This window comes from Bombina bombina, chromosome 1, assembly GCF_027579735.1.
Source record: "Bombina bombina isolate aBomBom1 chromosome 1, aBomBom1.pri, whole genome shotgun sequence".
NCBI lineage: Eukaryota > Metazoa > Chordata > Amphibia > Anura > Bombinatoridae > Bombina > Bombina bombina.
In genome coordinates, this window is record NC_069499.1 from 162,131,496 (window position 1) to 162,203,584 (window position 72,089).

A 72,089-nucleotide genomic window follows, 5' to 3' on the forward strand; every position below is an offset into this window, starting at 1 on the left:
TTGCCACTCTTACTCATGCTCATGAGTAAGAGTGGCAACACTCAAAACGTCGCTATTTCTATGTCTGTAATTAACAGAAAATAAAGTATTTTGAATGATATAGTGCTGTGGACAAATTCATTTCTACTAGTAGATTTAACAAGCAGCGGATGCTGCAATCTACCTCCGAAGTTTCCGGTGGGGCGGAAACTTAAGTTAATAAGCAGCGGTCATAAGACCGCTGCTCCTTAACTTGTCCGCCACCTCTTAGTTGGCGAATTGTAATCATCCCAATCGGCATGATTGACACCCCCTGCTAGCGGTCGATTTGCCACGAAGGTGCAGGGGGCGTCATTGCACAAGCATTTCACAAGAAATGATTGTGCATTGTTAAATGCCGACAGCATATGCTGTTGGCATTTAGCGATACCGGGAGGACATGATTTGCTGCAGCGTGTCCGCCCGGCATTTGTTAAATCTACCCCTTAGACTGAACTTCAAATGACTATTAGATTTTTTTCTGACAAATTTCAAAGTTATGTCTATTTCTACTCACCCTGTATCATGTGACAGCCATTAGCCAATCATAAATGCATATACATATATTCTGTGAATTCTTGCACATGCTCAGTAGGAAATCAGAAGACTATCAAGGCATGCTGGAGCAAAGCTTACTGCCCAGGGTAAGAAAGCTATTTCTGAGTTGCAGGTCATTGGTTCTCCAGCAGGATAATGACCCAAAACATGCTTCAAAAAGCACCCAAGGATGGATGAGAAAAAAAACATTGAACCATTCTGAAGTGGCCTTCTGTGAGACCAGATCTGAATCCCATCGAACAGCTGTGGAAAGAGCTGAAAATTAAAGTTGGGAAAAGGCACCCATCAAAACTGAAAGAACCAGAGCAGTTTGCTCAAGAAGAGTGGGCCAAAATCACAGTTGAAAAATGTAGAAATCTTATTCAGAGCTACCAAAAGCTATTGATTGCAGGCATTTTCTCTAAAGGCTGTGCTATGAAATTTCAGGTTAAGAATACCAATATTTTTTTCTGTGCCATTTTCATTTGTTTAACTACTTAAATCAATTTGTGAAGTCAAAAATCAAAAGTGAAGTTTCTGTTCTATTAGATTTCAAATAAACAATGGTAGTTACCAAATACTTTTGTAAATTTTTGCTTAGTTAAGAGAAAATTGTGCGTTTTCCTAAAAAAGGGGAATGGTACCAATACTTTAGGCCATGTCTGTACATTGGGTACATTAAATATAGACAAGGCAGGGGAAACAGATTGGGCAGAAAGCTCTAGTGACCTTATAATCTAAGAGGCAGTTGTAGACAAAAAGATGGATTAGTAGCTTGAAGAAATATCATCCTTCTTTATACAAACATATTTTTGACAATTATTTTGTTACATGGCATCCTTATTACAACTTAAAGCTCTTTATTTTTTTATTACCTAGATAGTTTCAGTTAATAAACATTAAAATTGTTCTGTGTCTAGTTAAGCCTCCCCCTTCATAATTGAATTAAGGCCTTCTTAAATCTACTCAAAAACTCTAAGTTTAAATAGATGTTCATTAACATGATTTAAAAGCAGCTGCAATACCATACAACAATGTTAATAAAATGTTATTGTGTGAATCTAGAATAACTTTTCCATAGCAACTAATCAATAAATCACCACATTTAACATTCCTTTAGTTTCTTTTTCTATGCATACTGGTCAACATCCAATGACCTTGATGAATGAGATGTCGGTGCTGTTGACAGAGTAGTTCAGAATTCTGACTAACATGAACACAATGAAATTAAGGGTGGTTTACAAACCAGGAATAATGATTTTGCATTGCAATGAGAGAAGCAAACAGGCTTAAGTAACGTAATGCCTGATCATTCATACATAAATTATTGGCAGATTTCCAATTCCTTCAGCTGCCTAAGCATAGTTTATCCTTGAATGCTGAGTCACTGACCTTAAATTATATGCTGGTTTGTCATGTTGACATTTAGATTCTTATTGTCATAAAGTCCATTGGTCATTTTAAGTCACATTTTAAAATGTGGCTGTGTACAGTGGAAGCTCTGTATATTGAGGGAGACAATGATCATGAATCCTCACTTTATACTTAGCAGCTTTCAATATAACAATTTTATAAATGCATTAATCAGTAATCACTTGTGTGATAATGATATTATAAAAATATCAAAACTTTCTGAATATCTCATTGGTACAATGCAGTGACAAGACATAACAATTCATACAATGTCATGTGTACTTTATTAAGATTTTTTATTTTTATTAAAAGTAATATTTCTATTCCCATTTTAAGACTAATGTTGACTGACAAATTAACCACATGCAAGCATTCATAGGCCCATTTATCAAACACCAGATGGACAGCATTCACTGGCCAAAGTTATCCTTGCACAAGCAGTTTCTTGTGCAGCCATGCCCCCTTGTGCAAGGGCAGGGCAGGGCAATTGGTTGTGTGAGAGCAGGCTTGTCAATCATCTAGGTCGATCCTAATCAGGGTAATTTAACTCCACCACCCTTGAGGTGGTGAAAGGTTAAGTAGCAGAAGTCTCAAGACTGTAGCTATTTAACTAATGTTTTACGCCCACATCTGCAAGCCTGACACACCCACAGCTTCATAATGTGAATACATTTATTTTTAAAGCTAATATTATTACATTATGTGTGCTGTGCATTATTTTGTTTTTATTTAGATTATATCACTGACAATACGAGTGAAGTGAGATTGTAGCATTTATATTAAACAGTGTCATTATATTATAACCTTTCTAAAGAGGAACACTTGTAAAAGACAATAGTATTAATTGGCACCGTTTCTGGTATTCAAGAATGGTGCTCTTTGTAGCAAATCATCAGATTTTAGACATATAAATAAATATATACATTGCAGAGAAAAAAAGTACCATGTAAAGGGATACATATTTTCTTCAGGACTTTGCATGAATGTGGGATTTCCTAATAAAGAAAATAAATAGATTGCACTGCACAACACTTGCAGCAGAGGAGACACAAACAGAAAACTGTAAATATTAAACTAAATCAAATATAGGGATAAAGTATATGTATGTGTATTTATATATACAGGTATATATATATATATATATATATATATATCAGAAAAGAGAGAACAGCACTCCTGAGATAGAACAAAAGCTAGAATAACTTCCATGCCTGTTCATTTCAATTGCAACTCAGGGTGCGCGTTCTTTTAGCACACGATGCCTTTCCACAGAGAAAAAATATCCTGTAGCATATCAGTCTGATCCTGCCCAATGACAGTCCAGCGCCGAAATACCAGGCAATGCTTCTCTGAACAAAAGAAACAACAACCCCAGACAATCGTTTCGTCCTTCTGTGGGCCTCATCAGTGAGGTGCAGTTGTATCTCTCTAAGGGCATGTGTGCAAGGAGTCCACGTCTGGTTTCCCCATTACTCTTAGGGAGACCTAAGAGTAATTTGCATAATTATCAGAAAAGAGAGAACAGCACTCCTGAGATAGATCAAAAGATAGAATAATTTCCATGCCTGTGTGTGCTAAAAGAACGCGCACCCTGAGTTGCAATGGAAATGAACAGGCATGGAAGTTATTCTAGCTTTTGTTCCATCTCAGGAGTGTTGTTCTCTCTTTTCTGATATATATATATATATATGTGTGTGTGTGTGTGTGTGTGTGTGCAAATCCTCAAATACGGAATTCCACTATCCAAACTTATTCTGAAATTACAACTTTTTAATTAATATTTTCAAAAATAAAATGATCAAAAATGACTATTGTTCCCTGTCTGTAAGTCACAAAATTATCTGCCTGTCTCTTTGGATTGTTTTTGGTGTTCTAAAATGCCAATAATAGTCTACATTTATTTAAAACAACAAATAGTACTTTTCTGATTGCAGTACGATGAATACAAAAGTATTAAAACTTATATAAAACTACCTTTAGGTTACATGTATAAGCTGTATTTTGACATGTAATTATTGCCTAAATGACATAAGATATTGTTGTTAACACTTGGTTCCATCCCCTCTCCAAACTGTCCTATTTTAATGATGCAAATATTCCAAAATCCAAACTATTCCAGAATGCTATTTCTTTCCGGTCCCAAGCAGTTTGGATAAAGGGTTTTCTACTTGTATATATATATGTGTGTGTGTATATATAAACCTCAGAAACGTTATATTTGCAATAAAGTATTTATTCTTTTATTCTGTTAAGACCCAGAAAGTGCTTTCTTTTGAGGATGCTATATATAATGATTAGTGCAACCAGGGTAGTTGGTGAAGTTTGAAGACATGTATGCTTATTTACCATGAAACAATGTTATAATTTACTCCTAATCATATACGCAGCACTACGGAAAAAAAAATATTAATAGATTTAATATACAGAAATTCTACATCAATGAGCACAAAAGCTCACATAAAGTGACATTCCAGCCAAAATTGGAATCATCATGGATGCATTTCAGCTTTTCAATAGACACATTTTGTAATATATATGTATTAGCAAAAATGCTTCTAATAAAAGATACAGCTATTTCAAAAGTGGATTTAAATATGCATTATGCACCAGAATTTTAAACACTGCATTTTCTTAGAGAGCCTAAGGTGGTTGTATCATCTGGTAAAGAAATTTGCACTGGTTTGGTATCCTATATACGGCGTAACCTAGAAGTTACGCCCGTATATTTCTGCCGTCGCCCGTAGTTTTTTGGGCCATAGGCAGGTATACCAAACCAGCACACTTTGGTATCCAATATACAGCGTAAGGACTTACGTGGCGAAAATGGAGAAATCTTACTCCATTTTCACCTCGCCACAAAAAGCAGCCGTAAGAAGCCTTACACTGACTATTGGAGCCCCGTAACTACCTAAACTACCTGCAAAATAAAACCTAACACCTAATGCATGCGCAATGTCTATCTACCTGTCAACCGCGATCCCCCGCCGCAATCCCTAATAAAGTATTTAACCCCTTAACCGCCGCTCCCGGACCCCGCCACCATCTACATAAACTAACCCCCTACTGTGAGCCCTTAAAACCGCCACCATCTACCTGATCTATCCCCTAATCTGACCCCTTACACCGCCGCCATCTACCTTATCTATCCCCTAATCTGACCCCTTACACCGCCGCCATCTACCTTATCTATCCCCTAATCTGACCCCTTACACCGCTGCCATCTACCTTATCTATCCCCTAATCTGACCCCTTACACCGCCGCCATCTACCTTATCTATCCCCTAATGTGAACCCCTTACACCGCCGCCATCTACCTTATCTATCCCCTAATCTGACCCCTTACACCGCCGCCACCTATATAAAAATTATTAACCCCTAATCTAATCCCCCCTATACCGCCGCCAGCTATATTAATATTATTAACCCCTAATCTAATATCCCTAAAGTAATAAGCTCTATTACCAGCCCTTAAAAGGGCCTTTTGCGGGGCTTTGCCCCAAAATAAACAGCTCTTTTGCCCTATAATCTGCCCTCCCTACACCGCCGCCACCTATATTAATAGTATTAACCCCTAATGTAAGCCCCTTACACCGCCGCCATCTATATTAAAATTATTAACCCCTAATTTAATCTACCTACCCTGCCGCCAGCTATATTATCTATATTAACCCTAAGTACCGTATTGTTCCGAGTATAGGCCGCTCCTGATTATAAGCCGCACCCTTAAACTTTGATGCCATTTTAAAGAAATTACATTTTTAACCTTTACCTCTCCCTCATACAGCCCCTTTCATCCTCTCAGCCCCCTCTCCCTCATGCACCCCCTGACCCTTTCAGCCCCATCTCCCTCATACACCCCCTCCCTCCTTACACTCTCAGCCTCATTCTTTAATCTTATTCTCATCCTCCCCCCTCTCAGCCCCTCTATCTCCCTCACACACAGACACCTCCTAAATCTCTTGGCCTCCCATCCCTCTCTGACAGATAACAGTCTTCTTGCCCTCCCCCCTCACACACACACAGCCCCCTCTTAACCCTCACAGGCTGCCTCATCTTAACCCACTCAGCCTCCTTCCCTCAAAGTGTCCACTACTCACTCTATTAACTACCTCCCCTCAGCCCTCCTCACCCTCTTAGCTTTCTTCTTCATCACACAACCCCCTCCTCACCACTTATACATCCCTTCTCACCCTCAGCCAATAACCCACTCTCATCTAAGCACTTCCCTCTCCCATACTGAGCTCCTCACATCTTGAGCAGTGGGCTTCTCCAGATTCAAGTGTAGATGATAAAAATACAGATACATGTATTGAGCCCCACACAGTGTACTACTCACAAAAAATACCAGTAACCCTCACAAGTAAATACGGTACCTTAAATAAAAGCAATAAAACTTGTCAGGAAAGTTGCGATGGCTCCCAAGTCAGCATGAAGAGCTACGGATGCCTCACAGAGACAAAATGACGCAAAATGATCAGACGCCCTCTGCACTAACTCCCAAGTCAGCGTGGGGAACTACGGATGCCTCACAGGTAATACCGGTAACTCGTGGGCTTCTCCAGTGTGCTGGCTTGGTGTGTCTAAGATATGGGCTCTTAGGACCTGGGAGAAAAAAATAGAAGCGAGCATGGAGGAAACGGAAGAGGAATTGAGTTGCTGCTGTACCTACATCATCTATTCAGCACTCAGAGGACCCGGGTTAGTGGTAGAGCAGCGGTCTGCAAACTACATATGCTGAGTTAGGGGCGTCATGCTCAAAGTCCCTGCAGGGGCTTTGGTTGTCAGCGGTGGCCGGCATAGTCTCAAGGAAGCCTGGTGTGTGCCCTGTAACAAGAACAGCGCTTCAAGGTACATACTGTTTTTAATGTTTACCGGTATTTTGATTGTGTTTTAAGCAACATCCCGATTGTAGGCCGCACCCCTAGTTTAAAGACTTGTATTAGGGGAAAAAAGTGCGGCCTATACTCGGGACAATACGGTATATTATAGTTAATATAGTTATTACATTATATATATTAACTATATTAACCCTAATTATATTAGGGTTAATATAGTTAATATAGTTACTATAGTATTTATATTAACTATATTAACTCTATCTAACCCTAACACCCCTAACTAAATTCTTATTAAATAAATCTAATTCATATTATAAACTAAAATATTCCTATTTAAATCTAAATACTTACCTATAAAATAAACCCTATGGCCTAGATTTGGAGTTTGGCGGTAGCCGTCAAAACCAGCGTTAGAGGCTCCTAACGCTGGTTTTGGCCGCCCGCTGGTATTTAGAGTCAGTGATTAAAGGGTCTAACGCTCACTTTTCAGCCGCGACTTTTCCATACCGCAGATCCCCCTACGCCATTTGCGTAGCCTATCTTTTCAATGGGATCTTTCTAACGCTGGTATTTAGAGTCGTTTCTGAAGTGAGCGTTAGAGCTCTAACGACAAGATTCCAGCCGCCTGAAAATAGCAGGAGTTAAGAGCTTTCTGGCTAACGCCGGTTCATAAAGCTCTTAACTACTGTACCCTAAAGTACACTAACACCCATAAACTACCTATGTACCCCTAAACCGAGGCCCCCCCACATCGCCGACACTCGATTAAAATTTTTAACCCCTAATCTGCCGACCGCCACCTACGTTATATTTATGTACCCCTAATCTGCTGCCCCTAACCCCGCCGACCCCTGTATTATATTTATTAACCCCTAACCTGCCCCCCACAACATCGCCGCCAGCTACTTAAAATAATTAACCCCTAATCTTCCGACCGCAAAGCGCCGCCACCTACGTTATCCCTATGTACCCCTAATCTGCTACCCCTAACACCGCCGACCCCTATATTATATTTATTAACCCCCAATCTGCCCCCCACAACGTCGCCGACACCTGCCTACACTTATTAACCCCTAATCTGCCGAGCGGACCTGAGCGCTACTATAATAAAGTTATTAACCCCTAAGCCGCCTCACTAACCCTATCATAAATAGTATTAACCCCTAATCTGCCCTCCCTAACATCGCCGACACCTACCTTCAATTATTAACCCCTAATCTTCCGATCGGAGCTCACCGCTATTCTAATAAATGGATTAACCCCTAAAGCTAAGTCTAACCCTAACACTAACACCCCCCTAAGTTAAATATAATTTACATCTAACGAAATAAATTAACTCTTATTAAATAAATGATTCCTATTTAAAGCTAAATACTTACCTGTAAAATAAATCCTAATATAGCTACAATATAAATTATAATTACATTGTAGCTATTTTAGGATTAATATTTATTTTACAGGCAACTTTGTAATTATTTTAACCAGGTACAATAGCTATTAAATAGTTAAGGACTATTTAATAGTTACCTAGTTAAAATAATAACAAATTTACCTGTAAAATAAATCCTAACCTAAGTTATAATTAAACCTAACACTACCCTATCAATAAAATAATTAAATAAACTACCTACAATTACCTACAATTAACCTAACACTACACTATCAATAAATTAATTAAACACAATTCCTACAAATAAATACAATTAAATAAACTAGCTAAAGTACAAAAAATAAAAAAGAACTAAGTTACAGAAAATAAAAAAATATTTACAAACATAAGAAAAATATTACAACAATTTTAAACTAATTACACCTACTCTAAGCCCCCTAATAAAATAACAAAGCCCCCCAAAATAAAAAATTCCCTACCCTATTCTAAATTAAAAAAGTTACAAGCTCTTTTACCTTACCAGCCCTGAACAGGGCCCTTTGCGGGGCATGCCCCAAGAAGTTCAGCTCTTTTGCCTGTAAAAAAAAACATACAATACCCCCCCCCAACATTACAACCCACCACCCACATACCCCTAATCTAACCCAAACCCCCCTTAAATAAACCTAACACTAAGCCCCTGAAGATCTTCCTACCTTGTCTTCACCATCCAGGTATCACCGATCCGTCCTGGCTCCAAGATCTTCATCCAACCCAAGCGGGGGTTGGCGATCCATAATCCGGTGCTGAAGAGGTCCAGAAGAGGCTCCAAAGTCTTCCTCCTATCCGGCAAGAAGAGGACATCCGGACCGGCAAACATCTTCTCCAAGCGGCATCTTCGATCTTCTTGCATCCGGTGCGGAGCGGGTCCATCTTGAAGCAGGCGACGCGGATCCATCCTCTTCTTCCGTTGTCTCCCGACGAATGACGGTTCCTTTAAGGGACGTCATCCAAGATGGCGTCCCTTGAATTCTGATTGGCTGATAGGATTCTATCAGCCAATCGGAATTAAGGTAGGAAAATTCTGATTGGCTGATGGAATCAGCCAATCAGAATCAAGTTCAATCCTATTGGCTGATCCAATCAGCCAATCAGATTGAGCTCGCATTCTATTGGCTGATCGGAACAGCCAATAGAATGCGAGCTCAATCTGATTGGCTGATTGGATCAGCCAATCGGATTGAACTTGATTCTGATTGGCTGATTCCATCAGCCAATCAGAAAATTCCTACCTTAATTCCGATTGGCTGATAGAATCCTATCAGCCAATCGGAATTCGAGGGACGCCATCTTGGATGACATCCCTTAAAGGAACAGTCATTCGTCGTTCAGTCGTCGGTCCGGATGGATGTTCCGCGCTGGAGGTCTTCAGGATCCTGCCGCTTCGCTCCGGATGGAAGAAGATCGAAGATGCCGCTTGGAGAAGATGTTTGCCGGTCCGGATGTCCTCTTCTTGCCGGATAGGAGGAAGACTTTGGAGCCTCTTCTGGACCTCTTCAGCACCGGATTATGGATCGCCAACCCCCGCTTGGGTTGGATGAAGATCTTGGAGCCAGGACGGATCGGTGATACCTGGATGGTGAAGACAAGGTAGGAAGATCTTCAGGGGATTAGTGTTAGGTTTATTTAAGGGGGGTTTGGGTTAGATTAGGGGTATGTGGGTGGTGGGTTGTAATGTGGGGGGGGGGTATTGTATGTTTTTTTTTACAGGCAAAAGAGCTGAACTTCTTGGGGCATGCCCCGCAAAGGGCCCTGTTCAGGGCTGGTAAGGTAAAAGAGCTTGTAACTTTTTTAATTTAGAATAGGGTAGGGAATTTTTTATTTTGGGGGGCTTTGTTATTTTATTAGGGGGCTTAGAGTAGGTGTAATTAGTTTAAAATTGTTGTAATATTTTTCTTATGTTTGTAAATATTTTTTTATTTTCTGTAACTTAGTTCTTTTTTATTTTTTGTACTTTAGCTAGTTTATTTAATTGTATTTATTTGTAGGAATTGTGTTTAATTAATTTATTGATAGTGTAGTGTTAGGTTAATTGTAGGTAATTGTAGGTAGTTTATTTAATTATTTTATTGATAGGGTAGTGTTAGGTTTAATTATATCTTAGGTTAGGATTTATTTTACAGGTAAATTTGTTATTATTTTAACTAGGTAACTATTAAATAGTTCTTAACTATTTAATAGCTATTGTACCTGGTTAAAATAATTACAAAGTTGCCTGTAAAATAAATATTAATCCTAAAATAGCTATAATATAATTATAATTTATATTGTAGCTATATTAGGGTTTATTTTACAGGTAAGTATTTAGCTTTAAATAGGAATAAGTTATTTAATAAGAGTTAATTTATTTCGTTAGATAAAAATTATATTTAACTTAGGGGGGTGTTAGTGTTAGGGTTAGACTTAGCTTTAGGGGTTAATCCATTTATTAGAATAGCGGTGAGCTCCGATCGGAAGATTAGGGGTTAATAATTGAAGGTAGGTGTCGGCGATGTTAGGGAGGGCAGATTAGGGGTTAATACTATTTATGATAGGGTTAGTGAGGCGGATTAGGGGTTAATAACTTTATTATAGTAGCGCTCAGGTCCGCTCGGCAGATTAGGGGTTAATAAGTGTAGGCAGGTGTCGGCGACGTTGAGGGGGGCAGATTAGGGGTTAATAAATATAATATAGGGGTCGGCGATGTTAGGGCAGCAGATTAGGGGTACATAGGGATAACGTAGGTTGCGGCGGTTTACGGAGCGGCAGATTAGGGGTTAAAAAAAATATGCAGGGGTCAGCGATAGCGGGGGCGGCAGATTAGGGGTTAATAAGTGTAAGGTTGGGGTGTTTAGACTCGGGGTACATGTTAGAGTGTTAGGTGCAGACGTAGGAAGTGTTTCCCCATAGGAAACAATGGGGCTGCGTTAGGAGCTGAACGCTGCTTTTTTGCAGGTGTTAGGTTTTTTTTCAGCTCAAACAGCCCCATTGTTTCCTATGGGAGAATCGTGCACGAGCACGTTTTTGAGGCCGGCCGCGTCCGTAAGCAACTCTGGTATCGAGAGTTGCATTTGCGGTAAAAATGCTCTACGCTCCTTTTTTGGAGCCTAACGCAGCATTTGATTAAACTCTCGATACCAGAGTTAAATTTATGGTGCGGCCAGAAAAAAGCCTGCGGAGCGTTAACAGCCCTTTTACCGCCGAACTCCAAATCTAGGCCTATGATAGCTACAATATAATTAATAATTACATTGTAGCTATGTTATTCGGTTTATATTTATTTTACAGGTAAATTGTTAATTATTTTAACTAGGTATAATAGCTATTAAATAGTTATTAACTATTTAATAGCTATGTAGTTAAAATAATTACCCAATTACCTGTAAAATAAATCCTAACCTAAGTTACAAATACACCTGCACTATCAATAAATTAAATAAATTACAAATATCTATCTAAAAATACAATTAAATAAACTAAACTAAATTACAAAAAAAAAACCCACTAAATTACAAAAAAAAAAAGATTACAGCAATTTTAAGCTAATTACACCTATTCTAAGCCCCTTAATAAAATAATAAAGCCCCCCAAAATAAAAAATTCCCTACCCTATTCTAAATTATAAAATACCCAGCTCTGTACCAGCCCTTAAAAGGGCTTTTTGCGGGGTATTTACCCCAAGTTAACAGCTCTTTTGCCTGTAAAAAAAAAGAACACAACACCCCCCCAACATTACAACCCACCACCCACATACCCCTATTCTAAACCCACCCAAACCCCCCTTAAAAAAACCTAACACTACCCCCCTGAAGATCTCCCTACCTTGTCTTCACCCAACCGGGCCGAACTCCTCATCCGATCCGAGCGATGTCTTTATCCAAGCGGCAAAGAAGAAGTCTTTATCCCGGCGATGTCTTTATCCAAGCGGCAGCAAAGTCTTCTTCCATCCGGCAGCATCTTCCATCAAGCGGCATCTTCAATCTTCTTTCTTCGCTCCTCCGACACGGAGCATCCATCCCGGCCGACGACTGAACGACGAATGAGGTACCTTTAAATGACATCATCCAAGATGGCGTCCGTCGAATTCCGATTGGCTGATAGGATTCTATCAGCCAATCGGAATTAAGGTAGGAAAAATCTGATTGGCTGATTGAATCAGCCAATCAGATTCAAGTTCAATCCGATTGGCTGATTGAACTCATAAAGGTAAAAACAGAATAAATAATAAATAAATTTCTTTCTCCTACGGTGTATCCGGTCCACGGCTTCATCCTTACTTGTGGGATATTCTCTTCCCCTACAGGAAGTGGCAAAGAGAGCACACAGCAGAGCTGTCCATATAGCTCCCCTCAGGCTCCGCCCCCCAGTCATTCGACCGACGGTTAGGAGAAAAAGGAGAACCATAAGGTGCAGTGGTGACTGAAGTTTACAAAAAATAAATTTAAACCTGACCAAAATGCCAGGGCGGGCCGTGGACCGGATACACCGTAGGAGAAAGAAATTTATCAGGTAAACATAAATTCTGTTTTCTCCTACATTGGTGTATCCGGTCCACGGCTTCATCCTTACTTGTGGGAACCAATACCAAAGCTTTAGGACACGGATGAAGGGAGGGAACAAGTCAGGTAACCTAAACGGCTTTTAGATAAAACTTTAAAGCACGAACCCCATCAAGATGGTGTAACAGACGTTCCTTGTTAGAAACTGGATTAGGACACAGAGAAGGAACAACTATTTCCTGGTTGATATTCTTATTGGAAACCACTTTTGGAAGAAAACCAGGTTTGGTACGTAAAACGACCTTATCTGTATGAAACACCAGATAGGGTGAATTACACTGCAAAGCAGACAATTCAGAAACTCTTCTAGCAGAAGAAATAGCTACAAAAAAACAAAACTTTCCAAGATAGTAACTTAATATCTATGGAATGTAAAGGTTCAAACGGAACCCCTTGAAGAACTGAAAGAACTAAATTTAGACTCCATGGAGGAGCCACAGGTCTGTAGACATGCTTGATTCTGACTAAAGCCTGTACAAACCCTGAATATCTGGCATGGCTGCCAGACGCTTGTGTAACCAAACAGACAGAGCAGATATCTGTCCCTTAAAAGAACTAGCTGACAGACCTTACTCCAATCCTTCTTTGAGAAAAGATAGTATCCTTGGAATCCTAATCTTACTCCATGAGTAACCCTTGGATTCGCACCAGCAAAGATATTTCCGCCATATCTTATGGTAAATTTTCCTGGTGACAGGCTTTCTAGCCTGGATCAGAGTATCTATAACTGATTCTGAAACCCCACGTTTAGCTAGAATCAAGCGTTCAATCTCCAAGCAGTCAGTTGCAGAGAAACTAGGTTTGGATGTTCGAATCGACCTTGAATTAGAAGGTCCTGCCTCAAAGGCAGCTTCCATGGTGGAACCGATGACATATTCACCAGGTCTGCATACCAAGCCCTGCGTGGCCACGCAGGAGCTATTAGAATTACCGAAGCCTTCTCCTGCTTGATCCTGGCTACTAGCCGGGGGAGAAGGGGAAACGGTGGAAAGACATAAGCTAGATTGAACGACCAAGGCGCTACTAAGGTATCTACCAATGTCGCCTTGGGATCCCTGGACCTGGTCCCGTAACGTGTAACTTTGAAGTTCTGACGTGACGCCATCAGATCCAGATCTGTAATGCCCCATAGCTGGGTCAGCTGAGCAAAAAAACCTCCGGGTGGAGTTCCCACTCCCACGGATGGAAAGTCTGAAGACTCAGATAATCCGCTTCCCAGTTGTCCACTCCTGGGATGTGAATTGCTGATAGATGGCAGGAGTGATCCTCTGCCCATTTGATGATCTTGGATACCTCCCTCATCGCCAGGGAACTCTTTGTTCCCCCCTGATGATTGATGTACGCAACAGTCGTCAAGTTGTCCGACTGAAAACTGATGAATTTGTCCTCCGCTAGTTGAGGCCATGCCTGGAGCGCATTGAATATCGCTCTCAATTCCAAAATGTTTATCGGGAGAAGAAATTCTTCCCAAGACCATAGACCCTGAACCTTCAGGGACTTCCAGACCGCGCCCCAGCCTAAGAGGCTGGCGTCGGTCGTGACAATGATCCACTTCGGTCTTCGGAAACTCATTCCCTGAGACAGGTGATCCTGAGACAACCACCAGAGGAGTGAGTCTCTGGTTTGCTGGTCCATCTGAATCAGGGGAGAAAAATCTGCATAATCCCCATTTCATTGTTTGAGCATGCACAGTTGCAATGGTCTTAAATGAATTCGAGCAAAAGGAACCACGTCCATTGCCGCAACCATTAGTCCTGTTACCTCCATGCACTGAGCTATGGAGGGTTGAGGAATGGATTGAAGAACTCGACAAGTGTTCAAAAGTTTTAGTTTCCTGACCTCTGTCAGAAAGATTTTCATTTCTACCGAGTCTATTATTGTTCCCAGGAAGGGAACCCTTGTGAACGGGGACAGAGAACTTTTTTCTATGTTCACCTTCCACCCGTGAGACCTTAGAAAGGCTAGAACAATGTCCGTATGAGCCCTTGCTTTGTGAAAAGACGACGCCTGTATTAAATGTCATCTAGTTAAGGTGCTACTGCAATGCCCCTTGGCCTTAGCATCGCTAGAAGGGACCCTAGCACCTTTGTGAAAATTCTCGGAGCAGTGGCCAATCCGAAGGGAAGAGCCACGAACTGGTAATCCGAATTGTTTCCATTTGGAATGATGGAACTCTGAGTAATTGGTCTAGGATCTTTAAATCCAGAATTGGCCTGAAAGTTCCTTCCTTTTTGGGAACTACAAACAGGTTTGAGTAAAATCCCAGTCCTTGTTCTGCTGTTGGAACTGGGTTTATCACTCCCATTTTTAAAAGGTACTCTACGCAATGTAAGAATGCCTGTCTCTCTATCTGGTCTAAAGATAAGCGAGACAAGTGGAACCTTCCCCTTGGAGGAAGGTCCTTGAATTCTAGAAGATACCCCTGAGAGACAATTTCTAGTGCCCAGGGGTCCGGAACATCTCTTGTCCATGCCTGAGCAAAGAGAGAAAATCTGCCCCCTACTAGATCCGGTCCCGGATCGGGGGCTACCCCTTCATGCTGTCTTGGTAGCAGCAGCAGGTCTTTTGACCTGTTTACCCTTGTTCCAGCCTTGCAATGGTTTCCATGCTGGTTTGGGCTGGGGTGCCTTACCCTCTTGCCTAGTGGCTGTAGAGGTAGAAGCCGGTCCGTTCCTGAAATTGCGAAAGGAACGAAAATTAGACTTATTTTTAACTTTGAAAGGTCTATCCTGTGGAAGGGCATGGCCCTTTCCCCCAGTGATATCTGAAATAATTTCTTTCAACTCTGGCCCGAATAGGGTCTTACCTTGTAAGGAATATTAAACAATTTTGTTTTGGACGACACATCCGCCGACCACGATTTTAGTCAAAGCGCTCTACGCGCCACTATTGCGAAACCAGAATTTTTCGCCGCTAATTTAGCTAACTGAAAAGCGGCATCTGTAATGAAAGAATTAGCCAACTTCAGGGCGTGAATTCTATCCATGACTTCATCCTAAGAAGTCTCCTTCTGGAGCAAGTTTTCTAATTCCTCAAACCAAAAAGCAGCTGCAGTGGTTACAGGAATAATGCAAGAAATTGGTTGAAGAAGAAAACCTTGTTGAACAAAAATTTTCTTAAATAAACCTTCTAATTTTTTATCCATAGGATCTTTGAAAGTGCCACTGTCTTCTATTGGTATAGTTGTGCGCTTAGCTAGCTTTGAAACTGCCCCCTCTACCTTAGGGACCGTCTGCCACGCGTCCCTTCCGGGGTCAACAATGGGGAACATTTTCTTAAATATAGGAGGGGGAACAAAAGGTACACCTGGTTTCTCCCACTCCTTATTCACTATATCCGCCACCCTCTTAGGTATCGGAAACGCATCAGTGTGTACTGGGACCTCTAAGAATTTATCCATTTTACACAATTTTTCTGGGACCACCAAAGGGTCACAATCATCAAGAGTAGCCAGGACCTCCTTAAGTAGAGCGCGGAGGTGTTCTTAAATTTAAATGCTATGGTATCAGGCTCTGCCTGCTGAGAAACTTTTCCTGTGTCAGAAATTTCTCCCTCAGACAAGCCCTCCCTCACCGCCAAGTCAGATTGATGTGAGGGCACTACAGATAAATTATCCTCTGCGTCTACTTGCTCATTTTCTGTATTTAAAACTGAGCAATCACGCTTCCTAGGAAAGCTGGCAGTTTGGATAAAAATGCTGCGATAGAATTATCCATTACTGCTGCTAACTGTTGCATAGTAATCGCAAATGGTGCGCTAGATTACTGGGCATCGCCTGCGCGGGCATAGCTGGTGTTGACACAGAAGGAGAGGAAAGCAAGCTATTTTCACTACCTTCAGCTAAAGAATCATCTTGGGCTATATTTTTAAGTGTGATTGTACTGTCCTTAAGCTGTTTGGACGCTATGGCACACTTCACACATAAATTTAATGGGGGGAACCACCTTGGCCTTTGGACATACAGAACATAGGCTATCTGAAGACTCAGACATGTTTAACAGACTTAAACAGAACTATAATGCAATAAAAATTATTTTTGACAAAAACGTTACTGTCTCTTTCAATAATAAAAAAACACACTAACACCACATACTCTTTACCACCCCCGTGGAGATGCTACTTGTTCAGAGCGGCAAAGAGAATGACTGGGGGGGCGGAGCCTGAGGGGAGCTATATGGACAGCTCTGCTGTGTGCTCTCTTTGCCACTTCCTGTAGGGGAAGAGAATATCCCACAAGTAAGGATGAAGCCGTGGACCGGATACACCAATGTAGAAGAAAAGTATATTAATAAAACTGTGTTGGTTATGCAAAACTGTAATGGGTAATAAAGGGAGTATCTAACTCTTTAAAGAATAACAATTCTGGAGTAGACTCTCCCTTTAAAATGCTGGTGCACTGAAAATATCTAGCTATGCTTCATATGCACGTGCAAAGAAAAATGTTAACACTAAAACAGTGATAACTTTTACTAGAAGCATGTTTGCCAATACATGGATATTTCAAATGTATTTCTAATTAAAGATGTAATTCATCTATGTGCATTTAAATTTTGATCAGAATGTCCCTTTAAGTGCTACAGCAAAGACTTTTGTCAGTAGCACTGACCCAAAAAACAATTGGAAAAGCTTAACAGGACATCGATAAGACGTGCTGATTTTAATGGATAACTTCCAGTCTATAAATAAATATTTTACAATTGCAAGGCTTAGTCTCCATTTACACACTTTCTTTTTGGGAACTTCTGTTTAGCTGTGTTACTAAATCTATAAGTGATGTATTTTTTTAAAACCATCCTAGTGAATAGATAACAAAGAATCAGTGTTCAACTATCCAACTAATGCTCATATAGGAAGATAGTCTCCCACATCAAGGACATTATTTTCCTCCATAAATATAGAAGAGTTTTTTCCCCCCTCTGGGATCCAGTTATTTTGAACTCCACACAAGATATATATACAAACTTGGGAGCCTGGTGGCCCTTGTCTGCTAAATTTAATATGCACATGGATCATATTTATATTAACTATTTAATAAAAACATTTAACCTTTTGATGTGGGCAGTATCATAGAATAAAAAGTCCAAGGTGAATTAAAAGCTTGTGACTATAATTTGTTTTTATTTTTCATTATTTAGGTTGTGAAATTGCGGTGTCCCGTTTATACAAACACACATTAAAGAATTAGCATATGCTAGAGGACGTATTTGTGGAAAAAAGTTGAACAAATACGCCCTTTTGCTACTTTTAGATTGGCGTTGAGTTGTTGGTGTTTTGAAGAAGAAGGAAGGAAATCCAATGCGTTCATTTCCAAGGAAATTTTTTTGAGAAGTGAAAGAATATTAACAGTAGTCATTTTATCATAGCCATTGCTAAGTAACCAAACATGGAGAATTTAGTCTAAATATTTCCCTTAACATCTGAATCTATGTGCTGTGTAGAGTTTTGTTCAGATACCCAGGTGACCTTTTATACAAATGAGCCATTGAATTGACAATCACAAAAAATGCATAAAATGCACCAAAACGATGGTAAATCTGAGGGCCTGAGAAAACGATCTGTTTTCAGGTCACGTCACAGCAGAAGGAATGATTTTGCTTACTGCTTAATATCTCAAAAGAGCACTTGTACAAACACATAGATCTGTAGCCACTGGTTTGAGCCAAAGGGAGACACAGAGCAGCTGTTTACATGAGTTTTTTTTTTCTCTTTCAATCGACAGAGCTCACTGTATGCTGTGTGCGTGTTTGTGCGCATAAACCAATGTCTGATTTTTCATTGCAAAAATATGTAACTGCATGTTAATCTTATATAAAAGGTTGAGTCATCGAGAGGTCGGAGGGAAAGAGGAAAATAAGAAATTGATTAAAGAGAACAGCCTACACTACTGAGCAAATAACATATATATCTGAGCAATAAAAATAATAAAACATACACTGTAACGCAAGAAAAAAAATGATGCGGCAGACAACTGAATTGCTCTCATAGAAATATTACTTTTTAGAATGAAAAAAAAATCTTGAAATCTGTTAAACTAAAACTTAGGAAAAATAGAGATTGATTCTTATCTTTCCAAAATCTCTTTTGATATCGAAAAATAAAACACATATATATATATATATATATATATATATATATATATATATACTGTATATACTGTATATATATATATATATATATATATATATATATTATGAAAACAGTCACAGAAAACAGAATTGATATATAAAAAAATACAACTACTCTACAAACTTCTAGCTGTTCTCACCAAATGACCAGGCCGCTTGCCCTCCTTCTGCTTGTCTAGCATTCTCTCCTCTCCTAAAGTCTCCTTTCTCTCTCTGCACATCACAACTGCCAATATTAGGGAGATAGGTTTACTTTTATGTTTTTACTTTTAATTGGTGTTCACTATCATTTTTTTATTTGTCATGAAAAAAGGCTGCTGCCATTGTTGGTATGGGTAGTGCCATTTTGTTTTTCAGGTCTGAGCATGGGCAGATAGGAAATTACAGCAACTACATACTATGGTTTCACATTTTTCTCTTAAATAATTCAAATCATTTAAAATATTGAGTATAAAAAAAATAAATGTTTTACTTATAAATTTGCCTGTATATTTATCAAACGTATTATTATTGTTGAAACGTTTTTAATGAAGTTATTTGAGCCAACCATTCCAACATTTTAATAGCAAATAAAAATAAAGAATGTTATCCATAATGAAATGTAGAAACCGTTTTTACATTCTACTCCAAAAAAATAAAATATAACCAAGGATTGCCTTGCTAAGCCAACCCATTTTACAAAGTAAATGTTGATCATATAAATAGTCAATTTAAAATGTTTATTTTTAAGTGTATTTCTGCACAAAAAATACAAAATACTAAAACAAAATTGAAAACAACTTTAATGTCTTTGGGTACTTTATTGTTAGCAATGAAACTAGACTTTTAGTCATTTTAGAATTCATAATTTGTATATTTTACACATCACTGTATTGAGAAATGCAATTTTAAATGTATAATTTATTTTGTTGATAATTAAATTTGTATTTACAAATGTATTGCTGAACAAAAAATGCAAAATACAAAACCAAAATTAAAAACAACTTAACTTTTCTAGGGTACTTTATAGTTAGGAATTAAATGAGACTTTTAGTCAGTCACTTTAAAATTCATATTTTGCATTTTTTTTTACACAGCAATGTAATTAGAAATACAAATTTAAATGTATTACATTTCGAATTTTGTGATTTAATATATTTGAAGTGTAAACAAAAGTTGTACTGGTTTGCAAAATGTGAAGCCAGTGTTACTGTTGGTACCACAAAGTGTGCTCTGCTCTTATTGGTTGGAATAATAGAAGCCAGTATTTCCTTTTGCACCATGAGGACCTTAGGCCGGCCATCTGAGGCCAAATGAAGGAAATAGGTAAGGCCATTATCTCCCCCCTTCATCTGTGGAGAAGAGAGCAGGAGAGCTGTGATGTGTTGAAGGTACCAATGGTCATTATAGAGGTAAAAGCTCTATTTGGAGTATCTTTAACTGAAAATAAAGAAAAAGCGTTTAGGGCCCATCAAAGTGATCATGTGGCCTAGGGTATAAAATGAGTACCTTGCAGTGGTTTGAGTTATGCATTTTACTGCTTTTGCCTCCTTTGTCATCCAGAAAGTGATTGCAATTTACATTTGTCCATTAATGTATTCCTCAAGGTAACTCTTATACATAATAAATATCAGCGTAGTTTAAAACATTTTATCCTTAACATTTCATTATTTCTTAAAAACTTTGCATACATTTTATTTGTTATTAATACATTTATAAATTCTATAGAATTATACTTTCTATATTCAAGTACTATTCTGATGCATAACCCTTTTTGAAGCAAATGCTTAATTGAAATCTTGTTTACCTCATGCATATATCAGGATAAATCGCTTCAAAGTGCAATATGTTACACTCCTAGAAGCATTGTAAACAGAGAAGAGAGCAGTAATCTATGTTAACACCCTTAATGTCAAGTAACTCATTATCTGATGTGTCACTCAGATTTGCTGTACCACAGATGTGGGTGATAGAAAGTCTACAAGACCTGCACAGGCTTTGAACTGCATGAATGACTTCCTGACTATTGTTTCTCAGAGCTTGCCCATATTGGGAGCAAGGTCCATTGTACAAGGCTGTATTTGAGATAGGTCTGTATTGAGACAAATGTTTTGCTGCACAGAGAGAGATTGATACCACTCATGTAGTTTCCTTCTACTGCAAAACATTACTGTAAGAGAAATGTCATGTTTGGAAGATTAAAATGTTTTTTTGTTTTTGTTTTTTTAAGCAATGTGGTTCACTGTATCATTATAGTATAGCAATTAAAGGGACCGTTATAATTGAAAAGTGAATGTCCCAATCCATTAGAGCATGACATTTTAAGACTATTAACCCTGCAATGGGGTTAAAAATACAGTGAAAATACCGCTTAGGGTTCGCAGTGCACTGGTGGTCCTGAGCAGAAAACCTTGCTGATCCAATCAGTAGCGCTATTTGAACATCTGAGTCGTGTGACAAGCACTGCTTATTGGATCAGTGGCAAGTTCCACTTGGGACCAGAACAGTGCACCGTGAGTCACAAGTGGTATTTCTTCTGTGGTCAATAGTCTTAAAATTACATGCTCTAAAGATTTCAGTTGAAATGGCCCTTTAAGATGATGTGTTTAATCCGTCTCTGCAGAAGTGCTAATGTAATATGTCTTCATAGAAAGGGCATTAGGTATAACTCAGATTACTACCAGTGAATCTGAAAATGAATGTAAACTCTAATTAAAGAATTGTGTCATAACTAAAGCCAAACAATTCACATGATCAAAGAGAGCTCATTTATTATGCAGGAAGATCCTGTCAGACTAATCTAGCTGATTTAATTAACTCCATAACTAGACTGCTAAACCAGGATGGATTTATAGATGTCATTTATATAGATTAAATGTACAGTAAACATCTTGTAATTGCAATACATTGCTGCTGTGTTGCTATAGAATATCAGCCAAGTATTAACAATTAAAATAAATTACCATCCTTTTTATTGAAATCATTTTTCAAGGCTAGTCACTGATATAAAGTTAGCATACAATGCATTGCTTTGCAGTTGTTAACTGATAAAGACAGATATATAGCAGAGTTAGCCTTGATATGTCAGCAGGGTGCATTTCAAGTTCTGAGTATTAGAAATTCCTCAATTTTCAGAGCTAAATGACATGAAAAGGAAGCAAAATAAATAATACAAATATGTTGCAAAGTTATTTCATAATACGTAACTAAACATTTTATATTAAGATTTAAAGGTATTTACGATCCATTTAAAGCTAAATGGCTAGGGGTAGTTACAAGTTGTGTACCTTAGGCTTCAATGCTTGGGCCTGTTTTGTGTAACATACTCATAAGCAATTTTAGTAGGAGACTTCAAGGGTAGGCATTGTGTCTTTTAGGGGACAATACAAAAAATATTTGAGTCAATGTTTCTTGAGGGTTAAATCAAATGGTTAGCGACATTAAAAAGCTAAATCATTGCACAAACATTTTGACATAACCCCATAAAGTGCACCATCAAGAGCACAATGGAAATTTGCTGACAGCATCTTAAGAGGAAAAAAATGCAGTGCAACAGGTAAGGCCAATAGAACACTTGGTTATATAGAAAGAGGTATTGGCTACAGACAAAATTATATTCATATGCCATTGTATAAGTTACTAGTTAAGGATGGACTAAAAAAAATTCTAAGATGGTAGATGGGCTAAAAAAAGATAAAACTTTTAAGAAAAAACTTATTTTTTAAAGGGACACAAAACCTAAATTTTTTCTTTAATGATTTAGATAGAACATGCACTTTTAAGCAACTTTCTATTTTATTCCTACTATAAATTTTTCTTCATTCTCTTGCTATCTTTATTTAAAAAGCAGGAATGTAAACTTAAAGGGACAGTCAAGTCCAAAAAATAATTCATGATTAAGATAGGGCACATAATTTTAAACAACTTTCCAATTTACTTTTATCACCAATTTTGCTTTGTTCTCTTGCTATTCTTAGTTGAAAGCTAAACCTAGGAGGTTCATATGCTAATTTCTTAGACCTTGAAGGCCGCCGCTAATCTTAAAGCATTTTGACAGTTTTTTTTACCACTAGAGGGAATTAGTTCATGTGTTTCATATAGATAACATTGAGCTCATGCACATAATGTTACCCTGGAGTGAGCACTGATTGGCTAAAATGCAAGTCTGTCAAAAGAACTGAAATAAGGGGACAGTTTGCAGAGGCTTAGATACAAGGTAATTGCAGAGGTAAAACGTGTATTATTATAACTGTGTTGGTTATGCAAAACTGGGGAATGGATAATAAAGGGATTATCTATATTTTTAAAACAAACATTCTGGTGTTGACTGTCCCTTTAAGAGACGGACCATTTTTGGTTGAGAACCTGGGTTATAAGTGCTTATTGGTTTGCTAAATGTAGCCACCAATAAGCAAGCACTATCCATGGTGCTTAACCTAAAATGGGCTGGCCCTTAAGCTTTAAATTCCTGTTTTTTAAATAAAAATGTATTATTGCACTACTATTTACCCCTACCCATGACCTCATTATAATACATTTGAATTATGAAACTGCAGCTAAACACACAACGTTGGTAAGAAACATGTTTTTCACAGGATTTACGAGTGTGGTTCCAACAAGCTGTTTTACAGACATGAAAGCAAAAGATACTCTGTAAAAGCAAAAATACAACATGGCAGGCATTGGCAGCTACTTAATTCATCGAAAGCCACAGGAGCTCTAACATCTGGAATTTAGACAGAGTAGCCGCTCTAACTCCAATTCCCTATAGACTTTTATGAGTCACTCTAAAAAAGCCTCTTTCCTTTTGGTTTTCGCTTAGAAGAAAACGTTATTTTTAAATTTTTACAAATATATTTATTCATATTTTTGTGTGTGAGTATTATATATATATATATATATATATATATATATATATATATATATATATATATATGTGTGCTTGTGTGTGTGTGTGTGTCTGTGTGAGAGTATTATATACACATATATATATATATATATATATATATATATATATGTGTGTGTGTGTGAGTATTATATACATATATATATATATATATATATATATATGTGTGTGTGTGAGTATTATATACACATATATATATATATGTGTGTGTGTGAGTATTATATACTTTTATATATATATATATATATATATATATATGTGTGTGTGTGTGTGTGTATAATTAACATACAGCTCTGAAAAATATAAGAGACCACTGCAAAATTATCAGTTTCTTTAGTTTTACTATTTATAGGTATCTGAGTATTTTTGTTTTATTTTATAAACTACTGGCAACATTTCTTCCAAACTCCAAATAAAAATATTGTCATTTAGAGCATTAATTTGCACACAAAAAATAACTGGTCAAAATAACAAAAAAAGATGCAGTAAATAAAAAAAAACATAATTTATGCTTACCTGATAAATTTATTTCAGTCCACGGGTCATCCATTACTTATGGGATATATTCTCCTTCCCAACAGGAAGTTGCAAGAGGATCACCCAAGCAGAGCTGCTATATAGCTCCTCCCCTCACATGTCATATCCAGTCATTCGACCGAAACAAGACGAGAAAGGAGAAACTATAGGGTGCAGTGGTGACTGGAGTTATAATTTAAAATTTAGAACCTGCCTCAAATAGACAGGGCGGGCCGTGGACTGAACACACTACAAGAGAAATAAATTTATCAGGTAAGCATAAATTATGTTTTCTCTTGTTAAGTGTGTTCAGTCCACGGGTCATCCATTACTTATGGGATACCAATACCAAAGCTAAAGTACACGGATGATGGGAGGGACAAGGCAGGAACATTAAACAGAAGGAACCACTGCCTGTAGAACCTTTCTCCCAAAAACAGCCTCCGAAGAAGCAAAAGTGTCAAATTTGTAAAATTTGGAAAAAGTATGAAGTGAAGACCAAGTTGCAGCCTTGCAAATCTGTTCAACAGAGGCCTCATTCTTAAAGGCCCAGGTGGAAGCCACAGCTCTAGTGGAATGAGCTGTAATTCTTTCAGGAGGCTGCTGTCCAGCAGTCTCATAGGCTAAGTGAATTATGCTACGAAGCCAAAAAGAGAGAGAGGTAGCCGAAGCCTTTTGACCTCTCCTCTGTTCAGAGACTCTTCGAGCCGAGGAAATAGCCATCAAAAACAGAACTTTCCAAGATAAAAGCTTAATATCAATGGAATGAAGGGGTTCAAACGGAACACCCTGAAGAACTTTAAGAACCAAGTTTAAGCTCCACGGAGGAGCAACAGCTTTAAATACAGGCTTAATCCTAGCCAAATCCTGACAAAAAGCCTGGACGTCTGGATTCTCTGCCAGACGCTTGTGTAAAAGAATAGACAGAGCAGAAATCTGTCCCTTTAGTGAACTAGCGGATAAGCCCTTTTCTAAACCCTCTTGTAGAAAAGACAATATCCTAGGAATCCTAACCTTACTCCATGAGTAACTCTTGGATTCAGACCAATATAAATATTTACGCCATATCTTGTGGTAAATTTTTCTGGTAACAGGTTTCCGAGCCTGCATTAATGTATCAATAACCGAATCCGAAAACCCACGCTTTGATAGAATCAAGCGTTCAATTTCCAAGCAGTCAGCCTCAGAGAAATTAGGTTTGGATGGTTGAAAGGACCCTGAATTAGAAGGTCCTGCCTCAGGGGTAGAGACCATGGTGGACAGGACGACATGTCCACTAGGTCTGCATACCAGGTCCTGCGTGGCCACGCAGGCGCTATCAGAATCACCGATGCTCTCTCCTGTTTGATCCTGGCAATCAGTCGAGGTAGCAACGGAAAAGGTGGAAACACATAAGCTATGTTGAAAACCCAAGGGGCTGCTAGTGCATCTACCAGCACCGCTCCCGGGTCCCTGGACCTGGATCCGTAACAAGGAAGCTTGGCGTTCTGGCGAGATGCCATGAGATCCAGATCCGGTTTGCCCCAACGATGAATCAGTTGAGCAAATACCTACGGGTGAAGTTCCCACTCCCCCGGATGAAAAGTCTGGCGAATGGAAAATCCGCCTCCCAGTTCTCCACGCCTGGGATGTAGATCGCTGACAGGTGGCAAGAGTGAGACTCTGCCCAGTGAATTATCTTCAAGACTTCCAACATCGCTAGGGAACTCCTGGTTCCCCCTTGATGATTGATGTAAGCTAGAGTCGTGATGTTGTCCGACTGAAATCTGATGAACCTCAGTGTTGCTAACTGAGGCCAAGCTAGAAGAGCATTGAATATTGCTCTTAATTCTAGAATGTTTATTGGGAGGAGTTTCTCCTCCTGAGTCCACGATCCCTGAGCCTTCAGGGAGTTCCAGACTGCTCCCCAGCCTAGTAGGCTGGCATCTGTTGTTACAATCATCCAATCTGGTCTGCGAAAAGTCATTCCTTTGGACAGATGAACCCGTGACAACCACCAGAGAAGAGAATCTCTGGTCTCCTGGTCCAGATTTAGCAAAGGGGACAGATCTGAGTAATCCCCGTTCCATTGACTTAGCATGCATAGTTGCAGCGGTCTGAGATGAAGGCGCGCAAATGGCACTATGTCCATTGCCGCGACCATTAAGCCGATTACTTCCATGCACTGAGCTACTGATGGGCATGGAAAGGAGTGAAGGACACGGCAAGCATTGAGAATCTTTGATAACCTGGACTCCGTCAGGTAAATCTTCATCTCTACAGAATCTATAAGAGTCCCTAGAAAAGGGACCCTTGTGAGTGGTAACAGAGAACTCTTTTCCACGTTCACTTTCCACCCATGCGACCTCAGAAATGCTAGAACTATCTCTGTATGAGACTTTGCATTTTGAAAACTTGACGCTTGTATCAGAATGTCGTCTAGGTACGGAGCCAACGCTATGCCTCGTGGTCTTAGTACCGCCAGAAGTGAGCCCAGAACCTTTGTAAAAATTCTCGGGGCCGTAGCTAACCCGAAGGGAAGCGCTACAAACTGGTAATGCCTGTCTAGAAAGGCAAACCTTAGGTACCAATAATGATCTTTGTGAATCGGTATGTGAAGGTAGGCATCCTTTAAATCCACTGTGGTCATATATTGACCCTCTTGAATCATGGGTAGGATGGTCCGAATGGTTTCCATCTTGAACGATGGAACCCTTAGGAATTTGTTTAAGATTTTTAAATCTAAGATTGGTCTGAAGGTTCCCTCTTTCTTGGGAACCACAAACAGATTTGAATAAAACCCTTGCCCCTGTTCCGTCCGCGGAACTGGGTGGATCACTCCCATCACTAAGAGGTCTTGTACACATTGTAGAAATGCCTCTTTCTTTACTAGGTTTGTTGATAACCTTGACAGATGAAACCTCCCTTGTGGAGGAGAAGTTTTGAAATCCAGAAGGTATCCCTGAGATATAATCTCCAATGTCCAGGGATCCTGTACATCTCTTGCCCAAGCCTGGGCGAAGAGAGAAAGTCTGCCCCCCACTAGATCCGTCTCCGGAAAGGGGGCCCTGTCTTCATGCTGTCTTAGGGGCGGAAGTAGGCTTTCTGGCCTGCTTGCCCTTGTTCCATGACTAGTTGCCTTTCCAACCCTGTCTGTAATGAGCAGTAGTTCCTTCCTGTTTTGGAGCGGAGGAAGTTGATGCTGCTCCTGCCTTGAAATTACGAAAGGCACGAAAATTAGACTGTTTGGCCTTTGATTTGGCCCTGTCTTGAGGAAGGGTGTGGCCCTTACCTCCAGTAATGTCAGCAATAATTTCCTTCAAGCCGGGCCCGAATAAGGTCTGCCCTTTGAAAGGAATGTTTAGTAGTTTAGACTTAGAAGTTACATCTGCTGACCAGGATTTAAGCCATAGCGCTCTGCGCGCCTGTATGGCGAATCCGGAATTCTTAGCCGTAAGTTTGGTTAAATGCACTACGGCATCCGAAACATACGCATTAGCCAGCTTAAGGGTTCTAATCTTGCTCAAAGACTCATCCAATGGTGCTGTGCGAATCGCCTCTTCCAGAGACTTAAACCAGAATGCCACTGCAGCAGTGACAGGCGCAATGCATGCAAGAGGCTGTAATATAAAACCTTGTTGAACAAACATTTTCTTAAGATAACCCTCTAATTTTTTATCCATTGGATCTGAGAAAGCACAGCAATCCTCCACCGGGATAGTGGTACGCTTGGCTAAAGTAGAAACTGCTCCCTCCACCTTAGGGACCGTCTGCCATAAGTCTTGTGTGGTGGCGTCTATAGGGAAGATTTTTCTAAATATCGGAGGAGGGGAAAAAGGCACACCGGGTCTATCCCACTCCTTGCTAATAATCTCTGTAAGCCTCTTTGGTATAGGAAAAACGTCAGTACACACCGGTACCGCGTAGTATTTATCCAGCCTACATAATTTCTCTGGGATTGCCACCGTGTCACAATCATTCAGAGCCGCTAACACCTCCCCTAGCAACACGCGGAGGTTCTCAAGCTTAAATTTAAAATTTGAAATTTCTGAATCCGGTCTCCCCGAATCAGAACTGTCACCCACAGAATGAAGCTCTCCGTCCTCATGTTCTGCAAATTGTGACGCAGTATCAGACATGGCTCTCGTGTCATCGGCGCGCTCTGTCCTTAACCCAGAACTGTCGCGCTTGCCTCTTAACTCGGGCATATTGTATAATACTTCTTTCATAACATTAGCCATATCATGTAAAGTGATTTGTAAGGGCCTTGATGTACTTGGCGCCTCAATCTCACGCACCTCCCGAGCGGGAGACGAAGGTACTGACACGTGAGGAGAGTTAGACGGCATAACTGCCCCCTCGTTGTCTGGTGATAATTTCTTTATCGGTACAGATTGACTTTTATTCAAAGTAATATCAATACAATTGGTACACATATTTCTATTGGGCTCCACATCGGCTTTTAAACATAATGAACAAGCAGATTCCTCTGTATCAGACATGTTTAAACAGACTAGCAATGAAGCTAGCAAGCTTGGAAATTACTTTCAATAAGTTCACAAGCAATATAAAAAATGCTGCAGCGCTTTAAAAAAACAAAAAAAAAACACAGTTGAATAACAAAGAACTAATTCAGTTATAGTCAACAATTATTTAAATGTATTAATTAGCAGAGGATTGCACCCATTAGCAAAAGGATGATTAACCCCTTGATTAACCCCTCAGTACCCAAAAAAAACGGATATCAAATTAATATTAAACGTTTTTATCACAGTCTAACACACTGTCACAGGTCTGCTGTGACTGATTACCTCCCTCAAAAACAAATTTTGAAGACCCCTGAGCTCTCTAGAGACGTCCTGGATCAAGGAGGAAGAAGTAGGAAGACTGTGCTAGAATTTTAACTGCGCAACAAGGCGCTAAAAAAGGCCCCTCCCGCTCATTTACAACAGTGGGAGACCTGATATAACGGTTTCTATGCAGAAATATACGTTAGCCATGTGGAAAAAAAGAAAAAATTCATGCCCAAAAGGATTTATCACCAAAGTACCTCACAAAAACGAATAACATGCCAGTAAAAGTTTTTTAAAAACAAACTTCTTTTAATGTCATGCAAAGTTATCACTAAGCCTGCTACCAGTCGCTTCCACTGCAGATAAGGCTTAAGCATTATTTCAGTATTAACAGTATTTTCTCAGTCAAATTCTAGTTCCTAGAAAATAACTCTACTGTGAATACATTCATCAGCCTGATACCAGTCACTACTACTGCATTTAAGGCTGTACTTACATCATACGGGTAACAGCAGTGTTTTCTTAGTCAATTCCATTCCCAGAAAATATTGTACTGCACATACCTCATTTGCGGGGGACCCCGCATGCTATTCCCATGTTCTGAAGTTACCCCACTCCTCAGAATGTCGAGAACAGCCAGTGGATCTTAGTTACGTCTGCTAAGATCATAGAAAAATGCAGGCAGTTTCTTCTTCCAAATACTGCCTGAGATAGAAAAACAGCACACTCCGGTGCCATTTAAAATAACAAACTTTTGATTGAAAAATAATTAAGTAAAAACTCCAACTCCTCCCACGACCTCCTTCTTTGTTGAGGGTTGCAAGAGAATGACTGGATATGACATGTGAGGGGAGGAGCTATATAGCAGCTCTGCTTGGGTGATCCTCTTGCAACTTCCTGTTGGGAAGGAGAATATATCCCATAAGTAATGGATGACCCGTGGACTGAACACACTTAACAAGAGAAAATCAAATTCATTTTAAACATCTCAATACTAATGTTTTAACTTAGCAAGAGTTCAGAAATCAATATTTGGTGGAATAACTCTGATTTTCAATCACAGCTTTCATGCATCTTAACATACCCTCCACCAGTTTTTCACATTGCTGTTGAGTGAGTGATTTTGTGCCACTCCTGGTGCAAAAATTCAAAGCAGCTCTGCTTATTTGGATGGCTTGTTATCATCCGTCGTACTCTTAATCCCATTCCAAAGGTTTTCAATGGGTCTCAGGTCTGGAGATTGGGCTAGCCATGACAGGGTCTTGATCTGGTGGTCCTCCATCCACACCTTGGTTGACCTGGCTGTGTGGCATAGAGCATTGTCATGTTGAAAAAATAATCTTCAGAGTTGGGGAACATTGCATGTGGCATGATTCGTGAGTCCATAACAATGAAAAATCTGCCCGATTCCAGTCTTGCTGAAGCACTCCACGATCTTCCACCAAATTTCACAGTGGGTGCAAGACACTGTGGCCTCTAGGCAAAGCTAAAAATTTGACTCATCAGATTACCTGGAATCAGGCAGATTGATCTTTGTAAAGGAAGCATGAATCAAGCCACCTACACGGCTATCCTGGAAGAAAGCTTGCTTCCTTCTGCTCTGACAATGTTCCACAACTCTGAGGATTGTTTTTTCCAGCAGGAAAATGCTCCATGCCACACAGCCAGGTCAATCGAGGTGTGAATGAAGGACCAACATTTCAAGACCCTGTCATGCCCAGCACAATCTCCAAATCTGAACCTCATTGAAAACCTTTGGAGTGACATAAAGGCACCCAACAGCAATGTGAAAGATTGGTGGAGAGCATGCCAAGACGCATGAAAGCTGTGGTTCAAAATCAGGGTTATTCCACTAAATATTGATTTCTGAACGCTTGCTAAGTTAAACCATTAGTATTGTGTACGTGAAAAAATAAATATGAACTAGTTTTCTTTGCATCGTTGAAGGTCTAAAAACACTGCATCTATTTTGTTATTTTGAACACATCACTTTCTGCAAATAAATGGTCTAAATGACAATCAGCTAGATTACAAGTTTTGAGCTATAGAGTGGTGCAAAACGAACACAGCAAAAGTTGCGTTATTTCATCCTCCATAGCGCTGAAATTACGATGTTTTTAAAAGCCGCCTTGTGCTTGAGATATGGTAGCGTTAAGCTCTTTACTGCACAAAATACAAGCGCTGCTTTGATGTGCTCGTGCACACTTTCCCCATAGACATCAATGGAGAGAAAGTGTTAACACCTGCGATCGCGGAATGAAACGCTCTGTAACGCAACCCCATTGATATCTATGAGGGGAAAAAAAGTTACATTTAAACCTAACACCCTAACATAAACCCCACGTCTAAACACCCTTAATCTGCTGACACCTACATAATGTTCTACATAATGTTATTAAACCCTAATCTGCTACTCCCGACATCGCTGCCACTAATAAAATTTATGAACCCCTATTCCGCCGCTCCCCGACATTGTCGCCACTATACTAAAGTTATTAACCCCTATTCCCCTGCACCCCAACATCACCTACTCTATAATAAAGATATTAACCCCTATTCCTCCGCTCCCCAACATCGCTGCCACTAAATACAGTTAATAACCCCTAAACCTCTGGCTTCCCACATCACTACCACTAAATAAACTTATTAACCCCTAAATCGCCAGCCCCCCACATCACCAAAAACTAAATTAAACTATTAACCCCTAAACCTAACAACCCCCTAACTTAAAGGGACACTAAACCCAAAAATGTTCTTTCATGATTCAGATAGAGCATGCCATTTTAAGCAACTTTCTAATTTACTCCTAATTTTCTTCGTTCTCTTGCTATCTTTATTTAAAAAGCAGGAATATGATGCATAGGATCCGGCCCATTTTTGGTTGAGAACCTGGGTTATGCTTGCTTATTGGAGGGTAAATGAAAGCATCAAATAAGGAAGCGCTATCCGTGGTGCTGAACCTAACATGGGCTTGCTGCTAAGATTTACATTCCTGCTTTTAAAATAAAGATAGCAAGCGAAATAAAGAGTAAATTAGAAAGTTGCTTAAAATTTCATGCTCTATCTGAATCATGAAAGAAAACATTTGGGTTCAGTGTCCCTTTAATTAAAATTACAAGATCCCTATCTTAAAATAAATAAAAACTTACCTGTGAAATTAAAAAAATACTAAGTTTAAACTATAAATTAAACTAACATTACTATTATACTGGAATTAAAATAACTACAAATTAAATAAATGAAATTAGAAAATTTAAAAAACCTAACACTACTAAAAAAAGAACATAGCAACTTCCTGAGGACTTATCCGGCTATTGGCCCTAAAGATCACCAGTACTACCCTCCAGCCGCCCATCCAGATTCCACAGGTCCCCTGGGTGAGACCTCCAGCGTACTGACTACTGGTTATAGAACGTCAGTCTGCCTGTTTGCACCTTATTTACCCAAGGTGCCACTCCTTTTGTGAATAGTTTACTGCCCTTTGTATCACTATATTTTTGTGTATACGATTTACACTATGTTGGCGCCCCTTGTTTATTCTTTATCCTAGACACCTAATCTAATAACACTATAAAAAAAAACCTCTAAAATAAAAAAAAAACCTAGCCTACAATAAACTACCAATAGCCCTTAAAAAAGGGCCTTTTGTGGGGAATCAGCTATTTCTCCTGTACAAAAATACAAAGACCCCCCAACAGTAAAACCCACCATCCAACCAACCCCCTAAAATAAAAAAACCTACCCATTGCCCTAAAAAGGTTATTTGTATGGGCATTGCCCTTAAAAGGGCATTCAGCTCTTTTTCATTGCCCTTAAAAGGGCATTTAGTTCTTTTAAGAAAGCCCAAGGGGCATATTTATCAAAGTGTGAGTGGACATGATACGATGTAGCATCTTCTATCTTCATCCCGGTGGCGCGGAGTGGGTCCATCCTGAAGACATCCGGCGCGGAACATCCTCTTCATACAGTCGCCTCCGTACACTGAATCTTCAATGCAAGGTACGCAATTCATGATGTCGTCCCTTGCATTCCTATTGGCTGATTTGATTTTGGAAATTCAAATCAGCCAATAGGATGAGAGCTACTGAAATTCTATTGGCTGTTCAAATCAGCCAATAGGATGAGAGCTACTGAAATTCTATTGGCTGATTTGAACAGCCAATAGAATTTCAGAAGCTCTCATCCTATTGGCTGTTTTGAACAGCCAAAAGGATTTCAATAGCTCTCATACTTTTGGCTGATTTGAATTTCCAAAATCAAATCAGCTAATAGGAATGCAAGAGAAGCCATCTTGAATCGCGTATCTTGCATTGAAGATTCAGTGTACGACAGCGACCGTATGAAGAGGATGCTCCGCGCCAGATGTCTTCAGGATGGACACACTCTGCGCCACTGGGATGAAGATAGAAGATGCCGCCTTGATGAAGATAGAAGAGGCCGCCTGGATGAAGACTTCTCCCTGCCTGGATGAAGATAGAAGAGGACACCTGGATGAAGACTTCTTGCCGCCACCTGGATGAAGATCGTTCAAGCGGGACTTCAAAAACTGTAAGTGTAAGTTTATACCATACTAATTTATATTCGACTATGGGTCAGAAATTTTACAACAATAAAATATTTATTTTTGCACAGGCATTAATCTTAAAACACTTTTTTATAGAAAAGTTTAGGGCTTGATCGCTTAATATATGAGAGCAAGTGATATTAGCGCTTCCCTTTGTAATACCAGTGCACAATAATATGCACTGGTATTACAAGTAAATCACAATTGCGAGGAAGCATTGCGCTCACAAGATGGCGCGTCCAAAGACGGCATCAGAACCTCGTGCAGCGAAGGGGGTAAGTAGCTCAGCAATGGGCAGCATTTTTAAATATATATGTATATGATTATATACATGTATATTTATGTGTTAATATGTGTATATACACATATTAACACAAATATATACAGTGGGGCAAAAAAGTATTTAGTCAGCCACCAATTGTGCAAGTTCTCCCACTTAAGAAGATGAGAGAGGCCTGTAATTTTCATCATAGGTATACCTCAACTATGAGAGACAAAATGTGGAAACAAATCCAGACAATCACATTGTCTGATTTGGAAAGAATTTATTTGCATATTATGGTGGAAAATAAGTATTTGGTCAATATCTAAAGTTCATCTCAATACTTTGTTATATATCCTTTGTTGGCAATGACAGAGGTCAAACATTTTCTGTAAGTCTTCACAAGGTTGTCACACATTGTTGCTGGTATGTTGGCCCATTCCTGCATGCAGATCTCCTCTAGACCAGTGATGTTTTGGGGCTGGCACTGGGCAACACGGACTTTCAACTCCCTCCAAAGGTTTTCTATGGGGTTGAGATCTGGAAACTGGCTAGGCCACTCCAGAACCTTGAAATGCTTCTTACGAAGCCACTCCTTTGTTGCCCGGGTTTTATGTTTGGGATCATTGTCATGCTGAAAGACCCAGCCACGTTTCATCTTCAATGCCCTTGCTGATGGAAGGAGGTTTGCACTCAAAATATCACGATACATGGCCCCATTCATTCTTTCATGTACACGGATCAATCGTCCTGTTCCCTTTGCAGAGAAACAGCCCCAAAACATGATGTTGCCACCCCCATGCTTCACACTAGGGCCTAGATTTGGAGTTCGGCGGTAGCCGTCAAAACCAGCGTTAGAGGCTCCTAACGCTGGTTTTGGCCGCCCGCTGGTATTTGGAGTCAGTGATTAAAGGGTCTAACGCTCACTTTACAGCCGCGACTTTTCCATACCGCAGATCCCCCTACGCCATTTGCGTAGCCTATATTTTCAATGGGATCTTTCTAACGCTGGTATTTAGAGTCGTTTCTGAAGTGAGCGTTAGAGCTCTAACGACAAGATTCCAGCCGCCTGAAAATAGCAGGAGTTAAGAGCTTTCTGGCTAACGCTGGTTCATAAAGCTCTTAACTACTGTACCCTAAAGTACACTAACACCCATAAACTACCTATGTACCCCTAAACCGAGGTCCCCCCACACCGCCGCCACTCGATTAAAATTTTTAACCCCTAATCTGCCGACCGCCACCTACGTTATATTTATGTACCCCTAATCTGCTGCCCCTAACCCCGCCGACCCCTGTATTACATTTATTAAACCCTAACTTGCCCCCCACAACATCGCCGCCAGCTACTTAAAATAATTAACCCCTAATCTTCCGACCGCAAATCGCCGCCACCTACGTTATCCCTATGTACCCCTAATCTGCTGCCCCTAACATCGCCGACCCCTATATTATATTTATTAACCCCTAATCTGCCCCCCTCAACGTCGCCGACACCTGCCTACACTTATTAACCCCTAATCTGCCGAGCGGACCTGAGCGCTACTATAATAAATGTATTAACCCCTAATCCGCCTCACTAACCCTATCATAAATAGTATTAACCCCTAATCTGCCCTCCCTAACATCGCCGACACCTAACTTCAATTATTAACCCCTAATCTGCCGACCGGAGCTCACCGCTATTCTAATAAATGTATTAACCCCTAAAGCTAAGTCTAACCCTAACACTAACACCCCCCTAAGTTAAATATAATTTTTATCTAACGAAATAAATTAACTCTTATTAAATAACTTATTCCTATTTAAAGCTAAATACTTACCTGTAAAATAAATCCTAATATAGCTACAATATAAATTATAATTATATTATAGCTATTTTAGGATTAATATTTATTTTACAGGCAACTTTGTAATTATTTTAACCAGGTACAATAGCTATTAAATAGTTAAGAACTATTTAATAGTTACCTAGTTAAAATAATAACAAATTTACCTGTAAAATAAATCCTAACCTAAGTTATAATTAAACCTAACACTACCCTATCAATAAAATAATTAAATAAACTACCTACAATTACCTACAATTAACCTAACACTACACTATCAATAAATTAATTAAACACAATTCCTACAAATAAATACAATTAAATAAACTAGCTAAAGTACAAAAAATAAAAAAGAACTAAGTTACAGAAAATAAAAAAATATTTACAAACATAAGAAAAATATTACAACAATTTTAAACTAATTACACCTACTCTAAGCCCCCTAATAAAATAACAAAGCCCCCCAAAATAAAAAATTCCCTACCCTATTCTAAATTAAAAAAGTTACAAGCTCTTTTACCTTACCAGCCCTGAACAGGGCCCTTTGCAGGGCATGCCCCAAGAATTTCAGCTCTTTTGCCTGTAAAAAAAAACATACAATACCCCCCCCCCAACATTACAACCCACCACCCACATACCCCTAATCTAACCCAAACCCCCCTTAAATAAACCTAACACTAAGCCCCTGAAGATCTTCCTACCTTGTCTTCACCATCCAGGTATCACCGATCCGTCCTGGCTCCAAGATCTTCATCCAACCCAAGCGGGGGTTGGCGATCCATAATCCGGTCCAGAAGAGGCTCCAAAGTCTTCCTCCTATCCGGCAAGAAGAGGACATCCGGACCGGCAAACATCTTCTCCAAGCGGCATCTTCGATCTTCTTCCATCCGGAGCGAAGCGGCAGGATCCTGAAGACATCCAGCGCGGAACATCCATCCGGACCGACGACTGAACGACGAATGACTGTTCCTTTAAGGGACGTCATCCAAGATGGCGTCCCTCGAATTCCGATTGGCTGATAGGATTCTATCAGCCAATCGGAATTAAGGTAGGAATTTTCTGATTGGCTGATGGAATCAGCCAATCAGAATCAAGTTCAATCCGATTGGCTGATCCAATCAGCCAATCAGATTGAGCTCGCATTCTATTGGCTGTTCCGATCAGCCAATAGAATGCGAGCTCAATCTGATTGGCTGATTGGATCGGCCAATCGGATTGAACTAGATTCTGATTGGCTGATTCCATCAGCCAATCAGAAAATTCCTACCTTAATTCCGATTGGCTGATAGAATCCTATCAGCCAATCGGAATTCGAGGGACGCCATCTTGGATGACGTCCCTTAAAGGAACAGTCATTCGTCGTTCAGTCGTCGGTCCGGATGGATGTTCCGCGCTGGATGTCTTCAGGATCCTGCCGCTTCGCTCCGGATGGAAGAAGATCGAAGATGCCGCTTGGAGAAGATGTTTGCCGGTCCGGATGTCCTCTTCTTGCCGGATAGGAGGAAGACTTTGGAGCCTCTTCTGGACCGGATTATGGATCGCCAACCCCCGCTTGGGTTGGATGAAGATCTTGGAGCCAGGACGGATCGGTGATACCTGGATGGTGAAGACAAGGTAGGAAGATCTTCAGGGGCTTAGTGTTAGGTTTATTTAAGGGGGGTTTGGGTTAGATTAGGGGTATGTGGGTGGTGGGTTGTAATGTTGGGGGGGGGGTATTGTATGTTTTTTTTTACAGGCAAAAGAGCTGAAATCCTTGGGGCATGCCCCGCAAAGGGCCCTGTTCAGGGCTGGTAAGGTAAAAGAGCTTGTAACTTTTTTAATTTAGAATAGGGTAGGGAATTTTTTATTTTGGGGGGCTTTGTTATTTTATTAGGGGGCTTAGAGTAGGTGTAATTAGTTTAAAATTGTTGTAATATTTTTCTTATGTTTGTAAATATTTTTTTTATTTTCTGTAACTTAGTTCTTTTTTATTTTTTGTACTTTAGCTAGTTTATTTAATTGTATTTATTTGTAGGAATTGTGTTTAATTAATTTATTGATAGTGTAGTGTTAGGTTAATTGTAGGTAATTGTAGGTAGTTTATTTAATTATTTTATTGATAGGGTAGTGTTAGGTTTAATTATAACTTAGGTTAGGATTTATTTTACAGGTAAATTTGTTATTATTTTAACTAGGTAACTATTAAATAGTTCTTAACTATTTAATAGCTATTGTACCTGGTTAAAATAAATACAAAGTTACCTGTAAAATAAATATTAATCCTAAAATAGCTATAATATAATTATAATTTATATTGTAGCTATATTAGGATTTATTTTACAGGTAAGTATTTAGCTTTAAATAGAAATAAGTTATTTAATAAGAGTTAATTTATTTAGTTAGATTTAAATTATATTTAACTTAGGGGGGTGTTAGTGTTAGGGTTAGACTTAGCTTTAGGGGTTAATCCATTTATTAGAATAGCGGTGAGCTCCGATCGGAAGATTAGGGGTTAATAATTGAAGTTAGGTGTCGGCGATGTTAGGGAGGGCAGATTAGGGGTTAATACTATTTATGATAGGGTTAGTGAGGCGGATTAGGGGTTAATAACTTTATTATAGTAGCGCTCAGGTCCGCTCGGCAGATTAGGGGTTAATAAGTGTAGGCAGGTGTCGGCGACGTTGTGGGGGGCAGGTTAGGGGTTAATAAATATAATATAGGGGTCGGCGGTGTTAGGGGTAGCAGATTAGGGGTACATAGGGATAACGTAGGTGGCGGCGGTTTACGGAGCGGCAGATTAGGGGTTTAAAAAAATATGCAGGGGTCAGCGATAGCGGGGGCGGCAGATTAGGGGTTAATAAGTGTAAGGCTAGGGGTGTTTAGACTCGGGGTACATGTTAGAGTGTTAGGTGCAGACGTAGGAAGTGTTTCCCCATAGGAAACAATGGGGCTGCGTTAGGAGCTGAACGCTGCTATTTTGCAGGTGTTAGGTTTTTTTTCAGCTCAAACAGCCCCATTGTTTCCTATGGGGGAATCGTGCACGAGCACGTTTTTGAGGCCGGCCGCGTCCGTAAGCAACTCTGGTATCGAGAGTTGTATTTGCGGTAAAAATGCTCTACGCTCCTTTTTTGGAGCCTAACGCAGCATTTGTTTGAACTCTCGATACCAGAGTTAATTTTATGGTGCGGCCAGAAAAAAGCCCGTGGAGCGTTAACAGCCCTTTTACCGCCGAACTCCAAATCTAGGCCTAGGTATGGTGTTCTTTGGTTGCAACTCAGCATTCTCTCTCCTCCAAACACGACGAGTTGTGTTTCTACCAAACAGTTCTACTTTGGTTTCATCTGACCATATGACATTCTCCCAATCCGCTTCTGGATCATCCAAATGCTCTCTAGCATACTTCAGACAGGCCCGGACATGTACTGGCTTAAGCAGGGGGACACGTCTGGCACTGCAGGATCTGAGTCCCTGGCGGCATAGTGTGTTACTGATGGTAGCCTTTGTTACGTTGGTCCCAGCTCACTGCAGGTCATTCACTAGGTCCCCCCATGTGGTTCTGGGATGATTTTCACTGTTCCTGTGATTATTTTGACCCCACGGGGTGAGATCTTGCGTGGAGCCCCAGATCGAGGGAGATTATCAGTGGTCTTGTATGTCTTCCATTTTCTAATTATTGCTCCCACAGTTGATTTCTTCACACCAAGCTGCTTACCTATTGCAGATTTAGTCTTCCCAGCCTGGTGCAGGTCTACAATTTTGTTTCTGGTGTCCTTCGACAGCTCTTTGGTCTTCACCATAGTGGAGTTTGGAGTGTGACTATTTGAGGTTGTGGACAGGTGTCTTTTATACTGATAACAAGTTCAAACAGGTGTCATTAATACAGGTAATGAGTGGAGGACAGAGGAGCCTCTTAAAGAAGAAGATAAAGGTCTGTGAGAGCCAGAAATCTTGCTTGTTTGTAGGTGACTAAATACTTATTTTCCACCATAATATGAAAATAAATTCTTTCCAAATCAGACTATGTGATTGTCTGGATTTGTTTCCACTTTTTGTCTCTCATAGTTGAGGTATACCTATGATGAAAATGACAGGCCTATCTCATCTTCTTAAGTGGGAGAACTTGCACAATTGGTGGCTGACTAAATACTTTTTTGCCCCACTGTAGGTATATAAGCATATACATATATATTTACATTGTGGTCTATGAGAACACACAGTTCCCATAGACCGCAATGAAAAGGCACTTTTCAGTGCCGTTTTTTTTTCCGACACCAACTTTAAAGCCAAAAAACTGCCTAGTGCTAGAAATTTTTTTTTAAATAAAAAACTTTAATGCCCTCTATTTCGAGGGCATTTGGGGCACTTTTAGAAAATTAATCAGAGATCTAATCTCTGGTTAATTTTCTGAGCACTAATTTCTACCGCAAGCTCACACTAGCAATAACCATACATTTGTAATAGCTTGTTAAATATCGTGCTCCTGCAAATAAGCGTGATAATTTAACGCTTTACTTGTAATCTAGCCCTAAAATACTCCAAGAACAGATTTCAAAACAAGTTAACAAGTCAAGGTCAAGCAATCTATTCAAGAATGCCTGGTATATGCATAGACCTACCCCGTGACTTAATTATGCATTATCTTTAGAAGGGAAGACTTGAATACCCTTTTAGTTCTTATATTCCATCAATAACTATGCAATAAGCCTTAGAGGCCTATTTATCATGTGTCTGTCGGACCTGATCCGACAGGGCGGATCAGGTCCGACAGACATCACTGAATGCGGAGAGCAATACGCTCTCCGTATTCAGCATTGCACCAGCAGCTCTTGTGAGCTGCTGGTGCAACTCCGCCCCCGGCAGACTCACGGCCAATTGGCCACCAGCAGGCGGTGTCAATCAACACAATCGTACTCGATCGGGTTGAATTCCGGCAATGTCTGTCGTCTGCTCAGAGCTGGCGGACAGGGTTCTGGAGCAGTGGTTTTTAGATGTATTCAATTCCTCAATGTTTTCAAAATAATACATGAAAGAGGTAGATAATAAAAATCACCTTCAGAAAAACAACCTGAGGTGTCTGAGTCTAAAAACTATAAGGGCATCCTAAGGTGTTCTGATCTCTGACTATGCAAAAGAACCTGATAATGTAACTTTAGGATAACTTTCAGACATAGAACTTTTGCACATACTTGGTTGAGGCATAGCAGCCACTACTACAGAGCGCACAAACCTTATATCCTGCAAAATAGAAAATAAATCGATGCATACTTGGAGGAGGCAAAAGCAAGGAGCCCTCTAGCTATAAGTCTCAGGCTATGGCCCCACAGCAAAAGTAAACGTGCAGTTTTTAAATTAAGTTAAACTGACTGCAATAAAATAGACCTGTTTTTCTGCACAGAAAGGGTTAAAGTTAAATTCTAAATTCTACTAACCCCCAAAAGCCTCAAGTTCTCAGTTGTAGGCTATGGCTCCACAGCAAAAGTAAATGTTCAGTATTTAAATAAAGTTAAACTGAAAAAAATAGACCTGTTTTTATCTGCACACAAAGGGGTATATTTACCAATGTGCGAGCGGACATGATACGAAGTAGTGTATCATGTCCGCTGCACATTGTGGCACATCGATCTTGTGAACTGCTGGTGCAATGCCGCTAACAGGGGGTGTCAACCAACACGATCGGGTTGATTTCTGTCTGCCGCCTCGGGGCAGGCGTACAAGTTAGACCGCTGCTTTATAACTTCTTCATAACTTCTGTTTTGGAAACAAGGGGCATCAAGCTCCATACGGTGCTTGATAAATATGCCCCAAAGGGTTAAAGTTTAATTCTTAAAAAAATTTAACCCCCCCACAAAAAAAGCAAGAAAGATTCTAGCTCTCACAGCTAAAGTAAACATGATTTTTTTTAATTAAGTTTAGCTGATAAATAAATAATAATAATAGCAATAATTAAAAGAAAATACATTGTTTTCTGTGCACAAAGAGATAAGCGTAAATTAGTTTTTTATTTTCCCAAATTAAAGGTATAATGACTATGTAATTATCAGCCAAACAGCTATGCTATATTATTAATAAATTCAAGCTACAATCCTTTAACACTAAAATAAAGAAAATAACAATTCCCTGGTCCCAGAGTGAAAACATATGCAGTGTGTGTGTGTGCACTTTACACTGCACGTCAATAAAAAAAATCTTATTCAGCATAATTTTATAGCAAAAAAAAAAAAAAACAGCACAGCACAGCAAGCTGACACAGGTATACACAACTGCACTGCTCAGTCAGAAGCTGAAGTAAAAATTAGTAGAAGACAGCTGAGTAGACTAACACCTCCCTATAATATGTAAATAGTGGATTGGACAAACCTGTTGGGGATTTAATGCCTGAATTGCAAGTCCTCACATCACTCATTTAGTAATGCTCTGTCAGGATTGGACTTGGACAGGGGAAGTTGTACACATGAATGGTCAGACCCCCTGTACATCACTGTAAGGAAGGAGCTCATTTGTCAAACTATCTCAGCTCCTTTCCCCTTTCCTGTGTTCTGTGCCCCTTTTTCCTGGTGCCAAAAGCACAGAATGAAAACTAAAGGAATGCCACCAATAAGCATGCAAGCATTTCGATTTGCAAAGAGAACCTCAAAAAACCTTGCGTGCCAGAGAGCATCTGGTATATAGATAGCCTGACAAGGGAGGCAACATAGTAGTAATATTGAAAGAGGAGTATGCTAAAGAAGCAATAAGACAACTTACTGATACAGAAGTCTATTTTCAGTTCATCCTACTCAGAAATTCCAGAGACTTGTTTACCATATATTGGACGATGGTAGGGAGGAGGGCTTCGTTGATGAAGCCACTTTTGACTTTTTATTTGTGTTAGACTCAGTAATACCAGTCTTCCATCATCTGCCTAAAGTGCAAAAGTCTCTGGAGAATGTTAAAGGGAGAGCCATAGTTTCAGAAATTGGGTCACTATTTGAAAAACTCTCAACATGGGTTGATTCATTCTTGCAACCACTCTTTAAGATGGAACCCAGTTATTTAAGGGATACAAAACTTCTATTAAGGCTTTTAGAGGAAGTAGTTTGGAAGGAAGGTTTTATTTGGGTTACTGTAGACGTTGTAGGCTTATATTCTGCAATCCCCCATGATAAAGGCATTAGAGCCGCAAAGTTTTCATGGATAAATGTACTAATTTTGATGGTCCCTTTAAGGATTATATCATCCGAGTAATTGCATTTTTGCTTGATCATAATTATTTTCTCTTTGATGGCAATTACTATCTCCAGAGACATGGAACTACGATGGGGGCCAAATTTGCCCCTTCATACACCAACCTCATTATGGAGATGGTAACCCATATATTATAGGATAAAGTTCTATCGCATATATATTGACGATTTAGTCTTTATATGGAGTGGTACCGCTCCAGAGGTGACACAATGTGTTGAGTATATGAATGTAAATGATGTAGGCTTATAGTTCACTTATTCTTTAGATTGCAAAGAAATCCCCTATTAGGATTTAATACTGAAGGGTAATGATGCACATAAGAATATAGTTAGTAAACTTTTTGGTAAGCCTCTTCAGTCTAATACTATACTCCATGTGAGAAGTGCTCATCCTAACATATAGGGTTTGACCTTTTAAAAGGAGAATTTATCAGACTGAGGCGCAATTGCTCAGATGGGGAATTATTCATCATAGAGAGTATGGGACTCAAGAAGAGGTTCATTGAACGTTGCTACAAGCAGGACATAGTAGATAATGCTTTCCAGCAGGTTAACATTATGGACAGAAGTAATCTATTATCTTATTCTAGAGGTTCAAAAAGAAGACATAATAAGGATTCACTAACTTTTATTACCACTTTCAGCAATAAATATGGACAAATAGTTAATATTATTAAGACAAACTTATCTATCTTAAGGGGAGACAATGATTTACATGATTTGGTGAAAAAGGTATGCTGCTATGTCCCAAAGTGTAACCGCACAATGGGAATTTCCTATCACCAAGTATAGTACACACTAAAAACAAAACTATAGGTAACTGGTTAAGATGTAAGGCCCATTATTAGTGTGGCACAGCTAATTGTAAAGCCTGCGGTCATGCATTGGTGGCAAAGCAGTTTCAATCACAGATTACACAAAATGTGTTTGATATATCAAGCTGTATTAATTGCAGAACAAACTATGTACGTAGTTTATTTGATTAACTTATGGAATGCAATATGCAATACATAGGTATGACCACTAGGGAGGTACCAGGTCTTAAGACCACTGCTCCTTAACTTATCTGCCACCTCTGAGGCAGCGGACAGCAAGCATCATGATCAGATATTATCGTGATGATTGACATCTCCTGCTAGCGGCCGATTGGTGCTAGTGGATCATGTCTGCCCGCATCTTAATAAATTTGCCCCTATGTCACTGTATCAGCAGCTTTATGAGATAAGATATAAATAAATAGTTTAATGATAGTAATTAGCTTTTATATACCATTTTGTAGACCTAAGGAGGTGAGGGTATATAGAGGGTTAAGCCAGTCATACTGACATGCGGTTTTCTTATGTACCAATCAGAGTAACTGAACACCTTAAAAGAGATGCAGATGTTAAATAAAATATTAGGCTTATGATGATGGCGTAAGCCGAAATGCGTCGAGCCATTTTTTTAACTTGCAAGTGTAATTTTATGTTGTTCATTTTATCCATGTTTCATTTAAACTATTTTTGCGCATTTACTGTACCAGAGCTCCACATATTTTTTATTTTCTGACAAGCATTTTGATTTGTCCACTCCATATGCTGCCAAATGGATCAATATTAAAATGAATAAGTATTTGTATGAAAACAAATGCACATGTCTAGTTTTTATGCCACTTCACAGACCACTAGCTAGGCCTCATTTTGAATATTGTGTACCGTTTTGTTGGCCATGTCTCCAGAAGAATAAAAAACTTAAATATGTTCACAAGTGAGCTATTAAAATGGTACATGTTCTTAAAAAATAAAACTTTTAAAAACAGGATGACAGTATGTATAGCTTAGAGGAGAGAAGAGAGAAAGTTGAAACAATAAAAACATTCAAGTATAACAGGAGAAATTCAGAAGAGAGGTCAGGAACCAGGCTGAAGTTCAGTATCAGTAAATATGTCCGAAGCCAAGAACCGCGAAGAAAGGGACAACGGAAGGATAGACCAGAATTCAGACAGAGGGGCAACTAGCAAGACAGGGTACAGGTAAGGGTAATACTTGGAGCAATAACCAAGACATAAGCAGACCAAGGACACATAGCAGAGTCAGGAATGCCAGGATTACGAAACAGAATACCCAAGCACTTGATTGACAGCAGAGGCCTTTTAACACCTCTCCCATAGGTCTTTGCAACAAAACACCTCCAAGAAGATTTCCGACATCCATGTCATAAATAGTGCTATTACTAGCGCAGATAAAAACAGTTCCTCTTCACAGAAGCCGTCTACAGATCAAGCTCACTATGCTTAGCATCCCTTCCATAACTGACACTAGCATAGGAGAAAGTACAGCACACCCTATACTCACCAACGCTCTAACCCTTAGCATGGCTCTGTGCTTTGGCTGCGCTCATCACCTTTGACTTAGCACACCCTTAAAGTTTCCCAGCTAAACTCCTCTTTGGCTTAGTGTTGCTTCATCCATGCTCAGGTGAGCCCAGATATTAATAAAGCATTTAATAAAGTATTTTTCACAAAAATAGCAACATCAGCACAAGGGGTCATGTTATAGAGTAAAAGGTTCATGAGTACTTTGTGTAGCAAGGGTGGCTGATTCATAGGGCTCCATTTAACAATGGTCCACTGGATATCACTGTGGGCAAACAGCATACACTGTCCGCATTTATCATTGCACAAGCATTTCACCAGAAATACTTGTGCGATGCCGCCCCCTGCTCACTGTTGGCAATCAGCCACTATCATCCCATTTGTGGGCCAGATTACAAGTGGAGCGTTAGCATTAGGAGCATAAACATGATCGCAAGATCCTGGGGTTCTTCCATATTACAAGTGGTGCACTGTTTAAATGATCTTAAATTCATTTGCGCAAACTCACGCTAATTTACGCTTCCCATATTTTCTATGGACAGCGTTGAGGGGCAATGTTTAAAGTAAATGCAATCACTCAAACACAATCGCATTTAATGCTCAAACTTCTTATGAGAGCTTTTCATTTTATTGGTTGATAGGGGTACCTCGGATTCAAAATTCAGTGAGCGTTTGGGGCCTCATGAAGATGACATCAGCAACAGAAGATAAGATGATGGATGATGATAAAAAAACGCTGCCTGAATGAAGATATTGCTAGAGACATGCTGATTTAGGCTTTAGAGATGCCAAGTCTTGGGGTGGTACGATGGTGAACCTCATCTTCACCATGTTGAAATATACCTTTCATTGCATTACATTGTTAACGTGTTTGAACATGTGCAGCAACTCTGCTTCAGATACTTGAAGTGAAACCTAAGTTCCAAAATGGCGGCCCCAATAATTAGAGAGAGGTGCATGAAATATATTTAGATATTTAGATAACATGTTGAGTGCAAAATATCACTTCCGCTAAAACAATATTTGTGCTCAACTTAGAAATACCAGCGCACGCAAATGTGCGCTGGTATTACAAGTTACCATTCGCATTGCACGGAAGCATTATGCTCATGAGAGCACACTTCCATAGGCTCCAATGAGAGCCTCGTTCTCATGCCTTCAGACACAGCATGAGAACTAGCGCAGCAAAGGGGGTAAGTTGTGCAGCGATGGAAAGAAATTATAAATATATATGTATATGAATATATACATATATATTTATGTGTTAATATGTGTAAATACACATATTAGCACATAAATATATACTGTATGTATATAAGCATATACATATATATTTACTGAAAACACACAGAGACTGCACTTTTAACTCCTTATAACTTCTTTTTGCCGATATATCTTTACAAAATAAAAATGCTTATTTCTTTTTATTATAAAAAAAGAACACCACTTAATTTCGGGGGCAATTTCGGGGACATTGAGAAAATTAAGCAGAGATCTGATCTCTGGTTGATTTTTGAGCGCTTATTTGTAATGGCTGGTCATTTATCGTACACACCCATAAACGGGTGATAAATTAGAGCTCCACTTGTAATTAAGCCCTTAGTTTTTAGTGTCCCTTTAAGGGAAAAATGCATGCACAATAATTTCAGAACTTTCAACTGTCCCTATTTGGGAGAGACAGTCCCTGATTCTGAGCTCTGTCCCTCTGAGACAGCCATATGTCCCTCTACAGAATTTTCCTTAACCCCACCCACAGAACACCTAGAAACACCCACAGACTGCCCTGACACACCCACAGGCCACCCATAAACACCCATGATCCCTCCCAGCACGGCTCCACATGCAAAATGGTAACAGACTCCTATCACTCTCCTGTGTCCCTCATTCTCAGCCAAAAATGTTGGAAAATATGTAACCTGTATGCAAATTCTGTTCATGAATATAAAGAGCAAACCATTTGGTTGCTATAGAAACACTGTTATTTAAGATATAAGTAATTATTCTAAAACAGATATACTCTTATGGGTTAAGTGCTGATCCAGTACATATAGCCTAGTAAAGTCCCATTTATTCTGTAGGAGGGAATTATTAACATTAGGAAAAGTAATTGTGAATTTAGTCTTAAAAAACAAAAAACAGACACTGAGATTCCTTTGCTTACAGCCAGAATATGACATAAGCTGTGTCTGATAATATTTATCTTTAATAGATCTTTCATAATCGCTTTGTTTTATTACCTTGATTTTGTTTATTGTATTCAGCCTTTGGCTTTGTCTTCAAATGTCAGGCAGGAAACAGAGCTGGTTTACCTCCAGCTCCATATTAAGATGATTATATTTTCCTCCCACTAGTTAGCTATTTATTCTGATCATTGACAATGACCATGTTATTAAAGAATGTTTGTGTTGTATATCCTAGAAACAAAGATATTGAACTAATAAAGCCAAGAATATATAAACATATCTTATTTACCAACTAAATTGAACTTAAAGGGACACTGAATCCAATTTTTTTTTTCGTGATTCAGATAGAGCATGACATTTTAAGCAACTTTCTAATTTACTCCTATTATCAATTCTTCTTCGGTCTCTTGCTATCTTTATTTGAAAAAGAATGCATCTTAGCTAAGGACAGCACTTGTTTATTGGTGGGTGAATTTATCCACCAATCAGCAAGAATAACCCAGGTTGTTCACTAAAAATGGACCAGCATCTAAACTTACATTTTTGCTTTTCAAATAAAGATACCAAGAGAATAAAGAAAATTTGATAATAGGAGTACATTAGAAAGTTGCTTAAAATTGCGTGCTCTATCTGAATCACAAAACAAAAAAAAGGGGTTCAGTGTCCCTTTAAAGGTACATTACACAAGTGCTGAATCACTTCTTTAATTTGCACATTATAAAGAGATTTTAAGCAACCAATCAGGTTGTCCTGGGACTTGCAAGGAAGCCTGCATCTAGCATGTACAGGCACTGTCACTTTTGTACCGCCTCAGTTTATGGAAGTTTACTATGAAATTTTGAAAGATTATGGTGAAATCCCACAAGATAACAGTCAAGTGACAGTGTGAATTCAGCACTGACAATTTTAAGTGTGCTTAATGCAAGGCTTGACAAATTTATTCAAAATCTAGGAGCCAATCCATAAATATAGGATTCAAAAACGTTTTGCTAACCTCATAATATACATATATATATATTGCCAAGTACAGTCAAGAACCAAAATTAAATCACCAAAGCTTTTTCATCAGGCGACACTGTTTTTAAATAATGTTTTTTTTAACATTTATACAAATTTGCTGCTTGTTTTATGACCAATTTGCCTTTTGTTAAGACCCCTTTGGATGGTTCCTGTGTTAATCTGTTGAGCAGTTAGCTGGACGGCTGTGAAGGTCCTGTTTTAAAATATAGCACTTGTGGGGTGCAATACAAATCGAGGGTGCTCTTCTTATTGGTGATTTTATACTTGGTTCAAAACTGTACTTGGCCATGTGGCACCCCTGTTTTTTTTCTATGTTTATAGAGTTTATTTCTGGGAGGAGTCATAATCTCATCACAGGAAGGAGCCTTGCTTTCAGCTCTTCTTTCAGTTTTTTTCTAGGACACTTGGAACGATTCACACACCTTGTGGTATCTTGAGTCTATGGGGTAGATTTATCAAGCAGCGGATTCTGCTTTCTACGCCCGAAGTTTCTGGCTTACCGGAAAGGTCAGTTAAGAAACAGCAGTCATAAGACCACTGCTCCTTGGTGGCAGACAGCAATCATCCCAATACGACACGATTGGGATGATTGACAACCCCTGTTAGCAGCCTATTGTCCGTGAATGTGCAGGGGGCGGCATTGCACAAGAAATGCTTGTGCAATGATAAATGCCCCATTCTATCCCATTATCTTAATCTTTATTGATTATATTTGGAACTTATTTTTATCGATGTATTCTCATTTTAACATAGGAGGGTGCCCCCTATATGTTTTTTCGACCTACCACTAGTGCTGCTTGATTTGTTTATTTGTATGCATTTGCAGGAAGTATCAACCAAAGATCAAGAGTAGAAATTATATATCAGCCAATAAGAATTAGTAGGAAGTTACTTTTAACCAATGAACTGTTAGGCGTTATCTTATAACCGGGGGTATCACTTGACACTTAGCAGTATTCTACACCTTCACCTGGAACTGAATGGGTTACTTAGCGAGATCTTGGGAAACAGCATTTAGACAGGCAGCAAGTAAAGTCTAATCACTGTTCTGTTTATTATAAGGCATCACAGACTTTTATATACAATGGTTACAGTATATGGGGTTAAACAATGACGTAATCATAATCACACCATTTTTTACAGTATGCTTAGAACAAAGAACTTCATTAAAAATAAGGAATAAAAAGGAGTATTTTTAGTGAGCGAGGAGTGTTAGATAAAAGTATACCTGGGCGCATCGCCAAAGACATAACAAGACCATTGGACAAATTATTGAGATAAAAGGGCATATTTATCAATGTGCGAGCGGACATGATATGAAGTAACATATCATGTCCGCCGCACATCGATACGCATTTATCATTGCACCAGCAGTTCTTGTGCAATGCTGCCCCCTGCGGATTTGCGGCCAGGGTGTCAATCAACCCGATCATATTTGATTGGGTTGATTTCTGTCCGCTGCCTCAGAGCAGGCGGACAAGTTATGCAGCATAGTAACTACCTTATAGTAACTACCTTATAATGAAAAATAATAAACTCATCATAAAATGGTATGTTTGCACAAAATTGATTACTAGAGACAAGATGGCATCATTATGGTTACATATTCTTACATTCCACCCTTTTATTCTAACAGAATAACATACTATGAGCTAGATTACGAGTTGTGCGTTACAGCTCTTAACACTGAAAATATGGTATTTTCAGTGTTAAAACAGCACCGCAGTCATTACAAGTCTTGTCGGTATAGGTGTACCGCAAGCCTTTTAGCCTGTAACGCAACGTCAGTACCGAACTCGTAAAAATTACGTTTTTTAATGGGATTCCCATAGCGCTGGTATTACGAGTTTTGTGGTGAGGCTAAAAAGCAAGTGTTATACTCTAAAATGACAAGATCCGTAAAACCATCTAAAGTCAGTAGTTATGAGTTTTACGCTACAAAGCTGTAACATAAAACTCATAACTAAACTGCTACAAAGTACACTAAACACCCATAAACTACCTATCAACCCTTAAACTGAGGCCCTCCCGCATCACAAATACTATAATAAATGTATTAACCCTAATCTGCCGCTCCCAATATCGCCACCACTCTAAAAAATATTAACCCCTAAACCGCCGCCCTCCCGCATTGCAAACACTATTTAAATATTATTAACCCCTGATCTGCCGTCCGCCCACCCACATCGACCCCACTATACTAAAGTTATTAAACCCTACACCGCCGCCACTATAATTAACCTATTAACCCCTAAACCGCAACCCCCCACAACAAAATATACTAAACTAAACTATTAACCCCTAAACCAAAATCCCCTAACATCACAATAAACTAAATTAAACTAGTAATGCCTAAACCTAACCATAACCCTAACCCTAACATAACCCTAACACTCCCTAACTTTATATTAAAATTACAATTTCCCTATCTTAAATTAAATTAAAACTTACCTGTCAAATTAAAAAAAAACTAAGTTTAAACTAACTACCAATTAAAATAAATGGTGTCCCTTGCATTCTGATTGACTGAAAAATTTGAATCAGCCAATAGAATGAGAGCTGCTAAAATCCTATTGGCTGTTCAATTATATATATAAAACACGGAAGGGGACTGAACTCTCAGACCGGACTGGGTACACATCCCATGACCCTGCAACATGCACAGCCCTGGGTGCACAATAGCACTCTCAGGAAGCTGCACCGTCCCCAGAGTCACAGGCAGTTAACCCCATACAGATCTGGGTGCAAGGTCCATAGGGAAAATTATAAAACAAAATAATACAGCACACAGATAAAGTCCAGCACTCACTTACAAGCTCTCAGCTAAGATTAAAAGCAAAAAATGGAAGAGTTAGTTACCGCATCTGGCCAAATGGGATAAGCCCAGGTACCACGTCAAGTTCTGAGAGTGCAGTCCCCTTCCGTGTTTTGTATATGTCTAGGGTGATTACATAAGCCTGTGCACCCTTCACCCCAGTTTGTTGAATTGGGAGCTTGCATTGTGTGGCTGTTTAGGGAAGAGACCTTGACATGATACCTGGGCTTATCCCATTTGGCCAGATGTGGTAACTAACTCTTCCATTTTTTGCTTTTAATCCTAGCTGAGAGCTTGTAAGTGAGTGCTGGACTTTCTCTGTGTGCTATATATATATATACACACTGCCAGTAGATTTCAGGATCTGCACAGTGCTGGATATAAAAAGCTACTGATGACCTGAACTGGCAATTTAACTGGAATTTAACTTCATTACATAAATGTCTACAAGTAGAAGAGATTATTTTAAGGAAACAAGTTTATACCAAGACAGAAAAGGTACTCCAAGAGGCTAACTACCAACCCACAGGAAGTGCAAGGGATTTATTTACAACCAGGAACACATCCCTGCATACTCCAGGAGGCTAACGAAAACCCAAGAGGCATCACATCTGGATACAAGGAGAAGATTCTACTATCTATATATACCCCCAGTGCGGCATACTTACCTCATTAGATTGGGGTAATATCTGGTAAGGGTATTATATACCATCTATTACTGCATATCATCTCTAGCTGAAGATTTATTACGGACTATATACATTCTAAAGACTTATATGAGCATTGTTTCACATTTCATATACTTTTTATTTCTTTATTTTATTTTAATTATTTATTATTGTTTCCATCCATATTCCTATACATAACCCATATTTTAATGGATATATAGGCGCTGTATTAACCCTTGTATACACACATATATATATATATATATATATATATATATATATAATAAACTCATCTTAAAATGTTATGCTTACACAAAATGGATTACTAGAGACAAAATTGCGTTATTATAGTTATATATTACTTTTTTTTATCAGAGTATTCTCATTTTAACATTAGAGGCCCCCTATATGTTTTTTCAACTTACCTTTAGTGCTGCTTGATTTGTTTATTTGTATGCATTTGCAGGAAGTATCAACCAATGATTAAGGGTAGGTATATCAACCAGTAAGCATTAGTGGGAAGTTACTTTTAACCAGTGAACCAATGAGCATAAGTAGGAAGTTTACACCTTATACTGCTATAAAGGTTTCAATTTGAACAGCTTTTGCTTCTCATGTTCATGTTCCATTGCTGCTTTTTCAGATGGGTTACAGAAATTTTTGAGTACGGTTTCCACTAAATATTACATTTTAGTTACAAATTCTGAAGCTAAATTCAGCAGGGTTTTTTTTGCTTGGAAACGATATCCAATCAGCATTTGTATCCCTGAAGCTTTTAATTCCTATGGTAAACATGCTAGAAAAGTTTCCAATAAGATGGAACTTTTCACTATGGATTTTATGCTTCTAAATTGCAGATTTCTGAAATTGGGTCTCGTTAAAAGAAGCTAACAAGAGTAAGTATTTTGGAGGAATAATTAATCCATTTAAAGGGACAGGAAACCCCACAAAAATGTTTCATAATTTGGATAGAACATACGATTATTATTTTTTTATTGAAGTTTTCAAATATGTTACAAACATCAAAAAAACAGTCACCTAGATTACGAGTTTTGCGTTAACAGGGGTGCGGTGCTAACGAGCAGTTTATGCTCACTGCTCACTTACAGACAGCACTGGTATTACAGGTTTTTAGAAACCCAGTGTTAACCGCAAAAAAGTGAGCGAAGAGCAAAATTTAGCTCCACATCTCACCTCAATACCAGCGCTGCTTACGTTAGCGGTGAGCTGCTAAAACGTGCTCGTGCACGATTTCCCCATAGGAATCAATGGGGGAGAGCCGGCTGAAAAAAAAGCTAACACCTGCAAAAAAGCAGCGTAAAGCTCTTAACGCAGCCCCATTGATTCCTATGGGGAAATACTTTTCATGTCTACACTTAACACCCTAACATGAACCCAGAGTCTAAACACCCCTAATCTTACACTTATTAACCCCTAATCTGCGGCCCCCGACATTGTTGACACCTAAATTTTATTTTTAACCCCTAATCTGCCGCTCCGGACACCGCCGCCACCTACTTTATAGTTATGAACCCCTAATCTGCTGCCCCCAACATCGCCAAACTCTAAATTATATTTATTAACAACTAATCTGCTGCCCCCAATGTCGCCGCAACCTAACTACATTTATTAACCCCTAATCTGCCGCCCACAACGTCACCACCAATATAATAAATGTATTAACCCCTAAACCTAAGTCAAAACCTAAACCTAACCGCCCCCTAACTTAAATATAACCTTCATTCAGTCATCGGCCGTCGGATGAAGAGGATGCTCCGAGTCGGATGTCTTGAAGATGGACCCGCTCCTCACCGGATGGATGAAGATAGAAGATGCTGTCTGGATGAAGACTTCTGCCTGTCTGGAGGACCTCTTCTGCCCGGCTTGGATGAAGACTTCTGCCCGTCTGGAGGACCACTTCTGCTCGGTTGGGTGAAGACGTCTCATGGTAGGGTGATCTTCAAGGGGTTAGTGTTAGTTTTTTTTTTAAGGGTGGATATGGTGGGTTTTAGAGTAGGGTTGGTTGTGTGGGTGGTGGGTTTTAATGTTGGGGGGTTATTTGTACTTTTTTTTTACAGGTAAAAGAGCTGATTACTTTTCAGGCAATGCCCCGCAAAAGGCCCTTTTAAGGGCTATTTGTAATTTAGTGTAGGGTAGGGCTTTTTTTATTTTGGGGGGCTTTTTTATTTTGTTAGGGGAATTAGAGTAGGTGTAATTAATTTAAAAATCTTGTAATTATTTTATTATTTTCTGTAATTTAGTGTTTTTTTTTTCGTACTTTAGATAATTTTATTTAATTGTAATTAATTGTATTTAATTTAGTTAATTTATTTAATTGTAGTGTAGTGTTAGGTGTAATTGTAACTTAGGTTAGGTTTTATTTTACAGGTAAATTTGTCTTTATTTTAACTAGGTAGTTATTAAATAGTTAATAACTATTTAATAACTATTGTACCTAGTTAAAATAAATACAAACTTGCCTGTAAAATAAAAATAAACCCTAAGCTAGCTACAATGTAACTATTAGTTATATTGTAGCTAGCTTAGGGTTTATTTTATAGGTATTTAGTTTTAAATAGGAATTATTTAGGTAATTGTATTTAGATTTATTTTAATTATATTTAAGTTAGGGGGGGTTAGGTTTAGGGTTAGACTTAGGTTTAGGGGTTAATAAATTTAATATAGTGGTGGCGACGTTGGGGGCGGCAGATTAGGGGTTAATAAATGTAGGTAGGTGACAGCGCTATTAGGGATGGCAGATAAGGGGTAATAATAATTAACTAATGTTTGCGAGGCGGGAGTGCGGCAGTTAAGGGATTAATATGTTTATTATAATGACGGCGATGTCCGGTTCGGCAGATTAGGGGTTAAAACATTGTTTTAGTGTTTATGATGTGGGGGGCCTCGGTTTAGGGGTTAATAGGTAGTTTATGGGTGTTAGTGTACTTTTTAGCACTTTAGTTAAGAGTTTTATGCTACAGCGTTGTAGTGTAAAACTCTTAACTATTGACTTTAAAATGCGGTACTAGTCTTGACAGGAGAGGGTCTACCGCTCACTTTTTGGCAGACTCGTAATACCGGCGCAATGCAAGTCCCATTGAAAATATAGGATACGCAATTGACGTAAGTGGATTTGTGGTATTTCCGAGTCTGGCCAAAAAAGTGAGCGGTGAGCCTGTCATTTCAAGACTCGTAATACCAGTGGGCGTTAAAAGCAGCGTTGGGACCTCTTAATGTTGCTTTTTAACCCTAATGCACAACTCGTAATCTAGGTGAGTGTTTCTAAACATTTAGTACTTAATATAAAAGTAACTGGTATATATTCAAGTATGGCCCTGTATCGTGAAGAAGGATTAGGTATAGATTAAATAGGTAGTTCGCATTTTTGCAAGTTTATGTAGTGGTGATTAATTGATTTATATACCCGAAAGTAGGATATCTAGAAGTAGTAGTGATGAAATTAGTGATATAATGATTTCATTTTGCTCTATGGCAGTGTTTGCCAACCGCGGTTCTCAAGTACCCCCAACAGTCCTGGTTTTCATTATAGCTGAACCAGTGCAAAGGTGGGGATGAGACATTAGGAGGAGGTAGAAGTTAATAAATTTTCATAGATGTCAAACTATTACGGTGAAAGGGGAAGAAATTAAATAAGGGGAAAGGGATAATGAGAAAAATAATATATATATATATATATATATATAAATATATATATATATATATACATATATAATAATCCTGCATCTGCGGCTCTTTCATATATCAAACCATAATACAAAGGAGATTGAGAATGCATTGTTTATCTTCAGTGGTGTTGGGATAAGATTGGATATATGTGATTATATGTATTTTTGTTCTCCTACTAGGTGTTAAAGTGTATTTCCCTGGCATTGTCGCCATAATTCCCAGCTCATACAGTGAGTTTCTATTTTGTTGTTTGTAACAAAGACCATACTTTCCACTGATTCAATATGAGTTAAATTGCTTAGAACCTGGCTCCACCTAGGGCCCTTAGGCTGGCGCCAGACATTAGCAATATCTGATTTAACAGTCATTAATAAGTATATGCATAAATTGAGTGTGTAAGGTAGTGTTCGTTCTCGAATTGTATGGAACATCCCTGCCTGGGGCCTCTCTTTGATATTGATGCCAAATTTCATGCAGTAATAGAAACTTTAAATTTTCGAACATTTCCACCACATCCCTATTTTACCACAATCCCTCCAACATGAGTTTATATTGGATGTTTGAAAAAGTTTAAGTGGAGAGGTGCCATTAGGTAAGATATTTTAAAGTGAAGCTCATAGAGGGTGGTAACATGAATTGCTTTTTTGGTAGAAAGAATTGCTAAATGCTATATTTTATTAGATGCTTCAAATTTGAAGCTTTGTTCCCATATCTTAATGTAAGGTGTTTTATGGAAAAGGGGAGGTTGTAGCACATAAATATAAGAGAGGGAGAACATTCCCGGGACATGCGCATTGGCTAACCATTTTTTGTTCCCAGTTGGTCTTTTGTCTTAGAGGTGTAGTAAGAAAGATCAAAGATTTTAAAAAACTTTTTAGTCTAAAAAATTCAAAGCAGAATAGTGGTGAAGGGAAAATTGACTTTGAAACTATGCAGAGGTCATAATTGAGTCGTTTACAAATAAATCCTGCACAGTCTCTATTCCAATTCCTTCCCATTGGTTGATATGGGTATCTGGGAGGGCTGATAACAATCCTACAAGGGAGTAAATTGGGGATGGATGAGGGGATATTCCCTGTCTATGGTGGATCTTATCCCAGAATTTAAGGTTTGAAATAATAATATAATTACCTGTTATGTTGGGTTTCCTGACATGTTTCGGGATCCATATTAAATCTCGAAGAGAGATTGAAGGAGCAATTGAGTCATGTTCTTGTAGTGACCATTTAGTATTGGTTATATTTGTGCCCAAGCTAAAATATGTGCTAATCGAGCTGCTTCGTGGTATGCCAATAAGTTGGGCATGGCGGTGCCTCTTGCTGTAACTGGATTATGTAACCACTTCATGGCTACTCTAGGTTGTTTACCTTGCCAAATAAAAGAGCTACACACGTGTTGAAAATGAATAATAAGGGATTTAGGAATAGAGATTTGCAAACACAGAAATAAATATGTTATTTTAGGTAACAGGTTAATTTTTACGGCTGCAATTCTGCCCCACCATGAAAGACTAGGAGAATTCCACCTCTTTGTAAGTTCCTTGAATTGTTGTAGCAGAGGGTCAAAATTTGATAAGATGATTGTTGTAATGTCATGGGATAAACACCTAGGTGTTTTATTTTGTCTGTTGACCATGTAAAAGGGAATTGTCTTTGTAAATTAGCCAGTTCTTTGTTTGAAATATTTAAAGCATAGACAGATGTTTTTGTATAGTTTAATTTATAATAGCTAATTGAAGCAAAGTTCTTTAGTAAAGAGAATATAGCTGGTATTGAAGATGATGGGTTCGATACAAATATGGTTAAATCATCAGCAAAGAGCGCTACTTTTTGCGTATTGCTATGCAGATGTACCCCATCAATCGCCGGAGAAGATCTATTTGCCTCTGCTAAAGGCTCCATTGCAAGGGCAAATGATAAAGGGGAAAGGGGACATCCCTGACGTATTCTATTAGTTATTAAAAATTCTGAAGAGCAAAAACTTAAACTGCGTACTGTTGCTGTTGGGGAGGAATACAGGGCCATAATTTTAGTATATAAAGTAGGTGAGAATCCAAATTTCTGCAGAACTTTTAATTAATAAAGCCAGTCGACTCGGTCAAAAGCCTTTTCAGCATTAAAGATAAAGTTACACAAGGTTGACCCAGCCGATAGGCATCAGGGAAAATATTAAGTAACCTCCTGCCCTTGGGTAAAACCCACCTGATCCAAATTGACTAGATATGGAATAATGCCCTTTATCCGGTTTGCCAATATCTTGGCATATAATTTAGTAGTGAAATGGGCCTAAAATGTGCGCAGGCATCAGAAGTTTTACCTGGTTTGGGTAAGGTAATAATTGTGGCTTGTAAAAATTATTTTGGGAAGGATCCTAGTTGACCAGCCTTATTAAAGACTCTCAATAAAACTGGGGATAACTGATCAGAAAATGATATGTAAAAAAGGTCTGTATATCCATCAGGCCCTGGGGATTTACGTGGCTTTAATTTAGAAATGGCTCTACCGATTTCTTCTATACTAAACTGAGTATTTAGGTTATCGGTTTGTTCTTGTGTAAGGCTTGGCAGGTGTAGATGGGAAAGAAATTAATTTATAGTATCTTTATCTGGTTTAACTTGGTCTGGAGAGAGATGTAGATTGTATAGTTGGGTGTAGTAATTAGCAAATTTGTTACCTATTAATTTATTACCTATTAATTTGGGGTTTGTAACCTTTAGTCCTCTAGCATGTAAATAAGGTATCCTAGCTTGGGCGGTGCGCTCTCTCAATTTTCTGGCAATGAGATAGACCACTTTATTACCCTTAATATAGAACAAGCGTTTGCTATCTCTAAGATGGTCTTGAACTTTCTGATTTTCTAAAATTTGCAGGACATGTTTAGTTTGTGTGATGCACTGTAAAAGGTTTGAGTCTAGGGATGATATGTGTTGGTTTATTAGAGAGTGTAGGGTTTGATGTAGCTTTGCTAGAGAAGAAGAAGAGCACTTTCTAGTTTGTATTCCTGTTTTAATTAGCAATCCCCTTATATATGCTTTTAGTGCTCATCAACATCCTCCATATAATTTGTTTGGAGAAACTGTTAAATTTCTAAAATGATAGTGTCTTTAAGGCCAGGAATAGAGAGTATGGAGTCATGTAAATGCCAAGGGGGTCTAGTGGTTAATGAAAACAGTTTTGAAAGTTGTAAAGTGACCAGGTAGTGGTCAGACCAAGTGCAATCTCCTATCTTAAACTCTTTTATCTTATCTAGTAGCCAGGGGGCACGACAGAAAAAAATCTATCCTAGAGTAGGAGTCATGAATCGGTGAGTAATACATATAATCTTTAGCAGTAGAATGTAATGAGCGCCAAACATCGAACAAATTGAATTGAGCTAAAAGAGACGTAAATTTTTGAGATGTAATGGAAATAGATTTATCTCATTTTTGAGTTTTGGGAATTTGTGTATCAACCTTGGGGTCAGGAACCATCTTAAAGTCCCCTGCTATGATTAAATTACCCTGCTTGTTTTTTTCCAAGTGTCCTAAAAACTTTTTTTAAAAGTGTTTTATATGTTTGGTGTTGGGGCCATAATATGAAGCTAAGGTGTGTAGTTTCCCTTCTAATTTACAAACTATTATTAGAAAGTATCCTTGAGGATCTGAGTCTATCAGGACTCTTTCATAGGTGATGTCTTTATGAACTAGGATGGCTACCCTCTGGATTTTTTAGTATAGGATGCTGTTTCAATTATCAGGAAGAGTATAGTTTTTAATGGTGGGGGGTCCTTAGCTAGCCAATGAGTCTCCTGTAAGAATACTATTTTTGCTTGTAGATCTTTAACCGAACGGAGCAGAAGGCTCCGCTTAGTGGGGGAGTTGAGACCCCTAACATTATGTTTAGCACAGGTTACTGGCATCTAGAGGAGCCATGGGTGCAAGAGGAAAAAAAAAAGGGGAAGGCGATTTTTATGTCTATGACCTTCCTCCTCCTCTTATGTCAATATCCCAATCTCTAATAAAATACTAGTTTGTTGTCTGAGATATATAGTGCTACTGTATTGACCAGGGATATTATTGAAAATACTTTGAGTTTGTATTGTTAGCAGTGTGTTTCAAGGGAAACCGCAAAGTTAGCCTCTGGTTAGGATTCAAATAACCAGACTGTTATATGTTAATGAGGGCAGAGAGATATGGAGCCAACCGGGGGAAGATTTCTCTTACTGTTTGAGTAATCAATGTGTAATGGATTAGTAAAATGCAGAGGTTGAAGTTACTTAAACAATTAGAGGGTATCGAGGGGGACCCACACACCAAGGAGAAGAAGAAGAAAAAAAAAAAAGGAAAGGGGGGGGAGAATAAGTAAGTGGGTAAATAATTGGGAGGGGGTGCTATGGAGTAGTTAAGAATAGTTAGGTCGACTTGGCGTGCGTTGTTGAATGTTATTGTGTGGGATATATAGTATTTGTAGAACCTGACTATTATTATATTCATAAAAAGCATGTATATCATGACTTCAGTGTGAACTTTTGAGTAAATAATCCCTTATAGGTAATACCATGTGAACATTGTAATAAAAAAGTTTTATTCAACTTTGGGTGCATTTAACTATTGAATATAACAATATGGGTTTTACTCCGAACAGCATAAACATTTGAAGAAACCAAGGCCAATAGATAATAATACCATGTCTCTGCGCAGATTCCAGTTAGGTAATCTTATATGTGTAACATGAAACAATCTAACAAAAACTCTATATTAAAACATTAATTAGAAAGACTTATTTAATAAGACATCAGATAAACCTCAATAAGTATATATTCAGAGGAACAAATTATTTTCATTTTTTTTTATGGAGAGCATTATAAAGAAGAAAATATAGCGATCAGGATCGCTTCCAGACCCTTTAAACCCCTAACGACGTACAGGGTAAGTTGTTGGTCTTTAAAGACCAGTTTGTGTGTTGTTAAGGGGTTATAGTTCAAGAGTAGCGTTTACAATTTATTTCACTGTACCCACTATTAATAGTCGGCTCTGTTTTCAGTCTCCTGCACTGTAAGGCCCTGCGTAACGCTGTTAACAAATAACAGCCATGAGACACTTATAGTAGATGCCCATGTGAGCACTAGGCCTGATGCACTGGGCTACGATTGTGATCCGTCCGGATGAAATGTGGACCGATTACAACCCGTATTAACAGAGCTCCTCTGTAGGCGATGGACACTTGTGCACCGTTGCAATAAAGGCCTGAGGTAATTCTGATACTCTCCGGATCCGTGGCACCTACACATGGAAGTACGCCACTGTCAATATGGCCGCCAATCCTCTTTACTTTCAAGTGAGATTCCGGCTAGAGACGAAATAAGTCTCTATAAATTTGCGCACTGACTAAAAACTAGATCCACTGATGTCAGTGATATATGAGACGTCTGCTGTTTAGTTCCAAAGCTCTCCTGTCAGCTCCAATACAGAGCGTGCTATGTAGTTTTGCCGGAGCTGTAAGCTTATGTGACTGCTTGCTTGCCCGGTTGGCTCCGCCCCCGAAAAATACAATTTTAAACAACTTTCCAATTTACTTCTATTATCACTTTGGCTTCATTCTCTTGTTATCCTTTTGCTGCAGGAACAGCATTGCACTACTGGCAGCTAGCTGAACACACCTAGTTAGCCAATCACAAGAGACAAATGAATGCAGGCACCAATCAGCAGCTAGCTCCCACTAGTTTAGGATATGTGCGTATACTTTTTCATCAAGTGATACCAAGAGAACGAAGCACATTTGAAAATAAAAGGGAATGTAAAAGTGTTTTACAATTTCATACTCTAGCTGAATCATGCAAGTTTAATTTTGACTTTCCTATCCCTTTAACATTGTGATTTACAGACCAATTCAGGAATACACTTGGTGCAAACCATATTCCTGTTTCCTTTGCTTTGGCTAATTAGTAGCACATGTAAATTAGCTCATTTTCACCTAGATTACAAGTTTTGCGCTATAGAGGGTATTTTACGAACGCAAAAAAGTTGTATTATTTCACCCTCCATAGTGCTGCCATTACAAGTTTTAGAAAAGCCAGCTTGTGTGTGCGATATGGTTGCGTTGAGCACCATACCGCACAAAATACAAGCGCTGCTTTAACGTGCTCATTTTCCCCATAGACATCAATGGGGAGAGCGTGTTAGCTCTGTAACGTAGCCCCATTGATGTCTATGGGGGAAAAAAATGTTACGTTTAAAACTAACACCCTAACATAAACTTCACATCTAAACACCCCTAATCTGCTGCCCCTGACATCGCCGAAAACTACATAATGTTATTAACCCCTAATCTGCCGCTCCCGATATTGCCTCCAACACAATAAATCTATTAGACCCTAATATGCCGCTGCCGATATCGCCGCCACCACAATAAATCTATTAACCCCTAATCTGCGCTCCTGATATCGCCACCACTATGCTAAAGTTATTGACCCCTATTCCTTCGCACCCCAACATCGCCCACACAATAATAAAGATATTAACCCCTATTCCGCCGCTCCCCGACATCACCGCCACCAAATAAAGTTATTGACCCCTAAACCTTTGGCCTCCCACATCACTACCACTAAATAAACCTATTAACCCCTAAACCGTAAGCCCCCCACATCGCAACAACCTAAATTAAACTATTAAACCCTATCCCTAAACCTAATCCTAACCGTAACCCTAAACGTAACCCTAACCCTAAACCTAACACCCCCTAACTTTAACATAATTAAAATAGAGCTAAATTAAAGTTACAATTATTAACTAAATAATACCTATTTAAAACTAAATACATACTTACCTGTGAAATAAAACCTAAGCTAGCTACAATATAACTAATAGTTATATTGTAGCTAGCTTAAGTTTTATTTTTATTTCACAGGTAAATTTGTATTTATTTTAACTAGGTAGAGTAGTTAGGAAATAGTTATTAAACTATTTACTAACTACCTAGTTAAAATAAATACAAACTTATCTGTGAAATAAAACCTAAGCTGTCTTACACTAAAACCTAACATTATAAAATAAAAAAAACTACCATTACAAAAAATAAAAAACACTAAAATTACAAAAAATAAAAAAAACTACCATTACAAAAAATAACAAACGAAATTATCCAAAACAAGAAAAATTATTCCTATTCTAATACCCTGTTTAAAAAAAAAACACCCCAAAATAGAAAACCCTAAACTATAATAAACTACAAAGGGACCTTAAAAGGGCCTTTTGTAGGGCATTGCCCTAAAGAAATCAGCTCTTTCTCTATAAAAGAAAAACATACACCACCTAACAGTATACAAACCCTACCCCCAAAACCCACAAAATAAAAATAAAGTAAAACCTAATCTACCCATTGCCCTGAAAAGGGCATTTGTATAGGCATTGCCCTTAAAAGGGCATTCACAGCTCTTTTGCTGCCCATTAAGATTAAAAAATGGCTATTCTAAAAAAAAACAACACCCCAAAACGAAAAAAAAATTACACAAAATAATAAACGCATTATCCAAAATAATAAAAATTATTCCTATTCTAATACCCATTTTAAAAAAACTACCCCAAAATAAAATAAACCTAATCTATAATAAACTACCAATAGACCTTAAAAGGGCCTTTTGTAGGGCATTGCACTAAAGAAATCACCTCTTTTTCTAAAAAAAAATACAAAGACCCACTAACATTACAAACCCCCACCCCCCCAAACTCACAAAATAAAAAAATAAAAAAACCCTAATCTACCTATTGCCCTGGAAAGGGCATTTGTATGGGTATTGTTCTTAAAAGAGCTGAATGCCCTTTTAAGAGCAAGAAAAAGGGCATTCGGCTCTTTTTCTTGCCCTTTAAAGGACATTCAGCTCTTTTAGGAACTGCCCAAACCCTAATCTAAAAAAACCCCACCCCAAACAACCTTAAAAAAAACTAACACTAATCCCTCTTTAGGTACTCACAGTTGCTGAAGTCTCACTTGAACAATCTTCATCCCGGCGGCTCAATCTTCATCCATTGCGGGACCGGCATCTTCTTCATCCTTGCAGTGGCGGAGCGGTTGATGCGCGGACGTGGAGGTCCAGGCGAAGGTCCAAGGTGGGTGTCCTGGCGGAAGTCCATTGATCCGACATGGAGGTCCTTTTCATGCGATCGGCCGCCGCACACTGAGGATTGAAATGCAAGGTACCCCTTTTATACTGGAGGTACCATTGCATTCCTAGTAACTGAAAAAATTGAATCAGCCAATAGGGATTAAGGCTGCTAAAATCCTATTGGCTTTTCAAATCAACCAATAGGATTTAAGCAGCTCTCATTCTATAAAAGGGGTACCTTGCATTTCAATCCTCAGTGTACAGCGGACAATCGCATGAAGAGGGCCTCCACGTCGGATTGATGAACTTCCGCCTGGACATCCGCCTTGGACCTCCGCCTTGGACCTTCATCTGGATTTCCGCCCCCGCGCATCGACCGCTCTGCCTCGGGAGGGATGAAGAAGATGCCGGTCCTGTGATGGATGAAGATGGAGCCGCCTGGATGAAGATAGAGCTAACGGGATGAAGATCGTTCAAGCGGGACTTCAGCAACTGTGAGTACCTAAAGAGGGGTTAGTGTTAGGTTTTTTTAAGGTTTTTTGGGTTGTTTTTTTTTTTAGATTAGGGGTTGGGCATTTCTTAAAAGTGCTAAATGCCCTTTTAAGGGCAGGAAAAAGAGCTAAATGTCTTTTTAAGGGCAATGCCCATACAAATGCCCTTTTCAGGGCAATGGGTAGATTAGGTTTTTTAGATAGTTTTTTTTATTTTGTGGGTTTGTGGGGGCAGGGGTTTTTAATGTTAGTGGGTCTTTGTATTTTTGTTTAGAAAAAGAGCTGATTTCTTTAGGGCAATGCCCTACAAAAGGTCCTTTTAAGGGCTGTTGGTAGTTTATTATAGATCAGGTTTCTTTTATTTTGGGGTGTTTTTTTTAAAATGGGTATTAGACTAGGAATAATTTTTATTATTTTGGATAATTCGTTTGTTATTTTGTGTATTTTTTTTTTTTTTCCTTTTGGGGTGTTTTTTTTTTTTTAAATTAGGGGTTGGGCATTTCTAAAAAGAGCTGAATGGCCTTTTAAGGGCAGAAAAAATAGCTAAATGCCCTTTAAGGGCAATGCCCATACAAATGCCCTTTTCAGGCCAATGGGTAGATTAGGTTTTACTTTATTTTTATTTTGTGGGTTTGGGGGGGGGTGGGGGTTTGTATACTGTTAGGGGGTGTTTGTTTCTTTTGTAGGAAAATAGCTGATTTCTTTAGGGCAATGCCCTACAAAGGGCCCTTTTATGGGCCCTTGGTAGTTTATTATAGATTAAGGTTTTTTTGTTTTTGTTTTTTAAACAGGGTATTAGAATATGAATAATTTTTATTATTTTGTATAATTTTGCTTGTTATTTTTTGTAATGGTAGTTTTTTTAAAAATGTTTTATTTTAGTGTATTTTATTTTATGTAATGGTAGTTTTTTTATTTTTGAAAATGTTAGGTTTTAGTGTAAGGCAGCTTAGGTTTTATTTCGCAGGTAAGTTTGTATTTATTTTAACTAGGTAGTTAGTAAATAGTTAATAACTATTTACTAACTAGTCTACCTAGTTAAAATAAATACACACTTACCTGTGAAATAAAAATAAAACCTAAGCTAGCTACAATATAACTATTAGTTATATTGTAACTAGCTTAGGTTTTATTTCACAGGTAAGTATGTATTTAGTTTTAAATTGGTATTATTTAGTTAATATTTGTAACTTTAATTTAGCTCTATTTTAGTTATGTTAAAGTTAGGGGGTGTTAGGGTTAGGTTTAGGGGTTAACAACTAAAATAAAGTTTAATTTAGGTTGTTGCGATGTGGGGGGCTGGCGGTTTATGGGTTCAAAAGTTCATTTAGTGGTAGTGATGTTGGAGGCCAGAGGTTTAGGGAGTAATAACTTTATTTAGTGGTGGCGATGTCGGGGATCGGTGGAATAGGAATTAATAAGTTTTATTAGTGGCGGCGATGTCGGGAGCGGCAGATTAGGGGTTAATAACTTTAATAGAGTATTTACAATGCGGGAGGGCCTCGGTTTAGGGGTTAATAGGTAGTTTATGGGTGTGAGTGTACTTTGTAACACTTTAGTTATGAGTTTTATGTTACAGTTTTGTTGCGTAAAACTCATAACTACTGCTCTCAGATGGCGGTACGGATCTTGTCGTTATAGGGTGTAACGCAAGCTTTTTAGCCTCACCGCAAAACTTGTAATGGCAGCGCTATGAAAGTCCCATGAAAAAACGTCATTTTTTAAAATGCGGACAAGACGTTCCGTTACAGGCTAAAAGGCTTGCGGTACAGCTATACCGACAATACTTGTAATGGCTGCGTTGCTGTTTTAATGCTGAAATGGCCATTTTTTCAGGGTTAAAACACGAACACACAACATGTAAACTACCTGATTGGGATCTAAGCCATCCATGTGCAGAATGTTGAAGGGCCAGGTACAATTTCATTGCACTTTTGTATGATGGAGCCAGTTTTCAGAGGTATTGACATGAAAAGCAAGGGGAGAAATTAAATTATGATGGTATATTGCAATTCTTTATTTTCCTATGATTAAAGGGACATAATACTCATATGCTAAATCAATTGAAACTGATGCAGTATAACTGTAAAAAGCTGACAGGAAAATATCACCTGAGCATCTCTATGTAAAAAAAGAAGATATTTTACCTCACAACTTCCTCAGCTCACCAGAGTAAGTTCTGTGTAAAAAGTTATACTCAGCTGCTCCCAGCTGCAGGTAAAAATAAAAAAAAATGAAGAAATGAACAGCAGCCAATCAGCAGCAGCAGTGCTGAGGTCATGAACTCTTACTGTGATCTCATGAGATTTGACTTAACTCTCATGAGATTTCATAGTAAGCTTCCTTTACCTGATTGGTGAAATAAGATGAGAGTGCACGATGCTCATCCTTTCGGCTGTCCCAGGACAGACACACTAAAATGCTGCTTAGAAATCCTTTACAATGGGATGTGGCTACTGAGGAACTTTTGAGGTGAAATATCTTTCTTTTTTACATAGAGTTGTTCAGGAGATATTTTCTAGTCAGCTTTTTACAGCTATGCTGCATCACTTTCAAGTGTTTAAACATTTGGGTATTATGGCCCTTTAATATTTTATTGCACTTAAATCACAGCAGGTTTCTTTAGATGGGTTTTACTGGTTGACAAGTACGGTTCTATACAAAGGTTTTAGAACTGCGTAAGTGTTATGAGCTAGGGTTGTCCGTAGCTAAGCATTGTGCTTCTTTACATTAGCCTGAAGAAATGTCTTTGATCGCAGATGATAAATCTAATTCTTATTGAGATATGTGATAGACACCAACGGCAGTGAAAGCATAAGTCAAAGGTTGTTATATTTCACATTATCCTTATCATTCTATTTTCTTTACATAGAAAGGTGTGTCCTCTGTCTGAATCTTGTTTACCTGTCCAATTAATGTTCTCTTTGGGTGTTTACCCTATTTTATCTACTACTTCCTATTCAGGATCCAGCAGTATGGACTATGGAGCACTATTTAGACGGATATTGCAGAGTAGTTTAAAGGGAAAAGATGCACAGTTACATAAAAGTGTGAGTAGTGAATATTGCAGGGTAAGAATTTTAAACATTCTTTATGAAATAAAAATATCAATAATCTGAATTTCAATAATTAAAGGAACATGGAAAGGATTGAAAGTCAAAGTCAAGTGTGTTAAAGGGACAGTCTACTTGAAAATTGTTATTGTTTAAAAAGAAAGATAATTTCTTTATTACACATTACCCATATTTGCATAACCAATACTATTATATTAATATACTTTTTACCTTTACGATTACTTGTATAAAAGGCACTGCAGACTGCCCCCTTATCACAGTGCGTTTTACAATCTTGCATTTTAGCTAATCAATGCTGGTTCTTGCATAATCATTATAATTCCCCACGGGAGTGAGCACAATGTTATCTATATGGCAAACATTAACTAGCACTGTCTAGCTTTTGTGCAATATCGAAAAAGCACTGAGATAAGGGGCAGCCTGTTGTTTCCTAGAAAAAGGCAAACTTAGAGGTTATAAAGTAAATAACTTTCAGCAAGATTGTGTGGTACGGCTATACCACTGAAAAATTGGTCTTTGCGTGTGGAATGTGCAGGTCTCCCGTATTACAAATCGCAGCAGTACGGCTATACCGCAACTTGTAAAATGGCTTTTGAGTGCAGGATTTTCATTGCGCCCATATTACAGGTTGTGCGGTCCGGCTATAATGCTATCGTTATAGCTTATACCGCCACAATCCATTCCGCTATCTGAGACCAATAGTTATGGATTTTGCAAAACAAAAATGTTTCACAAAACTCATAACAAAAATGTTACAAAGTACACTAACAACCATAAACTACACTATTAACCCCTAAACCGCCACCCCCCACATCGGAAATACTATAATAAACCTATCAACCTGTTTACCGCCGCCCACCCACATAGCCAACACTAAATAAACCTATTAACCCCTAAACCGCCAGCCCCCCACATCGCAACTACTATAACAAGTTTATTAACCCCTAAACCACCGGCCCCCACATCGCTACTACTAAAATAAACCTATTAACCCCTAAACTGCCAGCCCCCCACATTGCAACTACTATAACAAATCTATTAACCCCTAAACCGCCGGCCCCCACATCGCTACTACTAAAATAAATCTATTAACCCCTAAACCGCCGGCAATCCACATCGCTACTACTAAAATAAATCTATTAACCCCTGAACTGCCGGCCCAGCCACATCGCAAAACACTAAATTAAGCTATTAGCTCCTAAACTTAAAACCCCCCTAATTTTAAATTAAAATTACAATATAACTACCTTAAAGGGACAGTAAACCTAAAAAATAATGTTATATAATTCTGCACATAGTGCAGAATTATATAACATTATTTTAGTGCTATCATTCTTAAACCTTTTTTTCCATTTTAATTTTTTAAAAATATGCCTGTTTTACAGACCCGCTCTCTGCTCTCTGCTGAGCGGGTCTGTTTTTTTTACACAGCGCATTGGGCCAGCTGTATAGTCGCAGCCCGGCCCGACCGCGCCATAACATTAAGTGCATCTCATTTCTGCAGTCAGCAGAGAGCAGAGAGCGGGTCTGTAATACCGGCATATTTGTAAAAAATTAAAATGGAAAAAAAGGTTTAATAATGATAGCACTAAAATAATGTTATATAATTCTGCACTATGTGCAGAATTATATAACATTATTTTTAGGTTTACTGACACTTTAAAATAAATAAAAACTTACCTGTGAAATTAAAAAAAATAATAATTAAACTATAAATTACCCTAACATTACTAATTTAAAAAAATTAAACTAAAAATAAAAAAAACTAAATTACAATATTAAAAAATCCTAACCTAACATTACAAAAAAAACAACAACACTAAATTACGAAAATCAAAAATAATCTAACATAACAAAAACAAAAAACACTAAAATTACGAAAAATAAAAAAAACACTAAGATTACAAAAAATAATAAACAAAATAATACAAATTAAACCTAATCTAATAGCCCTATAAAAACAAAAAAGCCACCCAAAATAAAAACACCCCCTAATTTATCAATAAACTACCAATAGCCCTTAAAAGGGCCTTTTGTAGGGCATTGCCCTAAGTTAAACTGCTCTTTTACATAAAAAATTACAAAGCCCCCCTAAAAATAAACTCCCCCAGTCAACCAACCCCCCAAAATAAAAAAAAACCTAAGCTACCCATTGCCCATAAAGGGGCATTTGTATGGGCATTGCCCTTAAAATGGGAATCCTATCTTTTGTGCACATTAAAATAAAAAAGCCCTGATCTAAAAAAAAAAACACCCCAAAAAATTAAAAAAAGACCTAACACTAACCCCAGAAAATCTACTCACAGTTCCTGAAGTCCGGACATCCATCTTCATCCAGGCAACCACATCTTCCTCCATTGTGGATGCATCTTCTATCTTCATCCTGGTGGTGTGGAGCTGTTTAGGCACTGAGCTAACCAGGATCAGCAGCGATGACGACATCCAGCGCAGGGCCTCCTCTTTATGTGATCACCGCCGAACACTGAAGCTTGAATACAAGGCACCCTTTTTATATTGGGGTAACGTTACATTCCTTTTGGCTGAAACATTCAAATTAGCCAATAGGATGAGAGCTGCTTAAATTCTATTGGCTGATTTTTAGATTAGGGCTTTTTTTTATTTTAATGGTCATAAAAGAGCTGATTGCCCATTTAAGGGTAATGCCCATACAAATGCCCCTTTAGGGACAATGGATAGCTTATGTTGGGTAGTTGCATGGGTGGGAGGTTTTTGGGCGGATTTTGTAATTTTTTTATGTAAACAAGCTGTTTAATTTAGGGCAATGCCTTACAAAAGGCCCTTTTAACGGCTATTGGTAGTTTATTGATAGATAAGGGAGTGTTTTTATTTTGGGGTGGCTTTTTTGTTTTATAGGGCTATTAGATTAGGTTTCATTTTTATTATTTTGGATAATTTCATATACTATTTTTGTAATCTTAGTGTTTTTTTAATTTTTCTTAATTTTAGTTTTTTGTTTTTTGTAATGTTAGATTATTTTTATTTTTTGTAATTTAGTGTTTGTTTTTTGTAATGTTAGGTTTTTTGTTTTTTTGTAGTGTTAGGATTTTTTAATATTGTAATTTAGGTTTTTTTATTTTTAGTTTATTTAATTTTTTTTAAATAGTAATGTTACGTAAACTTATAGTTTAATCTTAGGTTTTTTTCAGGTAAGTTTTTATTTATTTTAAGGTAGTTATATTGTAATTTTAATTTAAAGTTAGGGGTGTAGGTTTAAGGGTTAATAGTTTAATTTAGTATTTTGCAGTGGGGGGGCGGTTTAGGGGTTAATAGTTTTAGTTTAGTTTTATCAATGTGGGGGACCAGCATTTAGGGGTTAATAGTTTTAGTTTAGTATTATCGATGTGGGGAGCTGGCGGTTTATGGGGTTAATACATTTATTTTAGTAGCAGCGATGTGGGGGGCAGCAATTTAGGGGTTAAAACATTATTTTAGTGTTTGCGATGTGGGGGTCGGCAATTTAGGGGTTAATATGTTTATTTAGTGTCGGCGATATCAGAGGGCGGCAGTTTAGGAGTTAATAACTTTATTTAGTGTCGGCGATGTCGAGGGGCGGTGGATTAGGGTTATTTAGACTAGGGGTTCATGTAAGAGTGTTAGGTTTTAACAGAGAGAGAGAGAGAGAGAGAGAGAGAGAGCAATATAATGTCCCTTTAAATAATTGAAACAGCCACATTTCTAACGGACTGGAAAACCATAGAAATGAAGCAAAAAAAACAACAACCGATGAGTCTAAAGTTATGAGGTTTTATAAGTCCAGTGCTGGAAAATGGAACTCAAAATTGGCATATTCCAGTAAATCTCTTTGAAGCAGCATAAGATTTGGAAACAAACTGTCAGAACGTTTCAAACATTTCTGTTAAAATGCATGACTGCTAAATGAACAAGAACAGTGCTTGTGTTACAGATAACTATTTCTGCACTACTATTCTAATTACCATTCCAATGCCCTTTAAAAAAAGGACCATATCTAATATCTTATTTAAATGTTAAAGGGGCATGTCAATCAAAATAAAATTTTCATAAATCCTAGAGGGTATAATATAAAAATATATAATAGTGGAAAAATGGCATGTTCTAATTAGTTAGAGCATATCAATTTAACACTAGTAACCCTGCAATGCTATGTTGAACACAAAGTACATATTGGGAGCTGCAAAGATCCACCCGGAAACCATGAGAAGCAAGATCTCTCATAAAAAGTAATGCATCTCACATAAGCAACTTTGGAGGATTTTGGCACTAACTTCCAGAGAGCACAGTCAGGGCACCCAGCATCACTTTGACAAATGAAAATTCATATGTAGGACTCCATTTATTAAGCAGCAGATACTGTTTAGGAGGCCCATCATTTCAGGCTCCCCTCATAAGACCGCTGCTCCTTGACCTGTCGGTGGTGGATTGAAATCATTCAGATCTGATACGATCTGGATAATTGACAGCCCCTGCTAGCGGCTGATTAGCCAAATCATGTCCGCTCAACATTTAATAAATCTACCCCTTTGTTTGATTCGATCAATTAATTAATTTCAACCATAAAAAGTGAGATTGAAGCTAACCTCTCAAAATGTTTCGTAAACAGCAACACAGAGTGACGAGAAGAAAGGAATAAGATTTCTCCTTTCCTAGCGCTGCAGAATCTGTTGGCGCTCTACAAATAATCGATAATAATAATAACTTCTCCTTTGCAAAAAAGCAAAAATCAACCCACCTACCTCCTTTTCACATGTAAATTCACCACCTATAATTAAATGGATAGAAAAGTCAAAATTT